This window comes from Echeneis naucrates, chromosome 12 (genome assembly GCF_900963305.1).
Source record: "Echeneis naucrates chromosome 12, fEcheNa1.1, whole genome shotgun sequence".
Classification (NCBI taxonomy): Eukaryota; Metazoa; Chordata; class Actinopteri; order Carangiformes; family Echeneidae; genus Echeneis; species Echeneis naucrates.
The window spans coordinates 5,575,476-5,647,564 of NC_042522.1; the positions used below are offsets into that span (position 1 = coordinate 5,575,476).

The 72,089-nt window shown below is 38.7% G+C and overlaps 1 protein-coding gene across 1 annotated transcript; it reads left to right on the forward strand.

The window, feature by feature from the left end:
• The first annotated feature begins 16,392 nt into the window (after window positions 1-16,392).
• Window positions 16,393-56,460, forward strand: sfswap (splicing factor SWAP). Its single transcript, XM_029515650.1, has 20 exons — window positions 16,393-16,743; window positions 18,422-18,585; window positions 20,150-20,281; window positions 21,832-21,908; window positions 23,726-23,951; window positions 24,226-24,326; window positions 25,193-25,343; window positions 26,780-27,029; window positions 27,384-27,536; window positions 27,721-27,814; window positions 33,833-33,905; window positions 34,577-34,686; window positions 34,813-34,942; window positions 38,788-38,984; window positions 44,329-44,512; window positions 44,627-44,864; window positions 46,319-46,450; window positions 46,856-46,996; window positions 49,374-49,446; window positions 55,846-56,460. Exons 1-20 carry the CDS (start codon window positions 16,544-16,546, stop codon window positions 55,909-55,911), a joined length of 2,892 nt encoding a protein of 963 aa, XP_029371510.1. The 5' UTR covers window positions 16,393-16,543; the 3' UTR covers window positions 55,912-56,460.
• Window positions 56,461-72,089: the final 15,629 nt, after the last annotated feature.

Genomic DNA, 72,089 nt, shown 5'->3' on the forward strand with positions numbered 1-72,089 from the left:
CTTGTTTGCAGGTGATCTCCATGGTTGTTTTGTCCAAACCAATGTTTGGCAATTGTTTTTCTTTGTCTTTGTTTTTTTTTTTTTTTTTACAACTCGGTTTTCCCTTACCCCAAATCCAGGCCCTATTGTAAGCCAAATGCATTCTGTTGTAATGGTGGTAGAGATGCTGAAAACCTGGAGTGAGAACTCGAGGAACAAAGGTTCTGCTTCCCTGCATGCCATCAGATTACTTCCTCATTGGCTGTGATTACAAATAATTACACGTTGGTAGCTGTGGAAAGGTTCAGGGGCCAAATGAATAAAATTCTTTATAAATTCATGGTTAACATTGTGTAACCACAAGACCATAAATATGCATAAGCAATCATTGTTGGAGTTATAATAGCATCTGGACTGTTGAAATTTTATTTAGATAATGGGCACACAAGCCTCATGTCCTCCACCACAATAAGCCAAAAATGGAACCCATGGAGGAACCCACCACTTAATCCATCAATTTACATCCAAAGCACTCTCTGTGCCAAAGGTTATCAGGCATGGCTGACAAAAACACAACAAAAAAAGTCAATAAAGAATTTCCTTGTTTGATTGGCATTGCTGAGGAGGGTAACATTTCCTGCTAGGTTGGATCACCAAACATTGAATTTCTTGTTAAGATGGAAACTTTGGAATATTATTATAGATGTGGAAAGATAGAGTTACATGTTATTAGAAATGCAAAATTAAAAACACTGACATGATTTTGAAATATGTAAGTAACAAAGTGTCAGTGACAATAGCTGCTAATAATTATCAGTTTCATTAATTTGCTTATCCATTTCCAGGTTGCAGTGAGGTTGCTGCAGCCAATCCCAGCTCACACTGGATGAGGGCAGTGTACACCCTGGAGAGGTCAACAGTCCATCACAGGACCAACACACAGAGACAGACAACCACTCACAACCACCTACGGAAAATTTTGAGTCACCAGTTAACCCACACATGATGTCTTTTGATGGTGGGAGGAAACCAGAGTACCTGGAGGAAACCCACCTAGGTACGGGGAGAACATGCAAACTCCGCACAGAAAGGCCCCAGGCCGGGAATCGAACCTGTGACTATCTTATTTTGGGGCGCTAACCACTAAGCTGCCGTGCTGCCCATCAATCATCCTATCTAGGTAGCTCAATAACTCATTAATCTTTGAAATAAATCAAAAACATTTTAATATGGCTGGTAATATGGTGAGGAAATATTAAAATGATATGGTCGGGTGATTCAACTTCATAATAATAAATATTGATATGAAAGCATAGCAAAGCTCACCTTACCAGTCAGTGTTTTCAACTAAAATGTAAATTAAAAAATGAAGAGCATAGTGATTCCGAAAGGCAACATGACAAAATGTCACTAGGTTGAAATCCGTGGCCACTGCAAGTTCAATATTTATTTAAAATGGATATTAACATTGGCTGGTAAAATGGTATTTATTAATTTAAATAATCTCAGGAAGAAGTAACACCAAAATTAATGGATAATTGTAGTCATTAATAAATTTAATATTGATGAGGAATAGAACACTTTTCCTGCCACCTTTGCCTGCACAAAAGATTATAAATGTAAAGCATGCAGCATGGCAAAAAAAAAAAAGGGAAAACAATGGATCACATTTTAAAAACATGAAAAGATGGCTGAATCCACTGAAGAATGTAAATGCAGCCTAATCTACAATTTTCATTTGGCTGACAACATTCACCGTCTGATTTCTTTACCAAGGGAATGTTTGTGGTCTGTGTTTTAATGAGGCACTCTGTCCCACTTTGAAAGTAAAAATTGAAGCTATCTAGGCTCCTTCACTGCAAATATTGACTTCCGCTGCTCTGAGTGGCCATCTGAGCCTTTTTGAAATCCTCATGAGAGCAAGCAAACGATGTTTGAATGTTGATGCTGTTGCATTTTCAAGCTAATACACTTGCCTCTTTTGCGGGAGTGAAGGGCATCAGTATGACAGGATCTAAATCAAAATTGACATGCAGGCCGTTGGCAGGTGACAGCTTGTATGCTTGCTTGGAAACACAACTTTCTAGCATCACATTTAGTGTTAAAGTTGGAGGACAGTTCAACAAGTTGACACTGTATTCAATGAGATATCAAAGACAACCTTTTGTTGAGTACGTAAATGGCTGCGTTTGAAAAGGAATGGAGTTTGTTATGTCTGCCATATAGACCAAATAACAGTAATCAAACACGGTAACCTTTGAATGTACGCCATAAGAAAAACAAGGACTCAATGTGTTAATGAAAAAAAAAAGGAAGGGTTTCGCCACTCATTGGACTACAACTCTCAGCAGTATTTGACATGAGTCTGTTGGTTTCCCAGTTACTACCAGTGCTGTTTGAGGCAGACATAGCCTGGGCCAACTTGTATACAGACGTCTGTTACTACACAAAACAGCTTATGACAAAACAACAAAGACATTGCAGTCCAAGAAATGCTGAACGGCATGTTCAACGCAAAAAAGTCAAGACGGTAGAGAAAGGCAAAGACTTTTTCAGTTGCATTAACTACTTATTGTTGGTGTCATATGCCAATCCCCAGGCAAACCTAGCCAGTGAAAACTTGGGCCACAATAAAAACTGAAAACATCAGGATTTGTATGCACAAATGGCTTTTTCTGAATAATTTAGCCACAATGTAAGTGACAAACCAGTGTCTAAAATAAAGGGAAAGCAGATATGGTGGAAAAAGCTGTCCTTGTTAAAGGGGCTCTTGTAAAATACAAGCAGCAAGGAGGAGTCTGCAAATGAGAACTAATCCAACCTTAACACATGAGCGGTGCATGCTTTTTCAAAAATGAAATCTAAATGTATCACTATTTCGTGGTTTTACAATCAACATGTGGAGAAGTGTTGAAACACCAGCCCAGTATGGACACCGTAGGTTCTTCTGCTGGACTGGAAACAAAGAATGGGTAGTGAGTAATCAGCAACTATACCACTGCTTACACCAGATAAGGAGGAGGAGATAAGATGCAGCAGCAGCAAACAGCATCGGCGTGAGCATAATATCTGAAGATTATAGAGTGTCAGGATACAGCGCACACATTGTGTGCACAAAATTAAACTGCCTGTAAATCTATTGGAATTTGTCTCCTGTTTCAAAATCGTTAAGGATTTGCTTGATTGGCACTGGCAGCGACTGTGCCTTTGAAACTTAATTGCGATGCAATGATTGAAACTTTGGAGTTCATCTTATAGGCAGGTGGACAAAGTTCATCTGTAGAAAGAAAAAAATGAAGTCAAAGGCCACCTTTCTGAGACATCTTGTGACAGCAAGAGATGGAGTTGTTCAGCTGCGTTTTAATGACAATAATAACATTTGTAATCAAACATTCTGCTGTAGTTTGAGTGAGTTGGCATACAAAATGCGTGATGGAAAGAATTTAATTTAATTTAAGACACTTCATGAACCATAGCACTTCTGAGCTTTACCCACCCGTCTTAACCATGTTTTCTATTCTAAAATGTTGTATAATTGCACCTCTCTGGGGCAAGTGTCATACACAGAGTCATTTCATCTCTTCCCAAAGAGGTAAGCCCAGCAGGTTCTGCTCTTCGGCTGTCTCTCACTTATGCCTGAATTTCCCTCATAATCAAATCACAGCGGTAGTAGGGAAGTGGGGGCTGTTTACATTTGAGCATCCAGTATAGATTGGCAGGGGTTATCGGATTTAGAAGTTGTGCCGCAGGGGTTAAGGGGCTTAGAGGTAGCACAGAGCGTATAGTTAGCAGTGCTGGTTCTATATGAGGCTGGCAGTGGGTTGAATATTTAAAAATGTGTGTGTGAGGGTCCAGTTGAAAAAAAAACAAACAAAAAAAACATGGCAGGATGCGTCTGTATCCTAATGAAGGCTTTTTCCTGTGAAATAGAGCGAGGAAGTGGCTCCTGAGAAAATCTGTGTAAATCCAGGGGCCTGACTTCTAATGCGAGCTGCAGGTTTATCTATGACATTTAGATTCCGATTTTTTTCAAATTATTACCGCATCAGAAATTACCAGGACATCATCAACACCATTTTCTTATATGCCGTTTACTCGGACATGAAATATCTAACTGGCTTCCATTTGACATAGACCTCTTGTAATCCCCACTAATACTAGTAATCCCCACACGCACTGAAAAGATGAGACATTTCATTGACACTGCAAAACAAAACAAAAGTGCAGCGTAATGCGCGAGTTTCTATATTATGCCATTATTTTCAAAATACATTCATATGGCTCTACACCATGGTGACCCCACTGTATGAGCCTTTAGCGATGACCTTCCTCTTGGTCACCATCCTGAGAGGGTGATTCCAATTAGCATTCCAATGCAACGTCCTTCGCCTGTTTGATATGTCAAATGTTGAAAATACAGATTCATTTTGAACACTTGTCCCTGTCATCTTGAGGTCGCCAACGGACATTACAATGATCAGCACGCAATCAAAATGGCCAATAAGCATACTGAATAAGACCTCAGGTCTCAGGAAGTTACTGGCAGTATGGTAGTATTAATATTAAACTTACTTTTACTTTAATCTGCGTTGGTCATTTTCTTTTCTTTTTTTCAAGACACCCAATCTGACCCAGTTTTTGAACTAGCTCAGGCTTCAATTTATAAATATTTCATTGTGCCAGTAGAAAACTTGCATTGTTCTTGTGTTGTCAGATATGAAGAGACACATTCAGGCACTGACAAGCAGGAATAATTAGTATGGTGTTACCAGGAGAGAGGAACCTCTGGAAACTACAAAACGCGTCATCTTGCCTTAATACCCCCCCAGCTTTCTCAGTCCCCAGTGCATACAATGTCACTGGGCCTCAATGTCCTGGTTCCTTTGTTCACAAACACAATTGTGTACAAGAAATTATTCATTTCTTTCAGTCTCTGTTCATTCCAAAACTGCCGCCGCCGCCATCTTTCCTTTTTGTATTAATGAGATGAGAATATCTAGATCGCTCTTTTTTTTTTTTTCAGACTATCATTAATTCATCCCAAAGCTTGTATTGGAGAGGTACAAGCAGTAAAGTAAGGCTTGTAGTAGCTGCACTACAAGCCTCTTGTGGCAACTGTGTCTTTTACAGAAACTCATTAAAAACACACTCTAGACGAGTGGATGATGCTGTTGGAGACCCAGGTATTTAACATTTGTCACAGCGCTGGTATTTGATGCCATGTTAAAGCTTCAGCATTTCTGTGGTGGAAGAATTGCGGACGTTCCCACTGTCGTGCACTGTGAATCGAAGTAATCAGCTCACCACCATCATTTTTCTTGCGCATTAGATATGCAAATAAGCATGACGTAACATTAGATATCATTGGAGAATTCATTTTATCATTATATTTATCCATAACTTGTGACTCAGAGCTGCCTTCGAATGTAGATATTTCTCATTAATAATTATTTTCTTCTTCCTTTGCAAAGTTACAAAGAGAGTTTTTACAAAGAAAAAGTAGTACCATAAAAAAGAAAAGAATTACGTTATGTGATAGTAAAAAAACGAGTGGAGCAGTGTGAATAAAAACATCACAATCAGTCATCATGTGAAATATGATAACAATTAAAAAGAGGCAATGAATATGAAAGAATAATTGAGAGCATTGTGTGTTTTTAATCACCTGAAATGACAGCTAAGGTGTGACAGCTTTTCGCACAAATGATACAAAGAAATCCAACGTTTGTTTCACAGATGTTTATGGGCTTAACTTTTAAAAAAGCTAAATCTTTTATTCATTCTAGAATGTTCCAAATCCACATCCTTCCTAAATTCGTAGGAGCAACATTTCAAATGTTGTATACTATACAGAATAACACTTGGTACACACGCTCACTGACAAACCAACATATGCTGATTTGCTATAATGGTTTACACAGCACATCAGCGTGTCTAACACAAGCTAACAACACAAGCTGCTCATGCGGATATTTTTAAGTGAGTCACACTGAATGACACAGTTTTCTCATCATGATTACTGTGAATTACTTAATTGCAAGTTTATAAGCATTCAAAGGGTAAATACCTTTTCACATATAACCCCTAAAATTAGAATTTATTCAGCCCAACTTTTCTCTATAATGAACCATACACAGTCTTTTGGTGTTTTATACATGTCACCGAAGCTGCGACTTTTCATGTGCAAAATACTGATTCATTCCACAAAACCTTCCTAATTTGTGTACAAACAAATGAAGATCGTATTTATATCACAAGAAATGCTAAATTATGCAAATACAGCTATTGGCAATCAGCACTGTGGTCAGCTCCATTTAAACCGAAGAATACGGCGTGTGGAGCATTAAAAGCAGCGACATGGCTAATGTTTAGGCCAGAAATTCCAAGGAATGAATGTATGTTTTGGAAACATTCTACCCGATGAGAAAACACACCCAGACATACCTGCAGTCACTTCCCTAATTACTTTAACTGCAAGTCTGTGTGCGATCAAACCTATTAGCCCCTGTGAAGTTGAGCACTGTAGAGCCCAGACTCCCTGGAGAGGAAGCTGCAGCAGTGGGTGAGGGAATGCTGATCAGCCAAACCCATACCAGATTTACTGACCAGAAAAATATTTCTGAAGCCATGAGGGCAGGTTCAGGTTCATATCCCCCTCGAGATGTGTGCTTTGTATTTGCAGCACTTGGTTGTTAATTTTTTTTTTTTTCATTCATCTAGAACCCACTTTATCTGTTTCCAGGCCGCTTGGTGATGTCCAACTGAAAATATATGCGTGCGTTTTTTTTAAGTTGCAGCGTGCTTAGCTCTCTCGGCCTTCATACCTTCCTTCAGTAAATGATGATACATACCCTTTCTTTTTAAAGAAGTTTCTCTCTCTCTCTTTCATTCTCTCTTTCGAACAAAATAATATAAGTCTTACTCATGAATGGGAATAACAGTTAAAAAGTCAAGAAAATTGTTTGCGCAAGCTTGTGAAACACTTCCTGCTCCTATGGGGGTTGCTGTGCACATACAGAGGGTACAATGTGAATGCCAGTAGCCAAATGTTCTGACATGTGGTCATAAAGTCTGAAGTCTGAATTGCGTTATGCAACTCAACATGGACCATTGATATCAAAGATACTCAGGAAGCTCTTCAGGGGTTGGATTTATTCATATCTTTTCTTTCAGATTCTGGTCAACAAAACAGAGATACAGAATGCAAGCACCCGTCCAGATTAGTGCAGATGAATACAATATGGATCTGCAATAGTTCAGGAAAGGTAAGGAACAATTTCATTCCAATGTGTTTCTGAAAAAAATACATTAAGTCTTCTTTATGGACATTAAAAATTCCCTTTATAGATTTTCATTCTCACATCACTTCATCTTCCATTCTTTAATACTTTAAATTATGTTGAAGAACTAAATCTTTGCATGTGGTAAATTTTTCATCTCGAGGGCAAAAAAAAAAAACTTAAAAGTTCCAAACACATCTGCTAATTCATCTTCAGGGCAGGGTTGTCTTTTCAAGCGAGCAACACATTTCCAACGAGTAAGGGAACTAAGCTGAACATAATTCTCATCAGATATAATATGGGTGGCTATACAGATAGCTGTTGCATATTACATTTCTATAATGTATGGCAAGACTGTGTTATTTATGAGACTTGATTACATGATCAAAACAATTAAATTGCTATTCTTCATCCCCAGTAATGAGATGTTTGGCTTTGAAGAATGCATTATTGACAACAGAAGGAACAAATGAATTCATAAATCAGCTTCTGTGGGGAACGGGGCTGCGGTGGGCACAGCTGCCACATTGAGCTGCAAGGCAGATAATCAAACACAATACAAAGGAAGAGGACAACAGGTGACACAAACACAGTGATGGAGTCACAGGTTTTCACATCAGCCATCATACACTATGTGTCATCATTTGGACAAAGAACTGACAGTTTAAAGCAGCAATAGAAGTGGAAGGAGATGATAGATGATATTAGGAGATGATATTATACCATGTAATAACCATGTACATAGCTTTTTCAGTCCCTCTTGGGTTCTTCGGGTAGTCTTGGGTTTCAAAGGAAAGCATTGTCCTCCTGTCCTCACTCTGGACCTTCTATTAAATACTAAAATACTAATACTACTATTTAAATATACTAGATACTAAATAAATCCTTTAAAAAAGGAAATTACTAATATTGCTAACATGCTAAAATTCCTTAATCATACTTCATACTTACCTATACTAATTTTGGGGATGCGTTTCCCTATTGCTATTAATGTGAGATCCACGATTTACCGAATGATTGATGGCCCATAAACAGGAGTCACTACCATATGTCATTCATTCATCTTCTAGGGCTTATCCATTTCTGGGTCACGAGGCCTGCTGGAGGCCGTCCCAGCTCACACTGGGTGAGGGCGGGGTACACCCTGGACAGGTCGCCAGTCCATCACAGGGCCAACACACAGAGACAGACAGAGACCAACAACCACTCACACTCAGACCTACAGACAATTTAGAGTCACCAATTAATCTAAACATGTTGTCTTTGGACAGTGGGAGGAAACCCACGCAAGCACGTGGAGAACATGCAACTTCCGCACAGAAAGGCTCCAGGCCGAGAACTGAACCCACGATTTTTAATATTTAAATTATAAATTAATATTAAAATATTTAATATCAATACTTTTAATATTCAAGTTTTAATATTTTTGGCCACTCCGACAGTTTATCCCAGTGAAAATAAAAGCATAAATAAACAATAGTTAAAGTGAGATATTTTTTTAATGGTCAACTCACCACTAATTGGTGAATTCTTTCTCTGAGCATCCACCAAGTAGCATGTGCACGGTATATCTGATAGTCCCTGCTGTAGTAAATAGATGATGCAGTAACATCTACCCTCCATTTCTTGTCACCCAGAGCAGATGCTGTTGCCTGTAGGTCCAGAGACTCTGAAAACAGAAACCCAAATCCTCCCCCCTTCAATAAACTGAACCCCCACCGAGGTGGTCCACTATGAAATCACATCCTCATTACTGACCTGTCTGCAGTATATGACAACTTGCAGCTTCTCACAAGTTATTATTTCTAATCATGTGCTGAGAGAAAAAAGGAAACATTTGGTCAGAGCTGGATGTTTAATTCTTCTCATGTGTGAAACATCTGTTCCAATCAGAGTTGCTAGAAGTGAAACACGTCTTTTGCATATTATAGAGTACAAAGTATCAAGGAAACCATCACAAAGTAGCAACATTCATTCAGTCATTCATTCATCTCCTACCGCTTATCTGCTTCTGGGTCGTGGGTGGTGCTTCAATATCTACCCTCCAGTCAATAAAAATAACACTGAAAGTGCCAGCCAAACCCTGTAGATTATTTGAAATCCAATCAGTGGTATCTATTTAGCACATGTGATTGATGGACAATGGAATAAGCGACAATTGATTCATTCCTGGTCCCCTGTCTTCCCGGGGAGCACAGTGACCAAATGAAAACACGGCCGCGTATGCTTACAAAACAGCCCGAGGTTTGAGGGAAAAACAGCGTGTGATAAATTATCCAAAAACCTCAACGTGGACAAACATGCTTACCAACTTTGAAGACCCTAAACCTTATTACATCTAATCTGACTCTGCAAAAACAAGAAGAAAAACAACAACAACAACAACAACACCAAAAAAAAAAAAAGAAAAAAAAACAAAACAAAACACATTGCAGTCAGGTATAGAATAAGCTCTGGGGCCTGTCACATGGAGTAGAACCAAAGACATAAATTAATTCTTCAGCTAAATATTCCCTACAGCAGCTGTGCAGAGACAACATATGCTGACTGCTATATACAAACAGTGTACAGTAATAGAGTGTGGAAGCAAGACAATAAATCATTTTGCATGACACTTTCCTTTCAACAGGTGGATTTGTTTGTGGAAGAAGTTGTTTTATCCACCCACTTTTTCCTCAGAGGAAGTATGGTGCTCATTTTATAGGGGCCGATGCTCCCACCCACTGTGGCTTTATGCTGCTTAAGTCCATCAACAACTGAAGCCTGCTTTTGAACGTCTCATTCATTAGTGTTTGCTCGCTGGAGTTGTTTCTGGTTGCACTGCGTTTTCTGTAAAATGGTTGATAGAGAGACCGCCAGCATGTGCAGACACAGAGTTACAACTCTAGAAATATACTATTAATCTTGTATTTGTTCAGAAGATCAAATTTGGGTTGTTAATACAATACTTATTCAGAATTTTGTCTGCAACATTAAGAATGGGGATATTGTAAACGTAAGACTTTCATGAAACACTCATTAAATATAACAATAAATGTGTATGACGTTGACACAAATAAATGAGTTGCCCTCTGACTCTTATGTCTTCCCGGCAGATTGGAGTCTACAGTGAATCGCCACTAGGGGAAATGTGACAAAATGTCCCAATGCTTAACACTTGCATGTTGAAAATATCTTTAAAGACAAAGCGGAAAAAAGTAACAGAATAGAAACGCAGCTAAATACTGACAGATATATGCTCAGAATAACAATGCTAACATGCTGGTATTTAGGCACGTTACCTTTCTCAGTTAAGCTGTGTTCAAAGACCCTTTAAGTCTGCGCAAAATTTAATGCCAAACCATCAAAATAATTGCGTTTATTGGTCAAAGGGGTGGACTGACAGATGACAGATTAACATCGCCCTCCTGGCCTCTAGCCTGTCTGAAACTGAGGTGTCTGGCCTCCCATGTATTCACACATAATTTCTGTGATTAAATATCTTAGACTTTAGCTCATTGAGTGAAATGCCAAGTCTGGCTTTATGGGGGAATGCATTCTGAAAGAGTGGCTAGAATAAAACAAATTTTACTCTGCACTAATTCAATTCAGCCAAGAGCTCCTGTCACATAGCAGGCCAATTCTTCACTGGATAAGGTCACCGAAAAGGTTAGATTCTTTAAAGAAAACTCCTATTGATTATTGATACAATAATAGGTTTTGATCAGATTCAAAATAAAACTTGAGACCAATGTTTTTGACCTGCTGCTTAGTGTTAAAAAGGTTGAAAGTTGATCTAATTTCGTGGATTCAGTTTTTGATGGTCGATTTTAAATGAAGACTTGAAAAGACCACAAACACAAGAAGTCCTGAAGGCCAACGCTTCAAAGTGTGTACTGAAACTCTGTTGAGCAAATACAAGGGTGGGAAAAATGTAGAATTAGAGGATGCATTGAAAATGTAATACAATATCCAAAATGTCTTCTCATTCGTGTATATAAACCTGAATAATATTTGAATGATATCTACATAAGGGCTGACTCCTTTTGAATGGAATCATTCATGCAGCTGCTCGAATAGTCTGGTCCAACCAATGACCGTTGTTTTCCATAAGTAAGTCAAATTAAAATGATTGGTTTGTAGTTTTAAATGAACTAGATGACAATTGTACCAGATGGAGCGTGCGTGTGTGTGTGTGTGTGTCTGCACGTGCACTTGCATCAACATTTGTTTTTGTACATTCTGTCTAATTTGAGGACAAATCATTATAACGCTGATGGCCAACATCTGTGGCAAAGAGAATGCTAAGTCTGCCTTAACAGAAATAATCATGGCCTTAATTAGCAAAGTTTTGGTAAGAAAATAGAGGTTCAAAATATCTCAATTCTTATGGAAAAAATCCCAATGGATTAGTAGGGCGTCACTTGAGGGTGTCACACAAGTTCAGAAATTAATTTCATAATTTGCTCAACCCAACCTGGGAAGCTTGACTCTGTGTGAAGTAATGATAAACCCTGAGGTCCCATTAAGCCTTCGACTAATCCCAATTAATCCACTTGCCTCTACGGTGCAATCCAACTTGACTTTTCTTGCTCCTAAAACATAGTGAGAGCTGCAGCACACAGACACCTGTCCTTGACGTCTCACATCCTGCCCAGACAGTCAGTCACTGAATGACCTGGATTGATTACACTCGCCTTGTGAATATCACATAAGCCATAGCTGAGTGCGTGATACTGCATTTATCAGACAATAATGTGACTCAAAATGCTCATTTTCGGCGTGTTTGGTGTTTGTTCAACATATGAATGTTTAAAACACAAAGAAGCACCGACTTTGCTTTCAGAAATCAGTCAAAGTCTCTCAACCTGTCAAATTTTATCACAATATTCAGTGATATAGATTTTCTTTCTCACAACCCTTGTGAATATTTAATGCACTTTGTTAACTATAATAAGGGGGGAAAAAAAAACATCCAAATATGGAGATATTTGCATTTTTCATCCATGCTGCCAATATACAGCTGCTTGATGCAAAAGGTTATAGTGTAATATTTTCAACGGAGGGAAATTTATCTAATGTGACAGTTTAATCCTCTCAAAGAACTATTCAGTAAGATCAAAGACCAGACTTGGAGAATTCAAAGTTTCTCAATGCCCTGACACTTAGAGCTGATTATTGACTACACAGACGAGGATGTAAAATGTTGCTCAAAAGCATTAATGCCATCCTTTGGCATCACATTAAATGTTCTGTCTTAATCTACTATAACTACGCTATAGATCATGCAGAAAAGCCTATGTGACATAAAAACATTTTAGAGCAGCAGGCTTCTTATAATAAATTATAGAAATTTAATAGCCAAAGTCAAACTAGACCTTTCTCCTTGTACCAATGACAGAATCGAAAAAATAAACTTTATTTTGGCTCCATCATTTCAAGAATATAATTACCTGTGAAGAGACGTTTTCAAGTGTTTTTTATTACCCCTTCTCAGCGCGGAAACCTTTTCATCAAGATTCTTTTCACTGATGATGAAGGGAGGGTACCTACTGAATCCTGAAATTCTGCCATAATACCTCCTTTTCAATGGTGCGCGACTCTTTGTGAAATCCTTATTTACTGCTATGTAGCACACTGAAAGAGTTGCTATTGTAATACAATATTGTAATTTCTGTACTGTGTGGAAATTTACTCAGAAGCTCATATGAATAATGTGCTCACTCCCAAAAGAAACTATGAGGGGATGAAGGTAAGCTGTTATACCATTCAGTATAAATGTAAAGCCTAATTATTGAAGAGATATTTCTGATTGCTCTGTTCACTGCCCCTCTCAACTTTTATGACAACTTGTAGTAAAGATTTACACCCATTCACACCCATTTAGTGATTATATAGGGGCCACAATATGGAGTAGTTCTACAGAAGTCAAACTTTCCTTTTTTGTTAATTTTCTGAAAAATTCCACTGTAAAACATAGTTTAATAAAAAAAAATAAATAAATAAATTCAGCGCAATTCATTGCAAAGTAACTTGCTTTTTGTCAGGCTGTGTTGGTCCTCAAACTGCGGATACAAGCTAGACACATTGTTTATTTAGAAATCATTCAAAGAAATTGTAAGTTTAGGCAGCACCAGAAATCAGTCACTTGTTGCTGCCGCCAGACACTCTGTCCTTGTGTACCTGCATGTTTGCTTTTAGTTTGCCTGTTTATGTTCCTTTATGTGTTGGTGGCTTTTTAAGCCCATTAATTGTTTTAGTTTAAATGCTTCACTTTGTGCCGATTAATGTAGCGGACCTATCTTTCATTATCATTATTCTTCCCATTTCATGTATTGCATGTTTATAATTAGTACCTGTGCTGTAGTAAATTTTAGGCTGCATACAAATGGAAGAAGAATGAGCAAACGAATTACGAATGGAAAATATGAAGTTCAATTCTCTTATTTCATTTAATTTCATTTCATATGTTAAAGGGTTGTGATTGTGAAATTCCAATATTACTTGTAGATACTATTCTTAAATATTAAAAATATGTGATTTAAGTGTGCCTGTCTTAAAAGCATTTGTGTATTTTGTCTGTTTGCAAGTATCTCAGTTAGGCTTCCTGTTTAAAAGCATTTAACAAAAAATAGTCCTGTGTTTCTGGTTGACTGTATGCAACACAGACTAATAAGAAAAATCTGTTTGACTACCTCTAGTGCAATAATAGCAACACTGCAAGAGTCTGACAATCAAAGTAGGTATTGGAAGGTGAATATTATGAAAAACATAATTCAAGCCTTAAAACCTTCCAAGTATTATCATTCTGCATAAATTCTGCTAATTAATGCCATAAGTGTGTGTGTGTGTGTGTGTGTATGTGAGGTGCAGAGGATGCATTGTGGACCAATGTCCAAATGATCCTTCTTACATTTTATCAAAAAAAAATGTAATTACCAGGTAATGTTTGGAAGTGGATTACCTACAAGAAACCATGTACTGGTCCAGGTGAACTGCAGTAATCTTAATCATAAAGCAAATTTGCATGTAGACATGAGTCTACTTTTAGAAAAAAATCTATTACAGTCTGTTTTTCTATGACAGTGTAAAAATTGGTGAAAATATGGAAACTTTTTCAATTCTAGATGTTATTATGCAAAAAAATGCGGGATTGTTGCTATGTTCTGTTTTGTTTTGGTGCCCATAAATAAACAAAGATATATTACTACCTATGAACATGGACCAGATTTAATCAATAAATCTGGTGCAATAACGGGATTGTTGTAACAAGCAACAGCAGAGCATTTAGAAGCTCACTCCTGAAATGCATTCATTCATCCATCTTCTACCACTTATCAGCTTCCCTGGTTGAAGGTGAGGTCACCCTGGACAGCTCACCTGTGCTCAGCCTGAAATGTTCTGGGTAATGTGCTATTAAACAAAAACGTCATCATTATGTACATAATACATCCATCTATGTATTTGCAGATGCACTCTGCTTCTCTCACCCAGTGCGCTACTCATTGCACCCATTCACTGATTATTGCACGTCTGTCAGTCTCGTGGGTCTCATGAGTATCACATCCACATAAGTTTGTTACCTATGAGTCAGCTGGTTGGTGGTGAAAAATGTTTGAAGAACAGTTAAGCTGTGAAACAAACAAATATAATAAATATAATATAAATATAAATTATGCAGGCCAAGAGAAAAAAACTGTAACACCATCAAAATTGTAAGAGAAACTCCAGTTTGCTATTTATTCCCAACTCCTTTTGGCTACAGTGCATTAGAAAAAACTATGGCAAGTGGCTGCTTCTATTTCCACCATCTGTCCTGCTTGGGTTGTGTAATAGATTAGTAATACTGAAGCATGCTTGAAAAGAAGAACTGGGAAGGCTTTAAAATGTTTTCCATTATTGATCTTAGTTTCATTGGCTAAAAATATAACTGGAAATTAAACTGAGTTGTTTAGTCCAAATCAGGAGTGCAATTAAGTTACAGTTTAGACAATTACAAAACTTCCATCTCTACAAAAACAAAAAAGAAAAAACTACTGCTGTTTAAACATTTTAAAATGTTTTATTTCCCTAATATAGTCAATAGTCAGAGAGAAGACCACTTCAAGCCCCCTCTTCACTGTTCCATCACCACACCACGGTTAAGGATAAGAATTTCCTTTCTGATCTTTTTCTTTGCCCAAGTGTAAAGAATAGCCCAGTGCTGGTGATGGAGCAGCCCTAGCAAAGTTTCCAAATAGCTCCTTTAAAACAATCCTTCCAGTGACTCTAGTTAAAATTGCTCAAGGGTGCCCAGAATGCCCATCAACTATCTCTGTTACACAAAACAGACTAATTTTAATTAATTTCCTTCATTTGAAAACAAATTGGTGATGACTGCAGGTTATTTTTTTACCCATTTGTTACTGTCTCTTCCGTCCATTTTTGGCTTTATGATTTAGATCATAAGCATCGCACTGCTATGACAGAAAATAAAACTTGCTTCCTTGTAAGAAAAAAAAAAAAAATCAAATCAGATTTATTTGTATAGCGCCAAATCATAACAAAGTCACATCAAGGCACTTTACATATAGAGCAGGTCTAGACCAAACTCTTTCTAAAATTATTTAAAGAGACCCAACAGATCCCCCGATGAGCAAGCACTTGGCGACAAAAACTTATTTTAAGAGGCAGAAACCTCGAGCAGAACCAGACTCAGGGGGGGCGGCCATCTGCCTCGACCGGTTGGGTTGGAAGAGAGAGAGAGTGAGACACAAACACAAAACACAATAAAAGTTTAACCTTTGGTGAAAATGTTCCAGGCGTATGCAAAAGCTTAATAAATGTTGTTATACATTTGTCCAAGTACTGAAACTTTGAGGTCACAGTAATTGGTTTACCTGCTCAATCCAGTTTGGCTCTGTAGCCGCTCGGTGTGAAATTACTAGCGGCTTCCTAGCAGCACATTCTACAGTTATACTGGGTTTGCAAAAAAAAAAAAGAAAAAAAGCACATATGCCATGCTAGCTTTATTTGCTGTTTTTTAAAATGAAATAAAGCTTTTGAATTTTATCCATATATATTTTTGAAATCAAAACTGAACTCGGTAGATAAGTTTAAATAAATTGTCGCAAGTGCGGAACAGGGAACGCAGTTGCCTCTACTTACGTTCCAACATGGCGACTGTTGGCACGTAGAAATTTGTTTTTGAGGACAATATAGCGGATTATTTAAATATTTTGAGCATCTGTAAGCCTCCTGGTGTTACCAAAGCCACGATTTTACCGCGGTTGATACTCTGTGTTAAGCTAAATTTAACGCCGGAGATGTATCGTCGCGGAGCTGCAAAGAAAGACCACAGCAACAAACCTGTGAAGAAGGATGTGAGTGACAGTGATAAATACGCCGACCTTTTGGTGTTTGGATATGCCTGCAAACTGTTCCGAGACGACGAAAGGGCTCTTTACCACGAACATGGAAAACATCTAATCCCATGGATGGGGGACAAGAGCATCATGATTGATAGGTCGGTTAAACAAACTTAAACCGAAACGTTATGCTAACCATCTATCCTGTCCGTTAGCCTGTTTCAAAATGCAAGGGGACCACATGGGAGTTTGTCTTGCAGAAGCTTGGAAATACGTGCAACTGTCGACGTTTTTATTTCTTGCCTGCTAACTTGTCTGTGGACATCCTAAAATTACAACATGTGGCATTTGAAGTTTCTAGAATAACATGCGAAGATGTAAATCCTAGGTAATCCTTGCTAGCATTAGCCAGGATGCTAACCTATCAGTCGAAAAATAATTTCGCGATTGATCAGGGAAATCATCCCAAAACTAAAGCAGTCGACATTGATACTGGCTCTAAACAAAAGCCGAGACTTTGCGGGATGCACTGTCAATTGGAAAGCAGTTGTAATAGACTGCATCAATTGGAGCCAGGAGCCTTATAAAATGTCAACTGATAGTTCAATTTCATATCCCTGAAGACAGTGTAGGTTGGACTTTGCATCTTGGCATGTTGGGAGAATTTTCTCTGGAAACTTTCACTGTGTAGTTGGCAAATATGCCAGTAGAATCGAGCATGACGCTGATGAGATGTATTCTTATTTTCGCCCTTTTCAAATTGAGGTTTTCCTAATATGTTAATGTGTAAACAATGCAAATGACCATGGGATTTTATAATGCTACGCTGGTATCCACAAGGCCAGAGCAAATTCTTACCAAGAGTAAAAGTTACTGCAATTAAGGTGATTCAAAAATAATCTACAATCTAATTGTAACACTCAGGTTTTTAAAGGTTATTTAAATTCAAGTTAAGTACATCAAGGTCTTCTACTGTACTGAAGGCTTTGTGATGTCTCTCTCTTCTGAGTAACTTTGGGTAAAAGCGTATGCCAAATAAGTGAATGTAATTTAATAGATTATAGCCCTTCTTCAAAACATTACTACAGATGTTGGAGTAATGCTATTGTCACCTCCACGCTTAAAACGTAATACATTGTTCTGTCCTAAAAATGTAGCATTTGTCCTTTTGAGTCACCTTGGTCTGCAGTGGCCCAACTTGTGTTTCATTTGTACAGCTTTTGAATGTGTGTCTTTATCACATAACCCAGTTTTTCCCTCAGCAAGGTAGGCTAAGGGGTCCTGCCAAAACCCCTGAATGCCAACCACAGCACTCCATTTCTTTGTCTTCATGAAGAAACGAGCAACTGAGAAGTGGCGTAGAGGGACGAACCCTGGAAAATGTCGTCCATTTGGGTTCTTACGGATAGGTATTTATGTGCTCGGGTTTGTGTGAATGTAACTATCTTTGCAGATGTAGAAGTAATGATGAGTGTTATAGGGGGGAAATTGAACCCTGTAAGGTAAGAGGCGAGTTGCTTTGTTTGTTTTTCTTTCATTTCTTTCTTTTGATATCAGGTTGTTGGTTTGTAAGACATGTTCAATAATTAATTAGCAACCAAAAGCGTGCTAGCACTATTGGCGATGAAGCCCAATGATTAGTTAGCCAATATTTTGAGAAATTTTCGCAGCACCTAGTATTTTACAAGTATTAGCCCCATGAGAGACTAGAGGCAGAACATTTATAATGTTGTTAATTTTGGGTTTTAGGTCCCCTTTCCTTGGTAAGTAGGCCCATCTTGTGTATAAGAAGCCTTGTTGAATGCCCTCTGGCTAATCCTTGTTATTATTCAACAGATACGATGGGCGCGGTCATTTACATGACCTCTCAGAGTATGACAGCGGGTCATGGAATACGTCGTACCAGCTGTCGGAGGAGGAGGCCAGGATTGAAGCGTTGTGTGATGAGGAGAGGTTCTTGGCTCTGCACACTGACCTGCTGGAAGAAGAAGCTAGACAAGGTTGGCACGATGAATGTTGTGACACTGGGATGGTCATTTAAAATCAAAGCAAACATTTTACAATATACATACATCTAAATGTGATTCTACCCAAAGTGGGCCATGCATAATGGCATTGACTTAAGTGTTTTTCTTCAGTGAAGCATAGTTTGTCTGACCATGAATGGCTAGATAGCATTAAATAAATAGAAGAGCAATTAACAAAATCCTTTTGTAGCTGAACAATTTCTGTTTCCTTAGTACAATATATGGAATTATAAAAAATATTTTTATTTGTTGGCTATTCAGATCAAACAGTAGAAGGAACCTCTAGTTGAAAAAGTTTTAATGGCAAGAAGTGCTTTCTTACTTGCATAATCATATGTAAAAATGTCTTGACACTTGTGTTTTACCAACTATTCTTAAGTCCCATGGGCAGCATCCCTAGTTCCACTGGCATGCATTTGTCCCTTGAGGCTGTTGCCACTCCTTGGTGGCAAATGTTGCAGGGCCAGCCAGTAGGCTACTAGAGACAAATGCTCCCAACATGGCACAGTACCACAGCTGCTACCGAAGTGAATTGCTTCCTGAAGTGATCGTCACTCTGTTGGTTTTATTTATTTATATAAATTTAGGGGCTGCAACTCTTACTGTTGCTTACTATTTTAATCTTGACTTCTTAAGAGAATCAGAGTTTCATCTCCTCTTGACTCAGTTTAACCTCTCTGTTTCTTTAAAAAAGGCCGGTATTGAGTCTAAACTCAAGAGCTGCTGTTTCTATGAAAATCACTTTTGACTCATTGAAGATTCTTGCATCTCAGTCATTTTGCCTTGTAATGAAACAGGCCGTTTTGATGACAAAGCCCCCTTTGGTAAGACAGACTTAATGACTGTAATTTAATTGATAAGTCACAGTTTTAAGGGAAATATGGTGTCTTTTGCCAAAACTGACAGGACAGAATGAGTCAGCTAATGATAGCTGTCGTACTCAAACACTCACCCACTCATTACAGAGGGTTCATCCCCCAAGCTTGCTTGCCCTTGAATCTGGAGACCCGATCCCATTCACTAAGGCTAATACCCATCTGTCCAGTGAAGGGACACAGGAAAGCATTAGACATTGATTTTTCTTAATGAGAATTTTGCCCTTGCTTCTTCAATAAAGATATAGATTGCCATGAATATCATTTGAATTTCTGGGGACAAGTAACTATGTACCTTTGTCTTAAACCCAGTAAGTTTTTCTTTTTTGTCTTTTGTTTTTAACCATTGTGAAGTTGTAAAGCTTCTAAAATGACAAAACTTTTTGTAGCATCGATATCAGTATATAATACCTTGTTATTAGTCTTATCATCGGAGAATATTGTACACATGATCAAACATTTGGCAATAAAATGGTTGTGTGAATAAAGTCCCATATGTCTAGTAGTAGTTAATGCATTATTATTAATGGTTTAATGCATTTCGGACTGGGACCAAAAAAACCCCGACCTTTAAAATCAAAACCTATGTTAGGTTGTGCACGTACAAACAATTATTCAACATTGCTGTTTTGTTCTTTGTTGTGTGTTTTTGTTTTCCACAGAGGAGGAGTACAAACGTCTGAGTGAGGCTCTGGCTGATGAAGGCTCTTATACTGCAGTGGCCTTCAAATACAGCGCTGACTACTATGACCCCTCTCAGCCGACAGAGGAAGAGGATGCTAATAAGGAACCTGGTAAGAATTTATATTTTGCATGGAGTTAATCAAAATCACGTTCTATGGAGTTGGTCACTCTGTGGGACATACTCGAAAATACGCGTACAAGACGGCGAAACACAGCGTGTCTTTTAATGTTAGAGCCAACAATGCAATTTATGTTTGGGGATTGTAATTTGTATGCCAGGAAATATCAGTAACACCACTATGCATCATTTATGATAAATTGTAACAAAAATTGCATATCTTGTGATTTGGATCTTGCACTTAGCCATATTGCCCATTTTAGAATGTTTTGATTAATTGTTCCACCCTACTCTATTGACCCACACCTACATTCTAGTACTAATGTGTTTTCTGTAGCCCAACTGGACCAATTCATGAATTAAGTGTACATAATACATTAAAATTTGGGCTCAGTAGAACTTTTTGAACAGAAATTATATTTTATTGCAACTAAGAAAAAGTTTCTTTAAACTGACTGATGAAGAGCTAGTTTGGTCTGTTTACACTGGACTAAAATGTGACGTGTAACAGCAGCTCATCTCGCAATCCCAGTGCTCCCTTTTACTTAGATGTTGAGCTGGCTCTGTGACTATCTCTACTGCCAGCTTTAAGGTAGAATAGTAGCAGCTGCCACCAACCCTCCTCTGTATTCATATCTGCCTTACAGAAAGGTGTACTGAAATAACAACACAAGATTGTTGAACTGAGTCAATGGTATGAATATATTTTCCAAAGCCATTTTTTTAATAAGTGAGGAGGCTTCCCATCACACTGACTTAACATTTTGAGCCAATTTCGGTTGGATTCCCGCTTCAGTTTCGCATTTTGGTTTGTTTTCAAGTCACTCCCTTCACTAGTAAGTCATCAATCTTCTGAACAAAAATAAAATTAGAGCCTTAAAAAGAATGTTTCATGGCTAATGGATACAGAAATGCATTATCACAATGAAAAATGAATAATTATTACTATTATTAGCTTGAGAATGGATGCCGAATAAGGCAAGGAGTTCATTACAGTATGATTCATTATCTGCTCTTTCTTAAAACATGACACATTTTGGTCAGTGTTAACCAACCCACACTAATTGTTACTCAGTCAGTATAACCATGAATTTCATATCCTGTCAAAATAAACGCTTCTTTTGAACAGGTTTAATTTGAGCATATTTAAATAGTATTCCTGTGCTGTATCTGAAATACTTAAATTCCACAAATTTTTACCGATTTGGGATTGGTGGCTCACGTACAATGTGTGCTAACAAATTAGGTTCACAAAATATTGCACAAATTCAGTAGCATTTTCCAAAGACAAGTGAAGCAGCTGTGATGGTAATCCTATTATATATCATAAGTAATGATTAAGAGCACCTTAATGGAGAATGTAACTGATATATATTTAGTAGCAGATGAGAAAGGATTTAGTCCTGATCTATAATGTTTTATGAAGTCAATCGGTCTTCAGTTACGACTCATTTAGGCGTGCATCCAGCGGGGTAAAGTCAGTTTTTTGTTACAAATTACTAATAAGGACCTTTTTGTCGTAATTTCTCATCAAATTCACAGAAGAAGTAGAATCTGAGGAGAGTGAGGAACCATTCGTTGCTCCCCCAGGGCTGGCTATCCCTCCTGATGTGGAACTGGTGAGTATTGTAGTCTGCTGTCTTACTGAAGTTAATACCCTACTATGTTTATTAATGTAAATAAAACATGCGCGCATAATTTGGATTAATAATGTTTTAACAGACATTGACATACAATCCAGTAGAAAAATAATTTAAGAAATACAGCCTTGGAGAAACCTTTGGTGACACATAATGAGGGAACAGTTTGTAATGCCAGAGTTGATAATCCTTGTTTGGGCCATTTGTGACCACAGATCAGAAATGTTGTTGTTGGTCAGAAAATACCTAGATTTCTAGATTATGGACATCCTCAAATTACATATTTTGCCTGATCAACAGTCCAAAACTCAAAGATTTTCACTTTGCCATAATAGAAGACCAATAAAACTACATATTTGTATTGTTAACCTGGAAACATGGACATTATTTGTGCTTGACTCCCAGTTAATTAACTATCAAAACCATTGTGTTTTCCAGTTATCCATTCAACCAACCAACTGTTTCATTAACTAATTCTTTCATCTTTAGTAGATATGCCTGCAAGTGTGGAATGGTTGACTTTGATATGTTTGTTGTAAACTAGTTGCTCTGTCAAATAGAGCCTTTTCTTTAAGTTAAAGTCATATGTCACAAAAGGTTATTGATTTTTATAGTACATAGAAACGCGTATCAATTCTTTGTGAATAGAAACGCTTTACATGGCATAATATTCATGCAAACTCTAACAGACTGAAATATTTGAAATGTGTTGCTCTTGCTTGGTTCTGTGCAGTGTTGTTATGTCAGAGTCTTCCCTCAGGACTAGATTCGATGCAATCAGAGCCCTCTTTGACCCCCTTCAGCAACCACTTTCTTATGCATGAAAAGAGAGACAAGCTTTAATGTCATGGTCTGTGTGAATATTCAATGCATATCACACTGGGTTTAAAACAGCCATAACACCGTTGCGTATACACACACACAGAGAAAAAACATGATGCTTATGTCAATCTCGATTCTACATTTTGAGGGTTTATAAATTTCTGTAAATACAGTGTTATATTTTAGGAAATATTCTTCGTTTATTTAGATTTTTCCCTGTATTTGATAGAAACAGCAGAAAATAAACCAGTCTTGGAAAATAGCAAAGGAATGGTTTGATCAGAAGCTCTTTTGCCGCATTATATAATGGTTATAAAGTGTGTAACATTTTCAGGATTCTTCAATGCTTTATGACTGCAGAGATATAAGTGAGCGTGTATGTATGAGTTGTGTTGATTTTTAGAACACATCAACATATAGCAAGTATTACACATCCCCTTTTCCACTAATGGCTAAGTTCTGAAGTAGGACTGACAATGGTTCTTGTATGTGAGAAAGTCCTTTGCAGTGTAGACAATAATGGTCTGTTATGATTTGACACCAGCATCTTCTTGGCCACTGCCTTAAAGGTAGTGTTTATGATTTTCATTTTGATGAGATATGTGCGTTCTTTTGGAGGTAGCTGCACTTCCCTGCACTCTCTAGGTAATGACAATAATTAATCACCGTGAGCACACAAGAGGAACAGTAATGAATGAATAATGGACCATTTCTTGTTCCACTGATTTCCACCCAATGTGTATTTTCAGAATTATTGTCATCACAATGAATATAACAGTGCTGGGCATCAAAACACTTCAGAGACAGGTTTGCTTGTGCCCTTGTCCATGGCAAAGTTATTTATAAACTACGCATGGCATCTTAAGCATATGTGCAGTAGTCTGGTTTGCACACATATTTTTACCTCGGTTTCAGCATTGAATATGTTAAGTGTAAAACATACCAGTTCATTACTTAACTCTTTTCTTTTGTAGCCGGCAACAATTAAGACCCACAACATCATCGAGAGGACGGCCAACTTTGTGTGTCAGCAAGGCGCTCAGTTTGAGATTGTGCTGAAAGCAAAGCAGGCTGGTAACTCTCAGTTTGACTTTCTTCGTTTTGACCATTACCTGAACCCTTATTACAAACACATCTTACGGGCCATGAAGGAAGGTCGATACAACCTTGTCTCCACCAACAAGCAAGAGCAGGCACAGGGTGAGTTCCAGAAGCTGCATAATGCGAATCTGTAAATTCGTCACTTGGACAATAAATGAAACGACTATAATTGGATACATATCAGATTGGTAATGTATATAATTAAATAAGGATATCTATATTATTAGAAAAGGAACTTCCATTTGATGGGAAGCCACATGTTAGATTATATATGTATGTGTGTGTATATATATATATATATATATATATATATATATATAATCTTTTTGTTCATACTAATTCATTTATTTTCCTTCTTCATATTTCACAATAGAGTCCAACTCTGATGATTCAGATGACGATGGGGATGACAGCTACCTCCATCCTAGCTTGTTTGCTCCGAAAAAGTGCTCTCGTCTGGAGGAGCTGGTGAAGGTAATGTGAATAGCAACTGCAGTTGCTACTTTACAGTATGTCACTCTCCTGTAAACACCAAGTATACTTACGATTTCAGGTTCATGCATATCTTTTGACTGATCTGTTGGAAATTACCACTGTTTATTTATCAGGGGAAAATGATCTGATCTCTCAGATCTCTTATTGTAAAAATCATCACATTTTGAAATACATGTTTTTCATTGGACAGTGGCAGTAGGCTGGCAAGCTGTAGGAGTCAGAGGGAAGCTGGCTTTTGTATGTCATCATTATAATACCGTACAAGTATGCTGGTTCTCTAATCAGTAAGCGACCGCTGCCTGTCACGTAAATTAAATTTACGTTCTCTTTCTACTGCCAGTGCCAGTTATCTGGTTTAATAGCTATATTTTAGTGAAACGATGCTGTTCTGTTGCAGTATTATGTGAGATCTTTCATGTGCCTTGACAAGGCATCCATTAGTCTTGGACTCAGTAGCAAGAATGGAACCATGTCCCATGAGCTCATTGTGTTTCTTTAAAAGAAAGCTGTCAAACTGTGGCTTCCCATCAAATGCAAGGTCCTTTTCAAATCAGCGTCTGTAATTTTTAATTAAAGGCTCCTATAAAATATTTTACTGAATATTTGACCTGTAGATCTCTGTTATAGCACTGAGGAAGATTGAGGCCTAAAGTTGCAGAATGATGCATAAAGACTGTTGTGCAATCAAATTATTGCTAATTATTTAAATCATTCTTACCTTGAAGAACTCCTATATCGTGCTTTTAGTATGCTTTGATGACCTTTAGATGACCTCAAAAAAAAAAAAAAAAATACAACACAGTTTTGAGAATATCTTTTACCAAAAGAGGCTTCTTGTTTTGCAGCCTCTGAAAGTAATGGACCCAGATCATCCTTTGGCAGCACTTGTACGAAAAGCCCAACAAGAAAGAAATGGTACAGCAGCAATGGCAACTACTCCAGAGGAAGTGGGAGATCCACCTGCATCCAGCACTCCAGCGCAATACACTGCCGACCGTAAGTGGATTGTTTTCCTCAGCCCTTTACATTACATCTCTTTTATCCCCCTACATTTCCCATCAGTCTTCGCTGTCTCTATCCAACAAAGCAGAAATGCCAAAAAAAACCATCTAATGAATATGTCAAATAGTACCGAGGTTAATGTAGCACCTAAATTATTCCCTTATGTGAATTATGTAATATTTAAATTAAACTTTCTCTAATTCCTTGAAAGTTACAACTGTCTTATGTACATAGTGTACACAGGGTCATGTGTGTATTAATTCATGAGTCATATCAACCCCTGACTGCACTTTCACTGCATGTCCATGTTTGTCTTCTCCCAAAAGAGTTGTTTAAATAAACGCATGGTCACTGCTCATTAATGGCCCTTGAGTGCTTATTTGTCCATTAATGCAATTTATTAATCTCTAAGACAATTCTGGAGACTGTCTTTTGAGCTCGTGAGAGTAGCCAGAAGTTGGGTAATGTCAGTATATTGGTTGTGGATCATGCAATTACTTAATACTGTTGATAAAGACTGCTGCTCAAAACAATGGTTGTTAATTTCTTCATCCAATTAGGCTTACTTAGACCAATAAGAAAGCCTACTCTTGTTGTTTTTATGCTGTTACTCATGATGTTGATACTTTTGTAAAAGTAAGCACCATTACATCTTTAGTAATGGATTGCCTCTTAGTGTATCTAATCACTCTCTTTGATCCTAATGGATAATGTGACTACAAAGAACTAGCAATAAAATAAGCTTAAAAAATAAAAGTCCACATAACTTCAACATAAAACTCAAAGCACAACTCTATCTAGCAATCTACCTTTACAATGAGGTTTTAATTCTTCCCTGGCATTTCACTTAAACCTCTTAAGTGTCTATTCAGCTGTGTCACATGTCAAGTTTGTAAATGAGAGACTCAGGTTTGGTTTTCCATTTACCTAACTAGTGAAAATTGGATGTCATCAAAGTGGACCTGCTCAGTAACTAGTGTCTTAATATTCCACTTTGGCACTGGCAATTTATTTTGACCAGGTCCCTGATTTATGTTCACTTTCATCTTTTGATTTAAATTGAATACAGCAGTAGACATTTTCAACATAACATAAACAACATAGTTCGGCCGAATGCCACATTTCTTGAAAAATAGCCAAAAAAATAAAACAAGCCCTAGAAAGTGAAAACCTTTTATTTAATTTTATTTCTCAAAATTTGGAATGTTTATGGATCCAAAAGCAACATTCCTCAATCTGTTGCTTATATGAACAAAGCAGGACAGTTTTACACATACATGTTGTGGAAAATCCTTGTCTTCATATATCTCGCACAAAGTCACTATTGTTCTTTATCTGTCACAATTGAAGCATTCGTGGAAGGTAGTCCATGTCATCATTGTTTTTTTTTTTTTTCTTTTTCCTTGATTTGTGCATATTGAAACCAGCAGCAGTGTACTATGGATACTACATGCTTCCTGATGGAACGTTTTGCTTGGCCCCGCCACCCCCAGGGATAGAAGCAACATCCTACTACAACAATATGCCCTCAGCTGTAATGGCTGCTCACCCTAGTTCTTCTGGGGCTTTGCCTCAACTGGGGACACCAACTCCTTCTGAAACTGTCACTATAGCACCACCAACTACAGCCCCCTCTCAGGTCACCAACTCTGCAGCTCCAGCAAGTGTACCAGAAACAAGGTAGGATCTAATGGACTAAAATGTATAATACCATTTCTACTTTACTTTGGTGGAATTTAAAATGTGATGGATTTTCTTTATTTATAAATTTTTGTGTTTAGTCGAAAAAGGAGTATGGTGATTAAAATATGCTCATAATTATATTGAAGAATGTTAATCAAGCATCATAAAATGGATTGTGGATTTATCTGAAAAGCTTAATTAGTACTGTTTGGTCTGTCTGGATGTCTGGGTCATTTCGAGGTATAGCATATTATGAATGATCATTTAAAAGGAAACTATTACATAGAAGAATGAGACAAAATTGAGGGCACATTTTAAGTTTAACACCTTTTGATTCCCTCCTGAAAACAGTACAAAAGCTGAAACTCCAGTTTCCACACCAACAGCACCAGCCATTATTCCCCCACCACCTGACATCCAGCCAGTCATAGATAAGCTGGCTGAGTATGTTGCTAGGAATGGTCTAAAGTTTGAGGGCAGTGTCCGTGCCAAGAATGATCCACGGTAAGTACTCCTCCCTCAAATAAATCTGTTGCTCGGGCCAGGGTTTGCTTTTAGGAACACATATGGGTAACTTTTCCTTCAGGGTTAGGGTTAATGCAAAACCTCTTTATTATCATTTGCTTTTTCTTTTTATGAGTAGTCACCTTCATATTTTACAGTGTGTGTTCTTCTTTGTCTACTGTAGGTTTGACTTTCTGCAGTCGTGGCATCAGTACAACACCTATTATGAGTTTAAAAAGAATTACTTCATGCAGAAGGAAGGAAAAGCCTCGGCAGAGGTAGAGTATTATTATTAGAGGTATTAGAGTATATCAACGAAACCTGTTGAGCTGTTTTCCAGGAAGAAAAACGGTGTAATTGGCTGATGGCAGCTAAGCAGAAGCAACATCAGTTCTCCAATTACAACTGGTGGATTCAAAACACAAGAAAAAAGTATTAGGTTAGTTGGTAGTAAAAGGAATATTTCTGTGCACAGTGGCATAGGACAGTTGGAGAACCAGCAGGTATGTACAACGTTTTTGTGCACCTCTCACACATGCACTATGATTAAATCACCTAAAACAGTGTGCAATTTAAGTAATTCCCTGACGCCACTGAAGAAATACTTTCCTCATAACTCATATCGGATATTAGAAATCATTATGGCCCGGTCATTTCATTTTAGTTGCTCACTAGATGCTCACTATGGGAAGATAAATGCTCAGTAAATGGAAAGTTAATGTTTAAACCAAACAGATGGCCTTCACATGTACATTTAGGTATCATCAGAATCACCGTTCTCCTCTCCTGTATATAATTCTGCTCAACAGCAGCCAATGCTTACCATGAAAAAAGGTTGTTTATGCGGTCGCTGCACCCACAGTCAACCTTGAATTTGGCTGTGTCTTGTTGCTGATATGTTTGGACGTGCAATGCTAAAATTAGAGGTATTCTGATACAAAATATTAAAATGAAAAGCCAGAGTGAAGTAGAACGGAAAGTATTAAATAGCGCATCACTAGATCGAGCCCAGAGCAATACACTGCAAAATAATCTTCTATCTTATGTAGTCAACAAATCACGATTAAAATGTGAAAAATATTAATTTGGAAAAATGATTGTCAGACTTTCCATTTGTTTTAATCGTTTGGCTTCATCAGTGCCTCACCCACACCAGGGGTAAAATCTAGCTGCAGTGTATCAGGACCTTAATTAAGCATCCTTCCAATTAGCAGCAGCACCAACAGATAAGTAATGCTCTCACTTGCTCATATAGCTGGTCTTGTTCCCCAGTGGCGCATGTTTTAGTTACTATGTGGTGTATTGGTTAGTAATCAGTGGTTGATTACTAACCAATCTATCATCTATCCACCATTACCTGTGGATAGATGAAGGATGCTTGTTTCCAGGTGTGCAGTCCATGTGGCCTTAACATGCCCCAGATTGTCCTTTCTAATTTTTTTCCTCATGTTTTATATTTTAGTATGTACCCTGGAGAGACACTTGTTCAATAATACACTTGTCATGTTTATAACACAGCTCCAAACAGCCTGTGGTGATAGGAGAATGTTGCAGCCAACTTTTTCAACTACCAGATTTATTGAAAATGGGCATTTGGAGTGTAATTTAGCATTTGTGAGATTATTGCCAAATGATAGTCCATAAATTCAATTGTGTGGTTTACTAGAATGGTACCATGTGCTATTCCTGCATCATACCTTTTACATTAGTTCTGCATATATGCTCATTATATCACTGATATTGTGTTTGATCAGTCAGTTAAACCTTTTACTGTTATTACATCAGTTGGAGTTAGGGCTTCATTGGTTAGTTAGCCATGTCAATACTGGTGAAGCCATAGAAACAGGAATAATTGTGTGTGTTTAAAAAAAAAAAAAAGAAAGAAAAATTGAGGCCTCTATTTCGAGGGCCCAATACACATGTTGTAAAGTTTACGACATAAATGCATTTAGGGTTTTTAGAAATGGTGACTGTACCAGGCATGTGGCTCAAAGGGTTGTGCCGAGCTTCTTAATTATTTGAGTGTTTTAGGTGTAACATGCTATAAATCAACCCAAGTGCCTTCCAACTCCTTGTGTCCTTGGGTGCTTCAACATTAGCAGACTGCTATTACGATCTCAATTTAAAGTTTCACACAAAATCAGATTCTTTTGCAAGTTGATCGCATATTTAGATTGGTAAGTCTGCGAACATGTCAGCTTTGTGTGGCCCTGATTGGCAAGAGAGGCAGAGACTTTCTCAGCTTCTCAAATAAGAAATGACAATAATAACATTTTTTGACAGTTTTTATATTATATGGTGCAAAGTGTGAAACTAATTTGTTGTGAAACTGTGTGCAAAGTTAGGTGATGAATGGGGAAACGCTCACAGATTTACCAGGTTGCAAGAATGATAGGCTATCTGTCGAGGCACATGCATTAAAGATGTTCAGAAGGCATCCAACACATATGCTGCTGTGATGCTCCAATGCTGCTGTGTAGAGATGACTAAACATCTGAAGCACATTTTCACTAACTCTGCTCATGTGTATACGCTCTATTGGCCTGACTATGTAGGTGCATATTACTCAGTTATAATATGCTCAAAATAACAGTGAAAAACTTCCATGGCACTGACTCAAGACTACATTTTTGTTGGTCACACAGTGACTTCCCAGTATTTAAAGATAGCAATCTCTGACCCTGCGTCCATAGGCACAAATGAGATTAACTTTATTTGCTATGAACGCTAGCCAGGAAAATGACAACTGCGTTTGGTCTCAAACCAACAAAGACACTTGGCTTAATCTTTGCATTGGGTGTAAGATAGTCCCCTCAGTTTCAAAGGTGACTATCTCACTCAGACTGCTGAAGCATCACACTGTCTTAAGCTAAAATTAGAAATAAATTTTTGTGGAAAACAAGCACTGTGAATTTCATCTTGTTGGATTATAATCACATTTCAAAAATGTGGAGATAACGTGTGAGTAATAATTTAGGACTGACATTAAAAAAATGACTTATTCTTTGAAATTATGAATTATATGATGATTATAAATGTCATACGTTTTGTGTGCTCTCTTGATGAATCTGAAATACCAGACAAATTGAAAACAATTATGGACTCTAAGCTTCCAAAGCACAAACTGTTTAACCACCTGTGTCCCTTCAGAAAATAATATCACATCACCACTGGAGACACATTTACCAGGTAGCCACGTTGATTCTGGGTTTTATATATATATATATACACACACATATACATACACACACACACACACACACACTGAGTTTATATGCTTACATATATTCAAGGGTTGTTGACTCTGCTTTTTTTGTGAGTGTGAAAAGGGAAAAAGTGAGAAGTAAGTGAGAAAGTTCTGCAAGGGGTAATTTGTCTTCTGACGAATCAAATCCATTAGCTTGTCAGAGTGCAGAGGAGTGTGGCCCATTATGACACAGCTCAGGCTGCTCCAACAAGCAGCTGCTCTGCTTTTCTATCAGAAAACCTGCCTTGTGTTTGTGATTTGTGCTATGGGTAATGGGATGCAGATACTGCTGCTCCCAGTCAGTGCTATTATTTATAGTTTCATAGTTAATGAAAAAAGTGAGAAAGGGGCTAAAATCAGTCAAAGCTGACAGCTGTAGGGTGTGCGTCTGCTGTTCTTTTGTATAAGTATCACTAAAATCTCTAAAGGCTTCAGAGCAATGCATTTTTGTAGTGAAAAAATGAATTATAAGTTGGGAGGGACATTTTCTAACTGGTCCAAATCATTACAAAATTTTTCTCTTTCTTGTTTGTAAAGCTCTGCTGTTAAGGGTTAGGGTGCATACTATCTGCTCTGGCCTTGAAAAAAAAATTTAAGTCCAACCATACCTCGGGAACACCCAGCTTTTGTCAAGAAATTTTGTTGGCATGTAGCAGTTTGTGTAGCACTCTGACTGACAATCCATTGTCTAAAGTCTGTGTGAAAACCTAGTGAGTAGTGGAAAAAATAAATAACATTCACAAAACACATTATCCATATGAAGTTTCACTGAAACAATTGAATCTGGGTACAGGCCTCCCAGCTCATGCAGAATGCACTGTGTAGCACTGCGGTGTTCATCTCCTTGGCTGTTTTTATTAAGCCAGTGTTCTATATTTCACTGGATGTATTGCAAATAATCAGAAAGTTTTGTTTTTTCAGTAAGAAAAAGTTGTTCAGTTCTTATTACCAAATATATAACAGTGATTATTTCCTGTTATTTTGGATTAGCATTTTAACCTGATTTGTCTTGAGTGGCCAAGATCTGTTAACAGCACAGTTGTCAGCCTCGCTGTAATTTGCTGCATGCACCCATTCAGAGTGTAGGATTATTACCTTCTATCCTGTCATGTCAGGGGTGAATGTTGCACATGCCTTCAAGGATTTTCAGCACTGAGCTAAAGTTGTTTTAGCGCAGTGATCAAATATCAGCATATTACTGTTGAGATCTTTCTATAGTGGTTGTCATGTGAGGTTCTTCCTGTTTCTTCTCATATGAGCTTTGATTTATGAGCATTTTAAGGGTTATATTCTCTTGGGCCTCTGTAAAGTGCTTTTACTGTTTAAAGCACTGTTCAATTACAGCAGAATAGTGGAAAGCTGCGTTTGAAGCATTCTTCAAAAATGGCAAAATGAACCTCATGAGATCGGGGAGGGGCAGTGGTTGTTGCTGTGTTGTTTTTTTTTTTTACTTTTCTTTTACTCCAGTGGCAATGGCTTCATCATCGCCTTGTCCTCTTGTTCCATTTGCAGTTTACGTTTGGGATATCAAATAAGAGCACTTGGTCCACAGGTATTACCGCAGAGGATTTCTGGCTATCTCGTATGTGCAAGCCAGGTTTAAGTTCTCTGTAAAGGTGCTTTGCTGATATGAAGAGCAACAGACCGTACAATGCCATCAGAGAGCCAATTAGGCTATTTAAATCTTTATACACAGCTAATTATATTTCTAGACATATTGACTGTCAGCAAGAAGAGGGTACTGGATAAGTCATAACAAGTAATATCAAAATGAATTGATTCTCCAATGCAGCAATGGATGTTATACAAATGCAAATGAATGTAAACATCATGACGCACATACAGTGGCCCAGACGGATCAACCCAAAACAAAACCACAACACAAATACAAATAAAGCTGCAGTGGAAGTGAGCGGTGGTTGTTCTATACGGTTACTGTGTACTGTCAAAGTGAATACATTGACCAAAAATTTAACAATAATAAATAAATGAACCAGTTATCTAGCTTCCTAGCTCTCAAACTACTTATTTTCTGTTTCAGTAAGTCATTTAAAAATATTCAGTTAAATTGCAATCTTTGTACTGTTCATCATTCATTCAATCCTTCACACTAAAATTTGGATCATATCTATGGCTCATTTGTTCTCTGTTCAAAAACTGAGGACCATCCACTGAGTTGTGTGTTTCCCCAGTCAGGTAGAAAAATGTTTGTTTGAGTGAAGCAGAGACCTGTCAGTCATGTGTTGCACAGCCAACCTGAAAGACACAATAATAGAGGAAAAAATAGAGACTTCCATTGAGAGGCTGCTGCCTTACACAAGCTTTTTTTTCCTGTGAGTGACAGTAGTCAAGTGTAAAATCTCTTCTTTTCATCTTATAATTGGCTCAACTCAAGAGTCCTCTGCTTTTATTAATCAGTCCTTAATTAATACTTTTTTGATTTTGCTCTGCACCCTTACATGCTGCCACCAAGAAATGTAAAAGTACTGAAGAATATCCATTATGCTGTGGCTAGAATTCTCTCCTCTTCCCAGTGGCAGGTAATTCCTCGACAGCAAAATTTAATTTACCACAGCAAGGAGATTTCTTCAGAAGAGGAAACCTTAACCATGGATAGCAACCTGCAGATGAGTAATTAAAATGTGGAAATGCCAAAGTTGAAGTCATGATTAAACATGGCAAAGAATTAAAGCAGTGTGTCATATAGATCATCTATCTAATATATTCTTCTAACTAACCAACGAGGTCTTCTGGGGACTTCTTTTAAAACTTTCCTAGCCCAGCATATTGCTGTTATGCTTCCTTTCCACTATAAAAGTGCATAAAGAATAAAAAAAAAATTAAATAAAATGAACCAAGCACTTTTGTCTGATCTCATTTTCATCATTTGTCTTTTGTCAAAATCATACCAGATTACCTACAATGTGGACATATTAAAGAAAATTACAATTGTTTGGCCTCTACAAAAATGTGAAGTTAAACACTTAAACAGTAACTCGGAATATCAAAGAAGTTAAATAACTTAGTCCATTCTTTTGTTTCCATTCAGATTGGGGCTGGAGATGATGATGATGGTGATGATGATAAGCTTCAGTCAGTCAAGGAGTCCAAGCTGAGTAAAGGTGGGTCACTAAAACAAGGACATGCTGAACGTATTGATAATTTGAATTCATTTACTTTAGTTAATTCATTCATCAAATTAGATGCAAAGCTTTTGGGTGACTGCATCTATAAGAGTTTGTGTGCGCGTATTTACTCAAGTGTGTCTGTGGGTGTGAATATGTGTCATATATTGGTGTTGCACAACTTCTTGTGAGACTTGGTATTTATGCTAGCAATTTCATTCGGTGGTATCAGGCTGTAAATGTCCATGCAGAGATGAAAGAGTCTGCCTACTGCAATGTTGGCAGGAGTCATAAACATGCACATATATGCAAATTAAAGCTTGAATTCTCAGAGACTATTTGGAAAGCTAATAACTATTTGGATTTGTGCACAAATAAAATACCTAGCCTTCCACAACAGAATTCAGGGTCCTTGATTAAGGTTATTTCTTTAGGGAATCAGGCGTTCTGTCTGCTCTTTCATCTCTACTAGAGCTGACATATTTGATTCCAAAACCCACCTCTCTATTTTGTCCAGATTTTTTTTTTTTTTTTTTTTTTTTTTACTGTACTTCTCATCCTCTTTTTCATTTTACTCACAATTTGTCAGTGAAAACATGCTCTCTTGTGAGTCTTTCTTGGCCTTTATGCATCACAATTTATCCTTTTTTTTCCTTTTTTTTGTGCTATTGCAGCCTCATTTGCTCCCATCTGTTTTGCCATCAAGGCAAAAGAAAATGATTTGCTGCCACTGGAGAAGAACCGAGTTCGACTGGATGATGACTCGGACGAGGACAAGGTCTAGTTCGACCTTTATCTATTCAGTGCACGTAGAGCTAGATATGATGTGGTGTGGACATGAATTGCTGTTTTAAAAAAACTTTCAGTGCCTCAAAATTAACAAGTTATTAATATTTATTTGAAGTTGCTGGAGGAAGAAGGACTTGAAGCTGTGATAGGTGGACCTGAGATGGTTGACAAGGAGCCTTTTCCCTTCAGTGTACCAGAAGAAAAGAAACCCTCCCTTAGTTTGGAGGAGCTAGAGGCAAAACAAGGTAACATTGCCGAAGAGATTTTCTGGAAATTTTTAAATATTGCAAAAATTTCTGCACGAGTAGAGACTGTGCCTCTTTCTATACAGATAGAGAAAAAGCAACACTAAAACAGAAAAAAATATAGTTTTATATCAAGGAATAGATTCAACTAAGTAGAAATATTCAGTGGTTGCACTTTGCTTTGGCTTTCTAAGAATGACTATATTCCCTTCAATTATTACCCCCAAGTTAATTCTCACCTTGATTCAAATTCAGAAAACGATTATGTTGAAGGATGTAAAGATTTATTTCCTATGTGTGTCTGATTCAGTCAGCCTGCATGACTGACAGAAGGTTAATAAGCCCAAGCATCTGTTGATGGTTATGATAGAGCTTATTTCTCTTTCTCTATTATTTCTCTTTGTCCCAAATGCTCCTTCTTTTCTCCTCAGCTCCATGGCTTCCTTGTGGGTTGACTAAAATTGTATCGTACATCTCAATAAAGTAAATACGTTCAAGTCTTTACAAGATGTCTCCATCACACATACTGGCCTTTGTTAGTTACTGGGAGGCTTTAATTGGAGGAAAACAAAGTCTGGATTACACATTTTTGCAACAGGGGGTAACCTGCAGTGCGAGAGATGACTATATCCTCCAAAAGATCTATCGGAGACGTATTCACTATAGTTGTCTCTCTGTCGCCACACAATAAGAAGGTTGTGGGTTCGGTTCCCAGGTGTGGGGCCTTTTGTGCAGAGTTTGTATGATCTCCCTGTGCCTGTGTGGGTTTCCTCCCATCGTCCAAAGACATGCATGTCTAGGTTACATGCTGACTCTAAATTGTCCGTAGGTCTGACTATGAGTGGTTGTTCATCTCTGTCTCTGTTTGTTGGCCCTGTGATGGACTGGTGACCTGTCCAGGGTGGACCCCACCCTCGGACAGAGTGAGCTGGAATTGGCTCCAGCACCCCTCGTAACCCAGAAACGGATAAGTGGTAGAAGACAGATGGATGTCTCTCTTTTTTGCTCAGTCATGGGTGTAGAATATTACTGATCACTGATCTTTTCTTTCTTTTCAAAGGGAACGCAGAAGTGATTTGGCACCAGAAAACAAATACAGTTATTCACACAATGATCCTCGGCCGATTGCATACAAGCACAAAACACATTCTTTGTCCCCCTGTGGATTGTTAGACCATCTAAACAGCACCAGAAATAAGTCACCTGTGTTAATTTTAAATACAATTAACCTTTTTGCTGACAAAGCCATTGTGATTGCCTAACCCCAACTACAATATTATGTCAAATGAGAAGTTTTCACTTATTGGTCAACTGAAAAGATCCAGCCAGCAGATGCCATTGTAATTATAATAATTGAACATCAGTTATTTATTTGACCCAAGTTATTAACCAGATGTGTGAAGTTGTATCTGTATTGTCATCTCTCAGAATAATCATGGCATGTCTCTGTTGATTAGTACATTGACTCAATAACAAGCAAGCAAGTGCCTCATCAAAAGACTCAATATATTTGGCTTTACAGGAAAACAAATCAAAGGGCAAAGAACAATTTAGCAACATTTTGTCCTTGGCTGTAATACTTGCCTTGTCTGCTAGCCATTCAAACTCTTTGATGTAGTGTGTGTGTATATATATATATATGCGTGCACACACACAGACTACTGAAAAACTGAAATTATCTTGTACCATCAGTAGTTACCTGGCTGATAATTAATTAAATTTGCTGAGCTAAATTTAAATGCATCAAAATATTTAAAACAAATAACACAAAGGAACGACCATTATTGCCATAAGCTTGAACAACAACAGATAAAAGTAAGCAACATGGTCAGAAGGCAATTTGAATGAAATGCAATTTTTTTTGAGCAATTAATAGCTATTTCTGCGCTCTGACTATGAAGGGCTCACTCCAGTGAACAAAGACCTGAAAGAGCTTTACCAATGAAAAGTCCATCGGTATCCTTGTTTGAGGTTCTTCTTTTTCTTACAGCTACTTACCAGGCTATAGTCTGATGGAATGGCATGGGGTTTCTTGTCAGACACAATAGAGGTGCAGGTCCCCGAGACAATTGTTAAGCCAAATACCCTGAGAAATTGTAGGTCTCGAAGGACATTGAGTTCAGCATTTCTTGATGTCCTAAAAAGACAGATTAAAAGTGTAATATTCTGTTTTAAGACCTGAAAGATAAAAGCTAAATATATTCTGAAAAGATGGACAGAGAAACAGTTAAAGGCAAATGTGCTACTTTTCAGCATCAAGTGGGCCGACCCACCCCGTTTAGGTTCAGTGGAACAGTCTTGAGTGTAATGGTCTTGCTAGGAGCTGACAGATGGCAAGAGAAAGAGGCTGGAAAAGCCTAATAAATAGCTGACTGAATTGGCTTTGCTGTGTGGCAAAGTGGCTGTCAGTCAGCAGGTCTAACTTGATCAGATAGCAGGAGAATCGGTGGCAGACTGCAGACCACTAATCTGTATTGATGGGCTGGAAAACAGCCACACACACCTAATGCAGTTTCCAGTGATAAGTACATGGAATCATTTAGGCTACAAACACAGTGGATGAAGACTTTAGTGATGTTAGAAGACTTTTGCAGAAAGTAAATATATGGTTTCAATAAATGTAAACACATTCTTTCTCTAAGCATAACATTTAGTCAATTTATTTGTGGCCTTACAGTCTTTTTTTGCTTTATAAATTCATATTTTAGGCTACATCTAGTCTGCTGCTTATTTAATTGTTTAAACTTGAGCTACTACCATGCAATTATGTAAAAGAGAGAAACCACTACAACTGAATTCTCACTCAAAAAACTCAAATTTAGAGCATGATGATGTGTTTTTTAATGCGACTCTTTTTACCACTTTTCATATTAAATGAAAAATGATGCAGGCATTCATTTGCTTAGTATGGGACGTGAAAGTGCATTAGCCTTGTCCTTCATGATGAGTAGTGTCAGATGAGTTTGTAAATACAGTAGTGGGAGTCAAACTGCCCATGAATGTGTATTGTGGCACTGTTTGCGGTACAGATGGATTCTGCTCCATTTAGCTGTTGTTCACACTATACTCAAATATGATTTGCCTCAGCAGCCAGCTTATTTTTAAACCCAAAGAGATAACAGGAGCCCCTGTGGTTGCATAACTTAAGCAACTTGTTTTCCACAAGCATTTGCCTTATACCTCACGGTCTTGTTTTTTCGTCTCTTTCTCATCCTATTGCTCTGTGCTCCATCTCATTCCTGGGCTCGCCTTACCCATCCATCCCCCACCCATCTTCCTCACTTCATATCTGTTTCTGATTTCTCAAAAACTGTGCATATTTTCCTTCCCCAGTGTCACGAAGATGCCCGTCTCCTCTTCTCCACCCACATGTTCCCTCCTACTTTGCTTTTTCAGTATAAACTTTGAATTGCATGGAATTATGTTGCACCACACTCTGTCAGGCCTTATCATTCAGGAACAGGGTCAATCTACAGCAGTTAGAAACTTAGAAAGATGCCAGTCATCACCAAATTCAGATGTGACACTTAGAATAAAATATTCTCTTATCATCCTTTCCTTTCTTGTCCATCTTTGACTTCCTGTCCCTGTTTGTCTTTCTGACGTCTTCATAGCCTCCAAATGTCTCTCCTCATCCTCTGTCTCCTCTTTTTGAGACCATTTATTTTGTTGTAGAGAAAGGGAAAAATGGCTGTGCGAGAAGCACATTCTCAATTATATTTTTCTTCCTCTTTTTAGCCATTTTCTGCTTTCCGACAAATATTTAGCAGAGGTACAGTGTATCTTGCTGCAGTAAAAATGAAAAAAGAACATTGGCTGTAATTTTTTTCACACTTTGTTTGCAGCCAAGCAGAAACTAGAGGATCGTCTAGCGGCTGCAGCACGGGAGAAGCTGGCTCAGGCATCTAAGGAGTCCAAGGAGAAACAGCTACAGGCAGAGAGGAAGAGGAAGGCAGCGCTCTTCCTCCAGACCCTCCGCAGCCCCTCACTTGGAGAGCCCGAGGCCAAGAGGGTTGAGCTAGACTCATCTGCACAGCTTGAGGTAGGGGATTAGTTGATAAGAGTGGGTCAGTATTTGTCACCACAAAGTTGTATCTAAAACATTGGTCCAACTTTGTACCATTGAAGAGTTGTACCGTTTATGCTCTTGACTGCTGCATGTTTTTCCCTATGAAATCATGAATCTAATAGTTGTCTAATTGCCCTAATTGCCCCTAATTTTTGTCGGAATAAAAGCGATGAGCAGTTGATATGAGAGGATAGTACTGTATATACAAAATCTGAATTTTAAAGATGCTTGGCTAGACATCGAATTCCAGTGATAATGTAACTGTATCATCGTGATTATAGAACCGCAAAGATTGATAATCAGGTACTTCCCGCCATTCAAATTAACTTAACCTTGTCTGGACATGTCTGTAATTGATTGTTTGCATTTATGGAATCAGTTGTTTATCAGTTCATTAAACTGCCACTTGACATCTAGCCAGCATTAATGATTGATGGGTTCTTCTATGTCAAAGCTCTCACCTTCTACTACTTTGCTGCATAATGTTACTTGTATGGGGTTTGTTTTGCAGCTATGTTCAAAACATTTCAATTTCATTAATTAGCCTGCTAGGGATTGGTTTGCTTTTGTTTTTTGTTTGTTTTTTTTTATATGTGTTTGGATAATAAACAAATATGTCCAACACTGCAATGAATATCTTGAGAGAATTTTTGCCAGTTCAGTTGAAATGTAGTGCTTGTCAGATCAAATTGTTTCAGGGCCACTCTCATGACTAGAAACGACCACCCAGAGACTAGAGATGAGCTTCAGATTTATATTATCTTCGTTTTGTGTTTTTAGTCTCCTATTTTTCATATGTACTTGTCAAATTTTCAGTCGATGGGAGTTGGCTAAATGGAAAATCAAATATTTTACACCTGTTTCTGTAGCCACATAGTAAAACAGTCTCAGTCTTATACGGATGGGCAGCTGTGGCTAAGGAGGTGGAGCGGCTATCGACTGAACTGAAAGTCAGTGTTTCCATACTTTGCTCCTCTAGTCTAGTTGTCAAAGTGTCCCCAGAAAAAAATTGCAACACCTTAATTGCACCCGATGGCTCTTCCATCAGTGTAAGAGTGTGAATGAGCAAGTATTGCAAAGCAATTTAATTGGTTGATGAGCTCAGAATAGAGCCATATAAGAGCATTTAGGATTTAAAATGTGTTGACACCAGATGGCATACTGTGTTCTTGATTGTGTTTTTTTTTTTTTAAATTGAGTATGTGCAAATGAAATTGCAGACACCCACAGATGTATTATTACCTGTCAGTTTGTGTGATGGTGTGCGCATGTGGCAGTATTGATAGCACTTTTCATGTTACATAACCAAACAACAATATATTAAGAGATTAATGTCTGGTTCTAGGGGGAATATTTTCTGATACATCAGGACCACACAAGTGAACACTTGTAAACATCATTCACTAAAAAAAAATCTTTTGCTTTTATACAGCTGATCAGCAGCTGAGCACATCACATATTTGTATTGAGCTGTTGGTGAGCTGAGTCTGTGCTTAACACAGTGAGAGGCTCAGTTTAGACTGCTTTTTGTGTATAGGCAGACATATACCCCTGAGACGTGCCACACAGTCATTGCATGAGAATGTGCTAAATATGTGCTCAATTGACTGATCGCCATGCAACTGTTGGCACTGCTAATGAATCCTAACATCCTTCTCGTAACTTATAAGGTAAAGTTTTTGTAAACAAGAATGACTGACCCAGAGACAGAGGGTTGACCCCTACGCAACAGTCATAAAGCTTATTTTGTTGTTGTAGGTATAAGGTCTGTTGTTGTTAATTGTTATTTTATTGAAATTATTGTGATCATACTGATGTTTCTTGCTACGATTAACAGTAAACTTGGACCTAAATTAGTTCCTATATTGATCTTTATAACATATAGTGGCCAGGCCACACAGACAAGCTGCTAGGGGTGAAGGAAACACCACAGTAAAATGTTTTTAATAGTGATAGAAACTGTAAATTTTAATGAGTTGAAAATGTTTATTGCATTTCAGCAATTAAAATAACAAAATGCCATGCACCAAGATGACTGGAAAATTGAATTATACCGCAAAATGCTCGGAGCACACATTGTGGAGGTGGAAAATTAACTACCAAACCACACAGTGTGGTTCTTAATGAAGAAAGTGAAAAGATAGAAAAATAGAAAACTTGCTATTTTCTAGCCAACATCTTGCCATTTTACTGTCCCACCAGAGAAGTTGCAGGGTATGTAAATTCTAAAAGCCCTTTGTCTGTCATATTAAACATAAACAAGGAAGGCAGGAATACTTTATAGTGTAAATGAGGCTTGTTCGTGGTCATTTGATGTGTAGATTGCCTATCCATTTGATGGATGTTAGATGTCAGCTCCTCATGTGAGCCCAACTGATGTGAGCTGAACTGGCCTATTGCCTGTTCGGCCAGGTGGCAGTGGGCAGGCTCCTGTCACTACCGGACCAGCTCTGTCACTCTTCTCCAGATGTTCAGTGACTTCTTCAATGGCCATGAAAGCACACATGCTCTGAAGGCGCAACCAACATACAGCTCATTGGTGCATGAAGGAACACGTATTGTTGAATGCCTAACATGGTGACTGATGTACGGCACTTTGGGTGCCAGAATATTGTAAAAGACTGAAAGAGTAAGTCGATTTTTGAGTTTGCTTTCAGGAATTCCAGAGAACAAGTATGAGAGATGGGGAGTTCAATAAGAAAATGCCTTGTGTTTTCCTTGATGTGGGGATGCTACGGTAATGAGCATACTGCTTTCAGAGGACACACGAGGGAACAGAATCAATGTCGAAGTGAGATAATTTGGACAGTGTAAGAATGTGTAATGATTTGTCAATGGACAAAACACTTTGAGAAACAAATGTTACCTGGATGTGGTTTAAGTGAGGGAGGCTCTGTATCCCTTTAAGTTGATTAAAACTTATGTTTATTGAGACTCTTCTGGCAGCAGCATTTTGCATTTTTAAGTCTGTATTTTGGACAGCCAGAAAACTGTTGTGTGGTGCCTTATGTTTGCACTAAACTACACTGTTTGCCAGTCTGGTAGAATCCCATTTCATTCATAGACTTGACTTGGATTTATATTTTGCTTTTACGCATAAGTGACTTTAATTCTAATAATTTTTTGAGTTCTTCCAGAAGGGGCCGTTATGTTACAAGCCACACGTCTAGGGAGTGGAGCAGTGGAACTGCTGAAAAGAGCAATTAGCTGGAGAGTAATATGGAGAAGTGTGAAAGAGTGTCAAATCGTTCATTGGATGCCATTGGTGATGGATTTTTAGAACTTGCTGTTTGCAGTCACAGGAATAACTAATAGCCATTGTGAGCATGAGGGAGGCTCACCTGAATCCCCTCATAAATTTTCTCAATTTCTCCATTCATGAGAGATTTCTGCAGACTTGTCTATTTTATAAAACATAGCAATACACAAACAAATACCAAAGAATAAATTTGAGTACTGCATCACTTTGTCTGGCTTATCTGACATGACAAGAATTGTTTTTATCACTGCATTTTAATTTGAGCGAAAATCTGCATTTGATCTTTTTTAACCCTGCCTTGCTGCAGACTTTATGATTATCTGAAGGCATTAATTTCAGTTTGCAGGAGTGTTAGAAGAATGTTAACAAATCAACCATTGTAGGATTATGGCACAGGCACATGAGACCAACCTGTAAAATGACATCCAAGTAAAATATCGAGATTTATATCTGAAATGGTGATTCAGTCTACCACTTCAACAGAACACAAATGTCTTTATTTGGTTTAGGTGTCCAGATAAGCTTTCCATATATCAGTCCTCATTTCAAACCAAGCCCTGCTTCCTATCATTTCTTTATCTTTCTCTCTACCCAGACACCAGAAAGTGTGCAAACAGAAAGGTGTAATAAATATTCTTCCTTTCTTTATTTCCAAAACTTGTTTTTAGATAGATGTTTTCTGTTGTTAGAACTTCCTCTTGTGTCTTTCCTGCCCTCACTTCTTTATCTCAAATGCCTCTTTCTTTCATCCTCTTTCATCATGATCCTTCCCCCTTGTATTTTCTTCTGCACCTCTCCCTCTCTCTTTTATGCTCCACCCATTTCAGAGCATAAAATTTTATCAGATGGGTGAGAATGGGGAATTATTGAATTGTAAAGCTTGAAGTTAGGAGCGGAGAACAGCTCACCTATTATTAAGTTAAACTAGGAACTAGCATTTGAGCTAGAATGGGACATAAACATAACCAAAAAGGCATCTTGTTTCCATCTGGATCTTTCATGTTTATCACTCATCAATTGGGCATTCATGCCATTTTATGCTAATCTTAGCATTTAGATTATGCCATTTCACGTCTGACTTTATCAAGACACCCTCTTAGCTCCATAAATATGTAATGTGGTTGGCCTCAGGGTCATGGTCTACCCCTTGAAGATTAAAAACCTAACCTTGGAAGATTTAGCTTCATGTTCAATCCACTGATGAACGGGAGCCATATTTTAAGGGTGAATCCAGCAGCAGGTTAATATAATATGAGCAGACAGACACATACTGGGGTAATTAGAGCCACTTTGCAGCTGACAGTTGTAACTCACTGTGTAGCCAGAGAGCCCCACTGTGTTGTTTAACCTACACCATCTTTTAATCAGCTGAGTAAGGGAGAGATATAAGATAGATTTAGAGAGAGAGATATAATTTCCCAAGAGAGCAAGAGACCTTGACTTATGACCCCATGTCCCTGTTAGTGCAGGCATGATTATGTATAGTGTCATCTTAAAAATCTCCTGATTTACAGTTTCACACCACCTTCTGATATCTGTATAATATAGTTAATGGTATCATACCAAAGTATGAAAAAGATGACTTTAAGCATTTATATGACACATACTGGACTGGTAGAAGGTGCCCAAATGAATATATCGTCAGTTACCATAATTTTTATTCAACTGTATCATCACTGTGTGTGTGTGTGTGTATTTCCTATTATAATGTGAGATACGTTATTGTGCAGTATTGTTATAGAGGTCCCACAGGGATTTTGAATTTGGAGTAATCTGTATTCTCTCTATAGTAATCTCTTTGCATCCCCTGCAAATGGATAGGACCAAAAATTGATTTTCCACAGATGTACAGAGATGCTACGCACTTGGGAATTCATGCTGCGTCTCCGATGTCAAAAAGCATATCTGACTGTTTAAGTTAATCAATATATTATTTGTTTTCTTTTCATCTTTAAACCATCTGAAAATAGAAGGTCCAGCATCAAAGTGTTTCTAGTAAAATGGTGCCTTTACTAATGTTTTTGCTCTTTGTCCTCTTCAATCTTTCTTTGTCTTTAGATGCAAGAAGCCCTTTCTGTCCTGTCTGACCTTGCACCCACACAAGTGTCTTCTACACCACCCACCTATCCTCAGGACCAAAGACCACCGATGGAAAACCAAGGAGCCTATCGCAGCAGGGAGGCCCAGTCCTCCTTATCCTCCCACGTTACCCCCAGAGCAGCAGACAGGGGCAGAGACAGGGGCAGAGACCGAGACAGGGGCAAAGACAGAGACAGAGATAGAGACAGAGATCGAGACAGAGAGAGAGACAGAGACAGAGATCGTGACAGAGATCGAGATCGAGATCGTGACAGAGATCGTGACCGAGATCGTGACAGAGATCGAGACCGAGATCGAGACCGAGATCGAGACCGAGATCGAGACAGAGATCGAGACCGAGACAGAGACAGAGACAGAGACCGAGGCCGAGACCGAGACCGGAACAAAGGGAAGGACAAAGAGAAAAAGAAGAAAAAACACAAGAGGAGGTCAAGGTCAAGGTCAAAGAGCAGACACTCGCTTCCCAGTGCCTACAGGAGAGCCCGCAGGTCACGGTAAGACGTTGTGGACACAGCCTTGACTTAATTTTTGTCTGCGTTAATGCAGAGAAAATTATTTTTGTCAGAAACTAAATATATGAAGAGTGTGGTATTTTTACAGGACTTTAGTCTTAGAATTATCTTGTTCTGCTTAATTTTGACAGATGGGCATATAAATATACATAAATATAAATATACATATAAAAATAGCATTTTATTTAATAATTATTCCTTTTGGATTTGCAGTTTCGGATTTCATTCAATGGAATCATGTGAATGCTTATAACTCTCAGAGGTGCATGTAAATCTAATCAAATACCCGCTAACCTGAGATAATAGTTTTTGTCCCCCAAAATAAAATCCCATTAACTACAGAAATCGTGACCAGGCTTTCAGTATCTCCACAAACAATAAGCAATAATAATTTTCTACCTGAATAGACCTGTCAGTGAGAAATCCAGCTGCTGTGAGTGGTATGTAATGTGACACAATAATTTATCACCTTCTGTTTTATATTGCACTTTATCTGAACCATAAGTGCCTAATACGTTGCACCTAAATGAACACCTACAAAAAGAAGCAATCCTCTGTAATTTCTGTAGTTTCTTTATTTACACCTCCACTTTCTTTCCCTTGTTCTGTCCTTTTAATAGAAAGAAAAATCAGATAAAAGTAAGATGAATGGATACAAGAGAAGGTGTGGTAGGGTGAAAGAAGGCAAAGAAGTGAGGAATACAAAGAAATTGCATTAGAAAGGTTAAGGGGTTGAGTGAAAGTCATCAAAGGTAGAGATTAGTCTCCTTTGTTTGTGCTGTTTATTAGTCAGGTTAAAGTTAAGAATATTGACCAGACGCTTTTGTTTTCATTCCCCCGGCAGGGGCCAATATTACCATGGCTGCTCTCTCCTTTTTGGCATTGTTTTTTTTAAAAAGTCATGTAATTTATGCTTCTAACTTTGGTTAATTGATGGTTGTAAATGATGATGTAAATGACCAGTGAGAGAAAATGAATTAAGCTGTGCCCTTTGTCGAATGAAATCAGAGAAGTGCATTCATTGTGTTTTATCCTTGATTACTGTTTCCTTTTCGGGCTGCTTAGAAAAAAAAGTATTTGCATATTGCTTGTCCATCTAATATGTTTATTAAAGTAATTCACAGAAATCTGCTTCCTGTTTTTGTCCTTTGGCCTTGTTGCACTGTACTTAGACTGTCTTTAACTGGCTTAATATATTCTGTCATGGTCAGATCTTCATATAGTCAAATGGAAAATTATGCTTAACCTAGTTCAAGTCATCAATGACCCTTCCTAATTTTAAGATACTTGAATGTACTTAGATTCCCTTTGTTTTTTTATACATCAGCTCATTTCCCAAGGTCTGTCTTTTGTTTTTTTTATATATATATATATATATATATATATATATGACTTGAACTAATTTCACAGTTTTTTCATCCTCCTTGTCTGGCTAGATCCCGTTCACACTCCCCAGGGAGAAGGGACAGAAGGGGTAACTCATCAGACAAGAGACGTGAAGATAGAGAGCAGGAGCGCTATCATCCTAGCAGTAGCTCCAACCTGCCCAGGGGCCATTCAAGATCCAGGTAAACCTAACAGCAGGTGTCAGATCAGTCTGTGGTAGGAGAAAGTGTAATAGGCCTTCAGCTCTGTTTATTCTAACACTAAAAATATTGATTCTTCTACCAGTCCCATGGGGGTAGAAACACCAGCTAACACCAACTAAAATAATGTAAACTCTTAACATCTGATAAACTGGTAATACTGGTAAAATGTGGATCCAATTTACATGGAGCAATGTGTTAATCCCCAAAAGACTCGTGAGAAGGGCTACGAAGGACAGCTTCCGGTTTGAACATGAATTTAAATTAGGGCTTTACAGACTACACAAGCCCTATTATCATCAAGTGTTACCCCCCCTTGAAATTTTGTGTTATGTGTTGTTACGGACTGTATCTGAAATATCTGAACTGCTGTATCATGTCTTTCAGGTCCCCTTCTGAAAAAAAGAAGAGCTCCTTGTCATCCTCAGGACAGATGCAAACTGTCGGTTTCTCTCTCTCTCCATATTCTTCACCTGGGAGAGTTTTGTCCCAATCAGCTAGCCCTGCCTCCAGCCTAGCCCACTCCAGGTAATCATCCACAAGCCTGTCAATCCACCAGCCAGGCATTAATATTGCTGTCCCAAGATCTGCGGAGAGTCTTTTCCCTCAAGAAAGAAAAGGTCGTTGGAAAGATTAATGCAATTTACACTGGCACTTGCTTTGACATCTGTCTTATTTAGACCAATAAATTGCTGCCTCCAGGCCTTAGAAGTTCCTGGTTTCCATGAAATTAAAGCAATCAAATATATACTATAGCAATATGTCAAAGCTTTGCTGATTCACAAGAAGGCCAAACTGAAGATGAAGTTTAATTAATACTTTCTCTTTGAAGGCTTTTGACAAACTACAACTCTTGCTCAAACCAAATATCTGCAGCAATTTGTCATGAAAATTGTCCAACAATGGCTTAGCAGCTGTAACAAGGCAAAACAGGCCTGCCAGGCAACATATTTCTCCACGTTCTTCATGAGAGTTGTGAGTGTCGTTATTACAAAGACACATATGTAGTATTTCATCTGTGGGTTTGAGCCCGTGCTCAATTCAACTACATTAGAGTGTAACAAAGCAGCAGTGTCCTGCTCTGTGTTTGATTTGGGAAAGGGTACACTCCAGTGACCCCGGCCAAAAGGAACAAGTGCAATCATTCCCCAAACACATTAAGACTTGATATGAAACAGTTTATATATGGTCGTATATTTAACACCTTTTAATGGGTTCTCCTTTTTAGAACAAGTACCTGAAAAATAAAATTCAGCCAGAGAGGCAGGAGAATTGAGACATTCTCTCAAAATGCAGTGTTCCATCTGTATAAACCACTATCAGCCAAAGCAAGCGTAGAAAATAACTGTAAAACAGCTTTGTAAATATAAAAGTAGGTGAACTAAAGCTTGGGCTTGAGTCCTGTATGAATGGAAGACACTTGATGCTTTAAATCAACGGAGCCACTGTCATGATGAGTTAGAGCCAACATGTTCCAGCTTCAAGGCGTTAAAGCACAAAGGTGTTTATGGAAACATATATAATAATGTCTGTGGCTGGTTGGTTTGTTGTTTGAAATATGTCCCAACAAAGAAACAATCAAAGCTGCATACATTATCTGGACAACAGGAATGAGCTCTGAGCTAAATCATTTCCTGCCCTCCCTGTCTGTCCTGTGACAAGACATACATCCATTTTGCTATGCTGCCTAAAATAGGGTGAGTGCCAGATCGTTCTGATTGAGATTTGAACATTGCTTTTGTGTGTAGTGTTTACTGTGGCCAAATTAAGTTTTTAATTCAAATTAACGCTCATCTTGATCTTGTTTTTCCCCTAACCTACCACCACAGTGGTTCACAACATTTTCCAGCTCATCACCCAACAGAAATTCTCAAAACTGTTGGCAGTTCGCATAAAACACAGTGAAACAAAAATAGAGGGATGGGTCATTACAATTCATTGTTAAATCCACAACAAGTCAAGGTCACTTTCGCATCCATTCTTATCTTGTCATTTGAATTTGCTGGTCACAGATAGAAAGTTACTATGACCTCACTTATGACGTTTTTCACTATAACTGGGGAATTTATATGCAAATCAAGACATCATTTCAAGCAAATGTGTACTCAGAAAAAATAATGAAGTAATGACATTTTATATCTAACAGTTCAAAGGTCAACTTGAATTTTACAGCATAATCATCTATAAAGACCAAGCTTTTCATTTCATTCTTCAGGGCTGGAAATCAGAAACAGAAAGGAAAATTTTGACTTCATTATAGACTAATAACTGCCAATCATCCTATTTTTGGGTTCTTCTAAGTAATTGTTCTGTCTTTTTCAATGAGGTGCAAAAAATAGAGCAGCCATATAAACTGGATAATTCCAGGTGGATATTCCTTTGGTTATCAGAAGGTCTGAATCACAGATGATCTGTGTGCAAATAGAAGGAGCTGATTCGTGTTTCTGCTGTTTTCTGCAAGGGATGGAGTTAGAGCAGCATACCATAATAATCCCATGGCATATGTGTAAAGGGTTTTAATACCAAACATTGAATGACATACACTGACACACACAATCCCCAGTGGAGTGAAGTGTCAACACTTTGGCAGTCTTTCCTGCAGTTTTCTTCCCCTCTTATGTTCAATCAATTAGATTTTTTGAAAATCCTTGATGCAGTGCTCCCATTTGATAGTGGGAGCACTGTAGTTTCGGTTTGCCTTGTACATTTTAGTTTGTTAGGTGTCATTTCTTTCTTGCATCTCAGGCTCCCATCCCCTCTGCTCTCTGCTGCTCTCAATGCGTTTCCAACTTTGAACATTTCAGACAGTATGAATATTGTATGTCCTCTTCTGTTAAACATGATTGGTTTCCTGTCTGCTTCTCATTCTTTGTTTCTCCCCATCTTCCTCCTCCTCTCTCTACAGGGGTGGCTCTCAGGAGAAAGACAGGGCAGTGTCCTCATCCATAGTATCCTCCGTTCAGTCCAAAATAACTCAGGTATTGTTCTTTTGCTTTTTTCCCCAGATATGTTCTTCTGTTGAACTTTATGATTTGCCCAGGACAAGCATGAAGTGTTGGCCTATTTTCCCCATACAAATAGGAAGGACAGAAGGTTCTGTTCGTTTTCACATACAAGAATATACTTTAGTCACTTCAGTATGCATTTTACTTTAGTGTCCATCCAATTTTTTTATACGAGCATGCAGTGTCTTTTATTACAGTTTATCACACATCTTATTGCATATCTTTCCTTCTCATCATAACTTGAGTAAATTGATATATCTTTGCATGTTTACATCTGTGCTAGGTTATTTTCTTCCACACTGGCCAGACCACCCAAGGGTGTGAGTCTGCGTCTGTGTCAGAAATCATTTTCTTTGAATTCCTCTCACTGAGCGGTTACATATTTACAGTCATTTGGAGTGTGAGTTTGCAATTTCATCTTCACCAATTTAGTTACATTCCAAGTGTCTGTGTCTATAGTTACATCCTGTTTTCAGGATCAATACAATCTTTTTCTGCCGAAAAAAGCGCCTCTGTGAGTTTGTGTGTTCATTATTCAACTGGAAATTTTGACAAAATAATTTTAACTTCACTCATAGACTGTGTCACATGATCCTCAACAGTTGCCACCTTTCATAGGATTTGTGTGCCTCTGGGACTGGGCTCCATAATGGTAGCTTACAACGTGGCAGGCATTATTCTATTTTAATGCTGAATTGAATGTCATTATTTAAGTGGTAGTGTTATTGTCTCTAACTTCACAGAGATACGTGTGATGCCAATAGAGCTGTTGCTATCAAATATTTTAGTAATCGAGTATTCTACTGAAAATTACATTGATTAATTGAGTAATCGGATAAAACATATTTTTGTTTCGTTAAGGAGCAATTGTAAATATACATGAGAAAATAAGACATTTCACTTAATAATGAAGAATTGGTTTCCTTTTTTAGACAATCAACATTTATCTTTATCATCACTTTAGTCGTCGTCATATCTTTCCTACATAAAGACAGAGTGCATTTAAGCCCCGCCCACACCGGAGGACATAAAAAAATTTGAAGGGCTCTCCATTGACTTTATATTGTGCAAAGGCTTCTCTTGTCCCACTCTGTGTGCCATTAAACACAAACAAATGTCCAAAAGCTGCTGTGTGGTAGGGTGATCTACTAACAGGTGAAAGAACCCTGATCTAAGTTTGAAGCTGCCGAACAGAAAAAAAATAAGCTTTTAAGACGAGACAAGTGGATACAGGCAGTAAGACGAGAGGCGCCGTCATCGGCTACACATCAGCCTTGAAGCCCCAGTCAGTCTGCAGATTCTTTACCCTGTTAGATCACCCTACCACACAGCGGTTTTTTGGCATTTGTTTGTGTTTGCTAGCACACAGACAGTGACAAGAAACACGTATAGTCCGGGCGAAATACCACACTCTGTAAAAATTGAACGATTCCTGGAGGCAGAGGAAATTCCTCAATCATTTTTTGTAATCAAGGTACTTGAATTATTCAAGGAATTGTTTCAGCCCTAGATGACAACTTATATTTTTGATATTGTCCTCTGTTTCGCTGGCTGAAGTTGAACTTGCATCGTCTTCACTCCTTCTGGAATTGAAGCCAAGAATTCTACAGGGCAGATGCTATATATTTTTTAACATTATAGGGGCAGCTAACAGTGGAGACCATGGCATACCTGACTATGACAATACAATCAATCTGTTGTAATTTTATCTTTCTTCTGAGGATGAATTCCAGCGCTTATAAATTCAGACAATATGTTGTTACCAATTTTACTGGAATTAGATTTTAATTCCAAAAGCATGAATGGACTGAAATATGGGAACACTGTTGGCTGACTACAATATTTTAGCACCTAGCTGTAGAGAGTTCCTTTCATTCATCCTGGAGCATTAGTGAGATGAGCTACTGATGGTGGTGGTAGGGCCTGGCTCATCATCAGTGGCGCAAAAAAAATGTGAAGTTATATAATAAGGTTAGGGATGATAAAACAAGATTTGGCTTTTCCCCAAACTTTTTCCAATTAAGTCTGTCCATCTACCTGTAGTCATTCAGCTGTTGTAATTGGATGACTGGGGTATTTGTTACAATTTAAATGTAGTGAGGTGGTGGGCGTTGTTTCACTGTGGAACACTATGGTCCTCCATTTTGGTGTTAAAACCTCACATTGAAAAAAAGGGCTGTGTCTGAATAAATGTTACGCAATCATCAGTCTCAGGGTGACCTTCCACAGACCCCGCCAGTAAATTCTGACCCAAGTACACATTCTTCCTGGTGAGAATCGTGCTGCGTAATATATGGCTGCTTTCAGGAAGGCAGCACAATCAAATTCATGCATAGGCACCAGTCGAGGAATAAAAATATCAGGTAAACTAAATGGGTTGGAGATTATCAGATTTAGATACCACAGGGTCTGTTCTGTGGCCGTGTACATGCACCTGTAGTTAAATGAGCAAAAAGGTTCCAGAGATTATCAATACTGAAAACACTGTCATGGTAACAAAGCCCCCCACCTTTTTTTTTTTTTTTTACTATTCCTCTTTCTCTAAATTGTCTCGTGTTTTTGCCTGCAATATTATGATGTACTGTTCAGTTATTTTTTTGACTGCTGTGGGAACATGGGGAAAACATCTGACAAATTTCAAAATCAATTACTTTCATTTGTCAAAACCCCCAAATTATGTCTGCAATCTATGGCATTTACACAGCTGTCTTGTATCTATAGCTGTATCTGGTTCTATGCATTTTCACTTGAGATCGCCATCAATCTTTAATAAATCACTCTAAAACATTGGATTAATTTCAACCGATGCAATATGTTGATGTACTGGCTGTCAAACTGTGTGCAACTCCATGGATTTAACCGGGAGCATAGAGCTTACTATGTAGGCGTGCTTAGGAAAGACAACTTTGGAGATTTAGTTGGTAAATAATTTATCAGACGTGGTAGTGCAGGAGAAATTAAATCCAAAAGGAACACAGGTGTTGCACTGGGTGTTGAGAGAACGCAGTACCACCAGAGGCATTTAGACTGGAGCTGATGGAAGTCAACAGCGTAAGAGTGGCGAGGCAACAGTAGGGCAACTTAAATCATAATGCACTGACATTTGTATCGTATTCTCTCTGATTAACTGCACCGCGTATACACAACCACACATCTCCCGACGCTTTTCTCTCATCAACAACGTCATATTTCTTTCACTTTCTCATTATCTCACAAGCAAACAAACAAAAGCAGCTGCTTGTACCTTCATCTCAACATGGCTCTATAAATTGGCTCATGAAAATACGCTGTTGACAGCTGTACGGCACGCACTAACTACTTAGACCCTGTCCGCGATGTTTAGCAAACGCATCTTGAATAATTCAGCATATCTTCATGTTCCTAATGGTCTCTTCTTTCCTGATTGTGCCTGGTTGCGATTTGCCCCATCCCGCCTCTCATTTTCCTAATGTTTGTCCTTGTTCCTCTCTTGTCTTGTCGTTCCTGCTCCACTATATGTTTGATGTGGTATATTGTGTTTGATACATAATTTGTGCACTTCTGAGAGGAGCTTTCAACACAGTGCATCTAAAAAGAGAACTGCTGAGGAAAACCTGCCTCTGGAAAGTGTGTGAATAGGTTTATTTTGCATGGAAAGAACAAACTAGATGTTGCACAGCCCACCCAGATTCGTCCTAACACTCATTTATGGTGTACTTAATGTTGCAATTAGCATCAAATCTGTGAAATTTCTTCCCATGTATGTGATGGAACTTGCATTTGTACTGTTTAGGATTTTCAGACTCCTCTAAATTTAACTTAAACTCAAACTCCTCAGTAACTCTTAAATGGTGGGTACGAATTGCACAAATCAATCACGGGGTTAATTGTGTTTCCTTCTCAGACCATTACTGGTGCCTGTTCTATTTGATAAGTCCTTCCTTTTTACTGAATCTAAGGTTTTTTGTTTTGTTTTTTTTTTTGTTTTTCTTTTTTGTTGTTGGGTGTTTTTGTTTTGTTTTTTTTTTTTCCCCCCCAAGGAGAGGGGGGGAAAAACAGAAAACATTTGTAAATAAACTGCATGTTTTTAAGATAGAAGAGCAACACAAGGCAGATGAGAAACAGACAAGAACAATTTATAAAAGATAAATCTCAAAGAAAATTAAGCAGCACAGTTTAAAGAGAAATAAAACTGCAACTGGTTGATTTAGCACCAACTGGGATAAGTGGCAGTAACAAGTGTGCTTTTAATGCTGGGCACAGCAAACACACTGTCAAAAATACAAAAAGGGAGGCGCAGCTCACGTGTCTGCAGTGCAGCCAAACAAACTCCATCGATTTGTGGCAGAAGTCAGTCAATAATTTGTCTCATTTCTGTCACGCTGTGAGCAATTACAGCCCGATTTCATGCTGCAACTCTTAATCTAACAGCTCACTGTAGCTCCTCCTTCTGTTTCCATTACCACTGAAATTAATTGAAACAGATCTGCCATCTAAAACATCCCCAAATGACCATAGTCTTATTTTCTAGATGCATTCTTGAGAAGCTGCGGTCAACCTCAGTGATGGCTAACAGTGTCTGTGTTTTGTTTTCTAACCTGATCCTTCAGTTGTGAAACAGAAACACTAGAAGACGACAGCTTTTGGAGGGTGAGGCTGATGTCAAGCAGATAAAAATGCAAACAAAAAATCTCTTCTGAAAAAAATAATAATACTTGAAGTTCTCTCAATTCTCAGTAGTGAATATTTTGTTGGTAGGTGGGTGATCTGAATCTCCAAATGGCAGAATCACAGAAATAAAGCATGTCAAAACATGTTTTGAATATAAATAACGTAAAACAATCCATTGCTACACAGTTTTTAGAATTTAATTTAGTACGAGAACTGCTGACTTAAATGTGGCGAAGTTGTAAAAGATTGAAGCTACAGAGAATAATCAGGTCGACTGCTCATTACTGCAGGCCTTTCACAATCACCGCTCTGTGGGGTTCGTTCATTTGTAAGATGTGGCCACTAATTTGGGTGTTCGTTTGAATTAATGGCATATCAAGTAAACATTCCAATTACAGAACCTCCGTGGGTGAAATGCACCACATCAGATTTAAATATGTCCCTGCAGACCTATTGCATGACAGAGCAGTGTATGTTTTCTCTCAGCCAACAGTGGGTTGGGAATAATAAATATTATTATTATTATTATTATTATTATTATTATTATTTTATATAAATATAAAAATAAACTAATTTTTATTCAAAAGATGTTGAATGATATAAAGAATATTTAGGTTATAATCGTCACTGAAATAATTTGGCCTTTATATTATCCAGTATTATTATGTAATCAGAGATTGCCACCCCATATGCGATAACCTTGTTGTGATCTGTTAAAGTGGAATGATTTTTTTTTTCTATACTTTGCCAAGACACTCTAAACAGACAACAATTCAACTCTGTTATATCTGCTTGTTTTTCAATTCATAATAATGTAGAGCATTGTTAGTCGCAATTTGTGACATCTTCCTTGAGTGTTTTCACACGTGTCCATTCAGATACACCAAGATTTGGAAAGAAACAGCGGTTTGAACAATTCGATGTGGCAGCTCTTTTCCTCTGTGATAATAGCTATTAATTTGTCTCGTCTGTCAGCAGAGCTCGGAGGTAGATATTTTTGTCCATGTGTGTTTGAATCGCTCTTGCAATGCAAATCAACACTTGCAATTTTGCAATGCAAGCACTTGCTCTCTGGTCAGCAGAATTTACATTTCCACCTGGAAGGGGAGGGAAAACTAAGTGAAAACTATAAATTGCATTATAGAAGGTCCTTACCCCAGACTCCCAACATCCCTGTTGAGCTCAACTTATTTTTTGTCATCGCAGCTTTCTACAAAATTACAGTTTTTCCTATCATTGATTTTTATTTGTATTTATTTATTTTTTTTTCCCCCTCCATACTGTAATTCATTTTCTGTTTGCCACAGAGCGGGTCAGCTGCTAAAACCAGCAGATTTGCTGTACATGGATGGAAACCAGGTTATTTGTGTCCTTACTGGGTATTTTCTGTACTTGTATGTCACATTTTATGATACATTGAGCAATTCATGGAGCGGACAGTTTAATTTTTTTTTTTTTTTTTTAACAATAGTTAAAACACAATAAATCACAAAGAGAATCAAAAAGTTTAATGGAACAGATTTGAGAATTGTTGACCAGGGGGAGTAACAAATAACAGCATTCCACTATAGTAAGTTGCTTTATTCTTAGTCAGTCAGTGGTACTAGTGGACCCTCGGGTGTAGTTATCAGTCCTGTCAGCTCTTACACCCATGATGAATGTATTCAAGTACACTGCATTACTGTTTTACATTAAACTCATTTGTCTCTCCTCGCTTTTCAGGATCTGATGGCCAAAGTGCGAGCCATGCTTGCCAACTCCAAGACCTTCCAGCCTCCAAATTCTTAAAGAGGCACTGGTTTCTACGAACAGAACCAACCTCTGGCAGTCAGCAAGCAAAGCAGCATTCTCTTTTTTTCCTGGAGATTCATCTGATTGGGATCTGATGTCCTGTGTCTTCATGATTTCATTTCCATCATCTTGATTTGAGAATCAATAGACTCACTTGGCCTGCATTGCATTTTCACTCACAATGACATCTCACATCTATTTTGCATCCCATTTTGAAACCCTATTTTTCTGCCACACGTTGACTTTCTATGCAGCATCACCAAAAGCTGCAGGACATCAGTATTCTCTCCTTCTATGAAGGGTTTTGTCGTTTGATAATTTCACCCCTCTCCGCCCTCGTCTGCTGTCTCAACTGTTTTCCTTTTTAATTCCTCCAACTTTTCTCCCCAGCACATCACTCACTACTTGATAACCTGTTTTTATTTTTTAACCTGTCCCTCAGCACTGGTGTGTGGCCTTCTATTCCTGATTTGTACTGTAAGGAATTTGATGCAGAACTACTTTCTAATCCAAACTCTCATTAAAGTTTCAACTATCAGTTATTCATACTTTTACTAGAGTTTTCTTCACCTACATGGACTCTCCAGTGTGTCTCAGATATCACCAACAAACTAAACCCCAACATTTGAGCAACCTCTTCACCGCCCTTTATTTGGTACACAGATAAGATGGAAGAAATTACTTTTACTGCCCCCAAACTTTCACCTCCATTTACTGTACAAAGTTTAGTGCCACAGCAGCCTGGCCGATAAGCCAGACAGACCAGGAGGCGATTGGCTGATATTCCCCCTAGGTGTCAGCCACTGCTGCTACTGCTGCTGAGATGGCACTTGTGACCCAATGCTCAGTCACACTCTGTGCACAGAAAGTAGAGTCCTGCTTGATGACCCCAGGCAGAGAACAAACTCATAAGCGATTAAATGTTCAGGAAAACACTAAAAAAGGGAAGTTATGGTGCTTTCTTCTCATTCCCTTTCAAACTTCTGTTTTTCAGTTTTTTGACTGCAGACCATTAGAGTGGTAGTGAAGGAAAAAAAACAGCCCATTCGGTTTTTGTTTTTTTGTTTGTTTGTTTTTTGCCAAGTTTGGCCTTTTTCAAGGTCTAAAGCAACGTTAGGTCACAATTAGAGATTGGTGTCACCATTCAGAGGACTCTGTATATTTACTGGGCTTCAAATTGGTTCAGTACAGCTGTGAGTGGAAGAGCCAGCTACTCAAAAGGAAATGTGTCTTTCACACAAAATGAAAAAGTTCTAGGAAATGCTCGACTGGAAGGTATAGCGGAGTATTATCAATGACCTCCCAATAAATTTCTGTCAAAGATCATATCAGACAACTCTGAGCAAAACTCCTGAGATTGATGATTCATGTACAATCTCGTTGGTAAACTTCAGAGTAAGATGAGACAGTTCTGACATTTCACAGTATCAAAGTTCATCCGATCACCAGAAGCGACTAAATAACCCAACGAGGAAAGGTCTTATTTGACAGCAGTGTTTCAGACAGTTAAACCAAGTAGCCGGTCAATCTCCACAGAACAGGATGCAGGAGGAAATAAAGTGCAAGTCTCATCAACTACTAGACAGTCATAATGCCTTCCTTTCCTTAGCCAGCAAAAAGACATCCCAGCTGCTCCACCAACCTGCAGGCTCTGCAAGGGCAGGTCGGACTTCCTCTCATCACAGCGAAAGTCAATTCTCACCTCCAACATGTGGAAAAAAAAAAAAAAAAACAACAAAAACATCGCCACCAAAGCAGAAGGCTGCTTCCTGCCTCGGGCCATGAAGATGCTGAGTTTTCCCCCCCTCCTAACAAACACGAACAGCTGCCACACACAGTTTGCAGCTGATGTGCATTATTTCCTTCACTATATGCACTAACTGTTGGAACACATGTGAACCATGCAGCTTTAAAGGAAACCCCAAACAGCCTAAGTTGGTTGCTAATCAAGCCCTTACTCCTTATAATCTTAACCAAAATAAGGTCACAATGAGATGCTTACAATGTAACTGCAGCAAACACGGTATATTTAAATTGTATTGCCTATTTGGTTTATTTTAATATTTGAATCAGTTTCTATCTTTGTCTCTCTGCACGTACTTAATGTGCAGCACAATCACAAACTGACTTATCACACCATCATTTCACTCTCGCAAGTACAATCAACAAAAGGTGTTTTCTGATAACTCGGTTGTGAGTTTTAGTCCCAACAGAATACATGGCACAATTCTGCACTCATCCTGATTTTAGTGTTGTCCAAACAGTGCCAGACAGAGTGGAAAATGGGGCTGGATTGGTTTCTGTTTAAAAAAAAAAAAAAATGTTATCAAAAGGCATTGAACTACTTTGTCTCCATTGGCAACTACAGCAACACAACAACATGCATAATGCGAGCTGGTGGACACCAGAGAAAAAACACTTCAACAAATTACACACCCGTTAGAAATAAAACTTTAAGGAGATTATGTGCGTGTTAGTTTGTTCAATCACAAGGCTTCATCCTGGCACTAGCCTAGTGTTTTAATAATTCACATAAAACCACTTATTCAAAATGCATAACTTAAGTCTAATTGCACATGTGCTGATCACTCCACTGTAACTCTAAACCGTTGCTTTAGCTTGCCAGTACAATTCTGCAGCCTTCAGTAGAAGTAGAACTACACCAGATTAATATTGTGTTGGCTTTACACCAACAGTTATATTCCAAGACAGCAAAACTCTGCAGTTGTGTGGAAATACGTTTTGGAGTAGATATTAAAAAAGAAATTATTCCATCTGCATGAAGACAATAAGATGGCAATCTTTTAATCATCAATTACATAGGTGGAATCGAACAGGGTGAAAGTGTCCAGACCACATTAATTTTTTCACCATTTATAATGTTGTAGCCTTTTGTTAAAATCATTTAAATATTTTTTTTTTTCCCTAATCAATCTACATTCAGCACTCCACAATGACAGTGCAAACAAAGTATCATAAAACTTATTGCAATTTAATGAAAAAAGTGGAGCTGAAAAGCTGGCGCTTTGCTTTGTCACAGTCGTCCATTTGTTTCAATCATCTTTGAGATGGTTGTACGCCTTCACTGGAGTCCAGCTGTGCTGAGTTTAAGTGATTGGGCATGATTTGGAAAGGCACACACCTGTTTATAAAGGCCTACAGCTCACAGTGCACGTTGCAGTAAATGAGAGCTGTGAGGTTGATGGAACTGCTCAAAGAGCTTAGTGACAGCATTGTGGCAAGGCTACAAAAAAAAATAAAATAAATAAATAAAATCTGCTGCACTGAATGAGAAGGACCGAGGCGAGAATATTAACCAACAACCTGAAGATCACTCTGGCTGAGGACCAGAGATCCTGTGTGAGGATGAGAGAAAGTCCCAGAGAGGAAACTGTCAGTGCAGCCTTCCACCAGTCTGCTATATGGCAGTGGCCTCTCCGCAGTGAGAAACACATGAAAGCCTACAGTTTGCAAAAAGGCCCCAAAAGGACTTACAGACTATGAGAAACACGTTTCTCGGGTCTGATGAGACCAAGACTGAACTCTTTAGCTTCAGTTCTAAGTAGCATGCATGAAGAAAATGGGTGCTGCGCACCACCTGGTCAATACCATTGCAACAGTGAAGCACAGTGGTGGCAGCATCATGCTGTGGGGGGGTTCAGCTGCAGGGAGGGGGGCCGTGGTTGTAACTGAAGCAAAGATGAACACAGCAAAGTAGAACGATATCCTGGGGGACATTCTTCTCCAAAGTGCTCAGGACCTCAGAGCAGGCTGAGGAAAGTTCACCTTCCAACAATGACCCGAAGCATGCAGCCAGAGTAACGAGCGACTTCTGAACAACTCTGTCAACGTCCTTGAATGGTGCAGCCAGAGCCCTGACTTCCACCCTCTCTGGAGTGTCTGGCGTCTCTGGAGAGACCTGAAAATGGCCATGAACGTTTCCCATCCAAACTCACAGAGCTGGAGAGGATCTGTGAAGAAGAGTGGCAGAAAATTCCCAAATCAGGTATGAAAAGCTTTTTTGCATCATTCCCAGGAAGACTCTGTGTTAGCTCAGAAAGTTGCTCCTGGTAAGTATAGAATACTTGTGGAAAGGCAATAGTTTTGTTTTGTTTTTCTCTTTTTCCTTAAAGTTTCTTTAAATTAGCAAATTGTCTATAATTATGTTTGTCATTATGGGGTGCTGAGTGTAAATGACTTTGCAGAAGGCTGCAATGTAACGGGGTGAAACCTGAAGGGGGTCTGAATACTTACAGTACTTTACATATAATTTCACTAAATGTCAGTGTTGTCTCCCTCAAGCCAACAGAGTTGACTGACCCACTGAGCCGCCATACATTCAATAGCTCCAGTTTAGTCCTGCTCATAATTTTAGAACCTTATTTTTCTTCCTGCATTTTTCTTTTAAGTGAACAAGCCAAACATCTGAAAAAAAAAGAAAAAAAAAAAGGTCAACTACGACAGCAATTCTGGCACAAGCTGACAACAGCATTACATCTGCCAGCGCTTTTCTTTTATATAAGGGCTCTTCAGGGCAAGCTCAGAGATTCTTTATTGATTCCCGGCTGGACTGCCAGATAACTGCAGAGCTGATCTAAACTGTTTCAGAGTAGGTGCAAGCGAAGTAACAAGTAATTTAAAGCAGGGCCAAGTCAATCGGCATCTAGTATGACACTGACATACGAGTCTCAGGTCGAGTTACCACTCAAGTCCCAGGCCTGTCCTTCACAGATGAAGGAAAATGAAGAGAGAGAAAAGAGAATGTGGTCGTTAACACGAATAAGCCCCTACAAAACTTCAATCCAAAAATGTAATCACAATGACACATTCTGTTGTTTTCTCTGGCATGGCTGCTAAAATACACCTCTCAGCTTGTCAAACATTTTCCAAAGGTAGCTTTGTGCTAAGTACATAAAAGGTATTCACAAACAGTGTTTCCTCTCGCCGTTATTAAAAGAGACACTTTTTCTTTTTTTTAATGACTGATTCTGATCGACAGAAGCAACAGCCTCCAATGCTTCTGTGGAAAATGGAGCAGCAGCATTTCTGAGCTGTCGAGGTCAAACTCAGCCTCAAGTCAAGTCCAATCTTTAAAAGCTGAGGAATGTAAAACAGAGCTCACACTCTGATTTTGCTCATGCAGGAGTTCGTGTGCGCTGCATTTAGGTGAGCAACCTTCATCAAGTTTATGAACTAAGAAATGAAATAAACCTGATTTTTGGCATTCTGGTCGGCACGCGCCTTTCCTTGATAATGTGCGCCACATGGGTCAAGGATTCAGTTTTCAGTTCAGCTGGCCATTCCAGGGTGTGTGAAAAGACGTTTCTTTTTCTTTTTTACCCTTTATCTGTCTGTACAGCTGCTCTGACTTTGATAAGGCATGCGAGTGATGCCTTATGCAGCATTTTTCATCGGGTAATTGTACGCTACCAAGGAGGAATAGATAAGTGTGAGTGAAAAAGAGTCTAAGCGGGGAAAGATTTATGAGGAATGAGCGTGTGTCCCCTTATTACCAAAGCAGATAGTCTCATACTCCTTCTAAGCACGTATGAAGTTTGTGTAGCATTCGGCTCTTTTGGCCCACATTCCAAATGTCAAAAGGAGATGAGGAAAAGGTCGCTGATACAGTACAACAGTGATTGCCTCAGCATATCTTACTCATTTTATATGTTTGGCATCGAAGTTGGCAAATAGCACAGCGCTGATTATTCTGTTGTAACTGCCACAATAAATCAGGGATTATGGCCTATAAGGTTAAAACGTGCTTGTACAGTTAATTATGATATGTGGGCATAAATCTGTGAAAACGCAGTAATTCTCAGCTTTGGAAAAACAAGGTTATCCTAAGAATATCCTGACATCAGTGCAGCATGGTGGCATAGTGGTTAGCGCCGTTGCCCTACAACAAGAAAGTCATGGGTTTGACATGATATGGGGGCATTTCTGTAGGGTGTTTGCATGCTCTCTCTGTGTACTCCCCAGGTACTCTGGTTTCCTCCCGCCGTCCAAAGACATCCATCCACCTTCTACCGCTTTTACATTTCCGGGTCGTGTAGGCTGCTGGAGCCAATCCCAGCCAACTTTCCGGGCAACAGCAGTCCAAAGACATGCATGGCTCTAAACAGCCCATAGTTCTGAGTGTGAGTTATGGCGACCTGTCCAGGGCGATTGTCATCAACATCGCCATCAGATAGCAACAAAAGCTTCAGATCATTAAAACACTACTTACTGGCCAACTTAGTGGATTATAAAGATCCAATTTTGTCCCAGAAGTGGGGAAAGCAGACAACAGACAGGGTGAGAGACATTCAGAATGGATAAATAAGAACATGTTGGCTGACATGTTTGAATGTTTAAACTGCATAAGATATTTCAGCGTAATGCAGAAATGCCTCCAGCATATCGGTACCCTGACATCAAAGTGGCCATCATCCCCTGCAGCTAAAAGTTCATTCAGGAATTCAGAGTTTACTTTGAGCTTTTTGACAGATTCATAAAAAATAAAATAAAAAAATGAAATGACCTGGGACAACTTTGAAAGCACTCTTTGGGTTGATGTTGAAATATGGTGAATATGTAAATAAAATCCAAAATCTATTTCTGTAAAAGCGAACATTTTGAAAACTTAAATTTTAAAACCAGCCCCCTGTGATAAGTGACAACAATATGATACAACCTGACATGTTCCATTACAGTATTTTTGTGCCTTTTGAATACATTGGGACATCCTGTGAGGTATTCACCAACAAAATACTGAAAATGTTCATCAAAAAATTATTGAAAGTATACACAAATCTATCAAAATAATACTGGAAGGACACATTGAAGGCACCGCAAACATTCAACTAAAAGAACTGAAGCAATTCATTTAATATTGGCGTCCGTAAAAAAAAAAAAAAAAGTTCATCTAAAAATATTTGGTGAGATCTGAAACTTTTTGCAGGTATACGGTGATCACCACAGACCAACATCTGTCTCATTCAGTTATTTTCAGCTGTTGAACTTTGACATAACCACTCCTGTAATACCATTTTTACACACTGGCACTGACATGTCCTTCGGTTTTCCAAACCAAGCATATAGATTAAATGTGATTAAAGTGAAATTAAAATTAGTTTCACCGTTAGTTTAAACTTAAGCTAACGTGAGGCGTAGCGTTGATTCTTTGAACTCTGGAGGGATGATCGCCATTCTTCCATTCGGCGTCCTGGTGACGGTGGATGAGAGAGCTGTCTATCATGGCCTATGACTGCTCTCAGCATTCAATATCAATCTGGAAAATCCCTCCCATCAGGATAGAAATCATGCCAAGTGGCCCGTCCCTGCAAGGGGACAATCTGGATCCAAACAAAGTCAGCAAAAACCCCCTTGAGTGTTGAACAGAGCCATTTGATGCCCTCATTAAAGATGGGAAAATTTCATGTTAATTGCTTGATTGTTTCATGCAATGCATTTGCGCTGACGAATTTGCATTTATGTTTCCTCGCTCATTTATTCCAGTTATTTGCTGTAATTTTTCACCCTCCTGTACTGATTATCCTGACACATTATTGCAAACATCGCAACATAGAAACAAAACAAATAAGTCATGTGAATAGCCACTTCTGTATTCATAGTCCCCCACCCCCTCGTCTGAAGTGACTGTAATAACCACAAGGCCCCAGCCAAACATTAAATCACAATTTTATAAGTAATCAAATCGAGCTCATCACATCTGCACTGATTGATTCTTGAATAAATTGCTGCCTGGTATTTGCAATTTCATTAACTCATGCTGGCAGGGACAGATTGTGTCTGTGTGAGTAAGACACTGAAAACAGAGTGGGAGAGGGTGCAGGGCAAGAGAAAGTGACTCAGAAAAGTAGTTAGAGAGAAACATGAGTGCAGGGGAGTGATTTGTTTGCTTTATGGGACCTGAATGCATCGTAACTCAGTGAGACAGGTGAGCAGAGGAAAGACCCAGGCAATAAAGAGAAGGGCTTTTCACTCCAAAACGTATTTCATGTTTATTAAAAATAATAATGCTCTTTTTCTTGTGCTCTATAGCCAAACATTACAGTGAGTCAATCCTCATGCTTTGGTGCTTAAGTATTGATCTCATTTTGCAAGGTGGACTTAATTCAAGCGACGCTGTTGACTCTCACACATTGCGATGGCGTTTGACATGATGCTGAGCTAACACACGAGCCCCGACGCATGTATTTGTGATGATTCATTGCGGGGAAAACACTCCTGTGTGCAGTGTAATAATGGTCCACAGCTCTAGTATATTTCCCAGGGCACTGATAGACGTGCTGTGACCACCAACTAGAGGAGCTGCTGCACAAGGAGCACGGACTTGGGCCACCTTGGCCGGAGACCCAGACAGAGACACAGCGGTCTAATTAAGACTCGTGGCAAGTTGAGAGTGAGCAGGCTGGCAAAGGTCCCAGTGATAAACAGAGTCTGGGATGAGACAGATGTGGAGATTCCCTCTGTGCTCATCTATCTATCTATCTGTCTATCTATCTCGCTGTCTCTCTGTCTTTATATAGCCGCTGTAGTCAGTGGTCTGGAGTCAGCCACAGGAAGCGGAGGAGATGATCTGCTCCGTGGCCGCCCTGTCAGATCCATTTAATGCCATTACTGTTATTAATGCTCTCCCTGCATTCACCTCAGTGCCCTGGATATTCTTCCATGATAGGTTAGCTGAAAGGGACTGTTTATGTAATATGTCTTCTTGACCTGCGGCACAGTGTCAACAAAACAGAGGTGTAGTAAAAACCCCACCCAACTGAAGCCTGGAACACAAAGTCAGCCCTCCTCTGTGCGCGCGCGAGCGTGTGCGCACACACTTGGCAGTCAGAGCGCACACTTTTGTGGATTACCAGCTCTTATGGACTAAAGGTCCTTTTCGGTCAGCGCATGTACCTGGAGACAGGTTACACAAATGTTTGTTTTAGAACGAACTCCTCTAGATCGCTGACCAAATGTGTGTTAATATTTATATACACCTGTGTACTGGTGGGTGGGTGGGCACAACTTGCTACACTTGCTGTGCGTGTCGCTGATACAACTGGACACACATTACTAAATCTGCTGTCTGCAGTCTGGCGGACTTAACGCCACTTCCTGCCACCTTCTTTCAGTTTCAGTTTCGCTTTGTTTGCCAACTCGCTTTCTCTCTCTCTCTTCACTGCGCGCCCTCCTCGGACTATATTTTTTTCTCACAGGTTTTGTTTTTCTTGCTCACTCTTCACTGCGTAGCTTGAGGGGAAGAATACAGCGAAGAAGGATCACACCTGAATGAATTGTACATGCTCACTCTTATAGCGTGTAACGCTCTTTTCTTCAGTGTTTTCAGTGAGCATGCAGATATGAAAGCAAAGTCTGAATTACAAATGTCATATGGAACATACCCTTATAAATAGCTTTTGATGTTTTTATACCTCAGCATTAAAGTCATTCCTGTCTGCTGCCGCTGTCTATGTCTCAGTTCAAAAAACCCAAGTTAAATGAGCTGAGTCTGAGGATGCAGTTGATGGGTAGTCACAAATGCAGGGGGAGAATTTTTTCCACCTTTATTCTGAATTGGCAATAAACACTCTTCCTCACTAGTGTGTCCAAGTGTAAAGAATATACTATACTGCATTACACCTCTACCATCTAAAACCATCTAAAGACAATTCATTGTGCCGCTTTGCAGTACGCCTCCTGTGCTATGCTTCACAATCAAAAGATCTGAAAAACAAAATGTGGAGACAAATTTTTAGGCCCTGAAATGCACTTATCTCAGCTGTGTACTCTCCCAACCACAGAAGACAGACACCTGTGCAATGTTCTTTTCAATCAAAATAGTTGTTTGTGTCTCAGTTCAGCGGATTATGTAACACTCCATGTTCAGCAGCACATCTGACCCCTGCCAGCTGTACAGCTGTGTGGATGCTGTTGAAAGAGAAGCGCTCAGGAATAAATGGTGGACTGTTGTGGCTGATTCAGATTGTATTAAGGTTTTCACAGCCAAGTTTTCTGAACTACACCGAAGCCAAAGTTCAGCTTTGTTGAGTGCTCAAAAGAGTAACAGAGCCATAATCCACCCCATGTCGTCTCTTCTTGAACTGATTTGAACATTCAGTTATTTAAATATTTACAATGTTGCACTGATGATTTTGTGTTGGGTTTATCAAAAATAAAATAAAAAAATAAAAAAAATTGGAAATCATGCAAACATTTGACAAACTGCAAACTTCTGTGTAGACAATGTTTTTCACTGCCAGCAGAGTAACAAACAGTATGATATCCACAAACACACCTGTCGCTACAACATTTATATTTAGTCGCATCACATCCCTGCCTCCCTGCAACAGGATAATAGCTCCTGGGATCTGAAAGTTAACAGATCTTTTATTTTATTTTTTTTTAAGATTGAGGAGCCAGAATATAGATGGAAAACCACAATGTTGGAAAAAAAAATGTGTGTGCCAAGAGTGTAACTCAGAAACCATTCTTATCTTTGACTGGTGGATTTGGAGGCCTGTCATCACTGACACACTTGATTGTACAGAGTAATAACTGTACCTTGAATTGTGTCCTGAATCCTGCAATCTAATCTTGGCTCCACTGGTGCCGTACAGTTAGCTGCCATTGTCCGAAGTGACAACTGTTATCTATTTCAACTCGCTTGTCTGTCTTCTCAGCAGGGTGAATTCAAACTGGAGCTGTCTTCAACTTTTAGCTGTTTTGTCAAATTATAATGTGTTGGTTCCAATGCATCTGAGTGACATTGGAAAAAACAAGATCTGGCTCTCATACATATAGTTATATACATAGTGTATACATTCTTGTATACCCTGCCTGATGTTGTGAGTTAGTGTAAACTTGCTTCTTGTTGAACATAGTTTATCCAGCCATTTACAATATTATCAAATATAAAGTTTATGTGATATTAAACTCACTGCGTTCTGTGCTTGACCTTTTCTACAGTAGACTGCTGTTGTTTATTGCTGTTTGTTAAAAATGTTAAAAAGGTTTGAAAAATGTAAATTAGCTAAAAAAGAAAAAAAGAACTCCACTCCAGTGGCAGAAGGAAATAGCTAACACGGTCTGTAAGTGATTCAAATCCTAAAAGATCATTAGCTACCATTTAATTCATACAAACATGTTAAACATGTTAATAAGTGAAATGTTAGAAAAAATTCTCCAAGAACTTCATCAGACCAAAATACTGCAGACAAATTACTGCTGGCGTGTTGGACAGTGTTCAGGATATTTTGTAGATGGAAGTTTTTTGTTTTGTTTTTTTTTTTGCCTTTATGTGTGTATGTGTATGTATGCGTGTGTGCACTCGTTAGCTCTGAACAGGCCCACACACTTTTGTTGCTGTATTAGCCATGTCATTATAATATGAAACCGAGTGGCAATAATAACTGTGTGTGTATGTGGGTGCAGTATGTGTAATTGAGTGTGGCAGTAGGTGTATACGTGGGGGTGTGTGTGTGTGTGTGTGTGTGTGTGTGTGTGTTAATACGATATCAGATCGATGTGTGCAACATGATGTAAAGAATTGTGCATGGTTTTTGTTTTATGTATGTGTGTGTGTGTTTAAGAGTTCATGCTAAATGTTATCCATCTTTTGTGGATCCAAGTTGATGGTTTAGGTGAAAAACAGTAAACAGATATAACCGAATTCTCGCTGAGAACAATAATAGTGAAACCATCGCCTGACCACTTTATGTTAGCTAACCACCTGCTTTGGTAAATGGTCTGCATTTACATCAACCCCTGGAAGTGAAATCCTTTCAGCCCATTCTAGTGTTCATTATTATTCACTATTCATACACTGATGAAATTTCCATTTGAAGGGCAGAGTCCTGCCCAGGGACACTTAAACAAACAAAGTGGACGAGCCAGGGATCTGACCATCAGAAGATAACCCTCTCTGCCCACCCTCTCCCTCGCTTCCTAACTCTTTTCATCTGCCAAATTAGGCCACAAACACATTTTCAGACAGTGATGTATTCCCTGAGTTCACCATAGTAGCTGCTGTAGCGTGAAGACCCTGGCGGTCACTGTTGGCGTAAACTTTGAAGTCTCTTCTTGTCAGTTTTCTGGCCTCCAGAGAAATAAGTACAAAATGATTCCTGAATCCCTATCTAGCCCTGGCTGAGGCTGAATAGAGTTAAATTGATGATTTATAAGGCTGCAATCTACCTGCAACATCCTAATTCGATTGATATCCCAAGTCCAATCTTGACCTTTGAAGCTGCAGTTTACAACTACATATCAAAGTCCATTTCCTTCCCATTGTTGACCTTGGAGTTTACTCACTTTCTTAAAAACGCTGTCAATTTTTTATTTTTATTTTTTTTACTGAGACCTTTCGGGACTTTTCATGCATCCTAAAAGCTGAGATTGTTGCATTGTTTGAAAGTTGACTTGGAGGAGAAGGGCTGAGATAAGTGGAAATTTGATTATCCTCAATTCCACAACGACTGGGCCACTTCTACCTGCTGATTTAGATCGTGTGATACCATGAAAAAATATTTACCAGCTACTAAATTGCTTTTGGCCAGAGGAGAAAAAGTTTTGAGATTGTTTTTGCCAACTGTCTTTTAGAGTTTGAAATAATCCTGAAAACGGAACCATGTAATAATCAGGTTGACACAATAGAAACACGTTGTCCGTGTCATATCAAAGCCGGTCAGCCTTGTAAAATTTCAGTAGGTAGATGTATCTGAGCCAGTGCTACTCTGGGTCGCTGAGTGTTAGAGGGAGTAATGAAAGAAAGTAATGAAAGATCTGACTTTTGGCTAAATGCATTTTCAAAAGGGCTGAGTCGGTCAGCAGCTTTTGTTTTCTGGGCCAAATTTACATTTCAATGGGTTTGGCAGAGGTCCTAGTTTGGGAGAGGTGAGGCAGCACTCGGAATAAATGAGAAGGAAGAACACTGGAGATTTACTTCTTTTAGACTCTGCCTACGTTTTATTGACAATGTGCACGACACCGAGCACAAGATTCATTTTGTTCAGCCTGTGTTTGACCTTTTTTGGTTTAATTTAACTCTCCAAATAAGTACCCTTCTCACAACTCCTCGTTGTTCACTGGCCCATGCCTCAGTATTTTAGACAGTTCAGAGATAGCAGGCAGACAGTTTCGCTTGGGCCAACACTCGATCCCCATCTACCACAGAAAATGTTAAACTTGTGGGGAGACGTCAAAGAAAACCTTAGTCCAATTCGCTGCTGAAAGGCACTGACACATAAATCAGACCGACTGCTAGTGTTTACTGTGGAGAATATTTGGTGTTAGTAATGATGTGTGTAGGGAGAAAATGAAGTGAAGTCTAGTGTGGCTGCTGATGAAAGCTGTTAATGGATATATTGTAGCCTACTATTCGGAAGCTACAGGATAGCACAATAACGGCAGTTTCAAATTGGTTAGTTTCTTTTTTTTCCCCTGTTTTGACTCTGCGACTGTAAAATTCATTCATTCATCTACTTGATAATCGGTGCTATTAGCAACAAAATCATCCAATGAACTCCTTGCTCTTCTTCTGTCACTGGAGAAGTGTCATTTGGCCCGTGCCCGTCGTTTGGAAAGACTTAAAAACATTGTTGCAGGCAATCAAATTGCTTGTAAAAGCGCTGCAGCCAGCGGAATCCAAGATCTTGTGCTCGGCAATTTTGACCTGAGTATCTGGTTGGTCTGTTTGCAGGACTGATTGCAAAATACTTTCATTTTCCTCATCCCTGTCACAATTTCATCCCATGTAGTAACTAAGAATTTCTCTGAAGTTGACTGTGTTGGCATTTGTAAAATCTTTTGAGAATCTTAATGTAACCAGGCCCTAATGGCTCTTGATGGTTTTAGTTCTTTAGGGTTTTTGTAACCTCCATGCGGGCAGTATTTAGATATAGTGATGACATATGTTTATGAAAGGAGTGCTTTTGTTGATAAAGAATACAAACAGTATGGCACCGAGGTATATCACCCCATCAACATGTGTGTGGCGCCGGACAATGCCCTGGTGTTCCCCTGTGTTTCCAGAGCTCCCCGGTCTGGCTGTCTTTGTGTCTGTTTTGTTTGTGTAAGTGTTGGTCTGGGCGTGGCTCTACACTCCTGTCTGCAATCAGCTCATCAACTCTCCCAGACTGCTTCAGTTCATCAGCCTGCAGTATATCTACCCCAGCTTGAATCCACGTCAGTGGTAGCTTATGCTTCAGGCCTCTCGCTTGTCTTAAGCTCTTTCCAAGTTTGTCGCATTCTTAACTGTTGCCTGCCTGCCTGCGTGCTTGCCAGCACTCCGGCCCACTACCACCTGCTTACTCGCCATTCTCCCTCACTCATCTCAGCCCTCCAGTCCTCCGCCTCGGCCTGCTTCATCCACCTCCCTTCCCCACTTTCCCAGCAGGGTTAGGGGTTAAACCTGCTTCATTCATCGCCACATCAGGTCTGTCTGCGTTGCATCTCTGGTGTAACAGCACCTTGCTGGGCAGGTGGGTCCTGTTTTTAATAAATTATAATAAATTTAGCATTTCCTTGTTCGCAGACTTCACATTCAGCACGCAAATCCAGTACGGTAACTGCTCCTCATCTCCATCTCTGATGCAAATGTGATGTTTATTTTAATGCTTAAATCAAAACACTCAGCTGTGAAGTTCTTTATGTTGTACGTTATTGCTTCTTGAACATTTTTAACCCACTCAAACGAAATGGCAATAGTATTAACAATACAGTCCAGATCACTTCTTTGTGCTGTTAAATCTCTCCTTTTAGTTGTCTAAGGTCGAACTATATTTACCTACTGATTATACTGTTAGGTTGAGCAGCGGTTAGTCAGGCCCCACCTACAGGCCACCAGATTATGACCAGTTGCATCGTGCTGTGTTAAACTCTAATCAAGGTTGATAACAGCTCAGTTGCCCTTTTTAACGTGTTGTCTTCATGAAAATATTTTACCTTTGGGTGACATCTTGATCTTTAACTAAATGTAGTGGCGTTAAAGTGAAACATGAGATTTTCCTTGGGCATTTAGTGGAGTAGAAGTATCAAGTAGCATGAAATAGAAATGTTTTGTACCTCAAAATTGCAGTTTAGTACAGTACAAAGATGAAAGTGGTGTGCGTGTGTGTAAGTGACTGCAGTCATGTGTGACAAAATGCATACAGGATACTTTTTTTTTTTTTTTTTTTTTCCCCCAGAGGGAATATCTGATAATGCAACTCCAAACAAAAACTGTAAATATGAGTCACTACACTCAAAATGCACTTTGCTTGTGTTGTTACATCTCAGTGAATCAAGTCTCAACAAAAAGAATTGTTCTTATAGTGGAATCATCTGGACTGTCCTCCGAATCCCTTCTGTGCCGTTGTTGTTTACCCCACTGTGTTGTCCAAGCATATTCATACATACCACCGATGCTACATCAATCATTTCAGAAGCATTGACGCGAAACAGAGTGGACTGCTGATTGCAATCCACAGTGGCACCAATTTCACCTGAGAATGCATAGCTTTGTGTTTATAAGAAGAAATATACCAAAAAAAGAAAGTAAGTGAGACGGTAGGGAAGGTGAAAAAACAAAAGAGAAGAGGGATCCAAAAACCAAGGAGGGCTGAAATATGGGAGAAAGACATTCATAAAGAAATATGTCCCTCGTTAGCCTGACATTTCCCTTATATACTGCAGCTTATTAGTCAGAATCATCTTAACGTCCAGCAGATGTACAGTAATCTGTCTTGATGTCACTGCTGCAGCAACATTAATCAGCTTCTAGAAGGAAGGGAGTAAGACTTTGTACAGGAAGAGACAGACACATTTCTTACAATTTGCAAACTAATAGAACAACAAATTAGACGTTTGGATTAAGGAAAAAACTCTTAAGAACTTTAAGAAAGGAAAAGAAAAAACGTTAACTGTAAACAATGTTGTTTGTTCTGTTGCTGTCGTGCTTGACTGCATACAAAAATCTCCTTGAAAGCAAGGTTATAGGAATTTGGTACGTAGAAAAATCTAACAATTATTTGTCCTCATTAAATACAAAAAGTTTCTGATAATCTATGAAAGCCGCTGTCAGTTTTAGCCGCTAAATTCTGTTGAGTGAGACCAGATACCGTCTATGAGCAAAGGCATCAGTGACACGCCATGGCAGTGTTTAATTTACAAGCCCCAATAAAACGTAAACAGATCAGCAAAGA

What these genes read in the sequence shown, in the direction of transcription:
- sfswap (XM_029515650.1), top strand. Translation starts at nt 16,544, where the DNA reads ATGTATCGTCGCGGAGCTGCAAAGAAAGACCACAGCAACAAACCTGTG. An exon ending in GGAGTCCAAGCTGAGTAAAG is followed by an intron (nt 33,906 to 34,576) that starts GTGGGTCACTAA and finishes TTTTTTGTGCTA; the next exon opens with TTGCAGCCTCATTTGCTCCC. An exon ending in GGAGCTAGAGGCAAAACAAG is followed by an intron (nt 34,943 to 38,787) that starts GTAACATTGCCG and finishes CTTTGTTTGCAG; the next exon opens with CCAAGCAGAAACTAGAGGAT.